The 60,948-nt window shown below is 40.0% G+C and overlaps 2 protein-coding genes, 2 non-coding genes and 1 pseudogene across 6 annotated transcripts; 3 read left to right on the top strand and 2 right to left on the bottom strand.

Moving 5' to 3' along the window:
• Positions 1-3,447: 3,447 nt before the first annotated feature.
• SNX5 (sorting nexin 5) lies at positions 3,448-29,893 on the bottom strand. 2 transcript variants are annotated; one of them, XM_045194562.3, is made up of 14 exons: positions 29,630-29,893; positions 29,306-29,397; positions 18,529-18,633; positions 17,201-17,311; positions 16,309-16,430; positions 14,669-14,792; positions 13,640-13,735; positions 12,292-12,397; positions 12,131-12,206; positions 11,165-11,204; positions 10,989-11,075; positions 9,208-9,367; positions 5,808-5,893; positions 3,448-4,243 (listed from the first exon to the last, which is right to left on the bottom strand). In XM_045194562.3, exons 1-14 carry the CDS (start codon positions 29,874-29,876, stop codon positions 4,193-4,195), a joined length of 1,503 nt encoding a protein of 500 aa, XP_045050497.2. In that variant the 5' UTR covers positions 29,877-29,893; the 3' UTR covers positions 3,448-4,192. The 2 variants fall into 2 exon arrangements, with proteins under 2 accessions (XP_045050497.2, XP_053782214.1); XM_053926239.1 differs by lacking the exon at positions 29,306-29,397 and having other exon boundaries at positions 29,630-29,768.
• LOC112304313 (small nucleolar RNA SNORD17) lies at positions 23,573-23,809 on the bottom strand. The gene has a single exon (XR_002974755.2). It is a non-coding gene; the product is annotated as a small nucleolar RNA SNORD17 (small nucleolar RNA).
• A 10-nt stretch (positions 29,894-29,903) lies between the features above and the next one.
• MGME1 (mitochondrial genome maintenance exonuclease 1) lies at positions 29,904-50,145 on the top strand. Of its 2 annotated transcripts, none has more exons than XM_045194563.2 (5): positions 29,904-30,038; positions 30,910-31,485; positions 37,243-37,459; positions 45,705-45,837; positions 49,004-50,145. In XM_045194563.2, exons 2-5 carry the CDS (start codon positions 30,975-30,977, stop codon positions 49,163-49,165), a joined length of 1,023 nt encoding a protein of 340 aa, XP_045050498.2. In that variant the 5' UTR covers positions 29,904-30,038; positions 30,910-30,974; the 3' UTR covers positions 49,166-50,145. The 2 variants fall into 2 exon arrangements, with proteins under 2 accessions (XP_045050498.2, XP_024415090.2); XM_024559322.3 differs by having other exon boundaries at positions 29,918-30,053.
• LOC112304270 (U1 spliceosomal RNA) lies at positions 35,659-35,822 on the top strand. Its single transcript, XR_002974722.1, has one exon. It is a non-coding gene; the product is annotated as a U1 spliceosomal RNA (small nuclear RNA).
• Positions 36,834-36,946, top strand: LOC112304276 (U2 spliceosomal RNA; annotated as a pseudogene).
• Positions 50,146-60,948: the final 10,803 nt, after the last annotated feature.

Below are 60,948 nucleotides of genomic sequence, written 5' to 3' on the forward strand. Positions count from 1 at the left end.
ACAAATAATGAAGAACTTCCCCAATCTGGTGAAGGAAACAGACTTCCAGGAAGTCTGGGAAGCTCAGAGAGTCCCAAAGAAGCTGGACCCAAGGAGGAACACACCAAGGCACATCATAATTACATTTCCCAAGATTAAAGATAAGGAGAGAATCTTACAAGCAGTAAGAGAAAAGGACAGTTACCTACAAAGGAGTTTCCATAAGACAATCAGCTGATTTCTCAAAAGAGACCTTGCAGGCAAGAAGGGGCTGGAAAGAAGTACTCCAAGTCATGAAAGACAAAGACCTACATCCAAGATTACTGTATCCAGCAAAGCTTCCATTTAGAATGAAAAGGCAGATAAAGTGCTTCTCAGATAAGGTCAAGTTAAAGGAATTCATCATCATGAAGCCCTTATTATATGAAATGTTAAAGGGATTTACGTAAGAAAAAGGAGATAAAAAATATGAACAGTAAAAATGACAGCAAACTCAGTTATTAACAAACACACCTAAAACAAAAACAAATGCAAAGTAAGCAAACTAGAACAGGAACAGAATCACAGAAATGGAGATCACATGGAGAGTTATCAATAGGGGAGCAGGAGGGGGAGAGTGGGGGGAAGGTACAGAGAATAAGTAGCATAAATGATAGGTGGAAAATAGACAGGAAGAGGGTAAGAATAGTGTAGGAAATGTAGAAGCCAAAGAACTTATAAGTATGACCCATGGACATGAACTATAGGGGGGAAGATGTGGGTGGGAGGGGGTATGCAGGGCAGAGGAGAATAAAGGGGGTAAAATGGGACAGCTGTAATAGCATAATCAATAAAATATATTATTAAAAAGAGAAAAAGAAACAGAAGCTACTATCTCCAGCCCATTCAGTAAATTTCAGCTCCCTGTAACTGGCTGGAAGTAAAACTTCAACACCTAATAAGAAAAATATAAGAAAAAATGCTCCCTATGGTATTCAGATATCAATGTTTTACAATCCCACAACTACTTACAACTGATTAAAATCAGTAACAGAGGCTAGGCTTCCGGTCAAGATGGCGACATGGGAACATATGGCTCACCTCATCACACAACCACATCAAAATTTCAACTAAAATGTAGAACCACCGTAACTCAGGAACGTTAGAAATCAAGTTGAAGAAAGTCTGACAACTATGGAATTGAAGAAACCACATCCATCCAGACTGGTAGGAGAGGCACAGATGTGGAAAGGGCTGGTCCCACACCCATGTGGATAAAAATTTGGGAGGGACATCTTGAGAGCAAGGAGTCCCAGACCCACAGCAGGCCCCCAGCACCAGATTCCAGTGCCAAGAAGGGAAGTCCCCATTATCTTATGGCTGCAAAAACCAGCAGGGATTAGGTTGGTGGAGGAGGCTGCTGGAAACCTAAGCAGTTCCTCTTGGGGAACCCACACACAGCCTTACCTAATCAGACTCACTCCCTCTGAGCTCCAGCACCAGGGTGACAGCTTGAAAGACACCAGTGGTATATAGGGAGATTGGTGTCTGGCATCAAGGCAAGCACAGGCCACTGTCCCTTTGCAGAGGCCCCACTCCACACAGCCAGTAGGCTGGTGCCATATCTGACACTCCATCTACCTGGCCAATACTTTGTGACCCATCTTGGAGATCCAGAGGCTCTACCCCACCCCACTTATGGGCTCACCCAAGCTGCTTTTCCATTATGAATGGCTGGTCTTGGCTTCTAAATCCTATCAAACAAGCCAACAGCTGGCTTCAGTGAGCCCTAGCAGCAGCCAGGGTCACAGCTTGGCTTCACCTTCGAATCTCCAAGCCCAGCAAGTAGCAGGTACCCCAAGCAAAATACAGGTGGGAGCTGATCTTGGCCTGCACCACCTGGGAACCCCAGGGCCAACACACCCAGTGGACAGCTACAGACCACACTGGAACACCACCACCCCGCCCCTGCACAGATGAGCCTCCACAGAGGGAGGAGGTTGGTGGTCAGTGATCACAGACAGTCCTTGCAGCTGACTGCCCTGGGTAAATCCCTCCCATTGACCTATCAACAGCAACCAAGGCTCAACTACAAGAAAGTGTACTCAGCCCACACGAAGGGCACACCTCAAATACCCAGCTTGGGTGATAGCAAAGGCTGTGCCACAGAACCCTACAGGACACCTACTACATTAGGCCACACTACCAAGACAGAGTCAAAGCAGCTCTACCTAATACATAGAAGCAAATACAGGGAAGCTGCCGAAATGAGATAAAGAAACATGGCCCAAATGAAAAAAAACATCAAAACTCCAGAAAAAGAGCTAAACAAATGGAGATAAGCAATCTATCAGATGCAGAATTCAAAACAGTTTATAAATATGCTCAAGGAACTTAGGGTCTCAACAATATAAAAAAGATTCAGTCAGAAACGAAGGATACACTAACTGAAATAAAGAACAATTTACAGGGGAACAGTAGAATAGATGAAATTGAATCAAATCAATTTAGAACATAAGGAACCAAAAAACTACCATGCAGAACAAGAGAAAAGACCCCCCTCCCCCCACCCCCTGGCAAATGACAGTATAAACATCTTCTGGGACAACCTTAAGAGGCCCAACATTCATCTCATGGGGTACCAGGAGAGCAATTAGAAATCTAGCTGGAAAAAGTGAAAACTTCCCTAATTTGGTGAAGAAAATAGACATGCAAGTCAGGAAGCACAGTCCCAATTATGATGCATGCAAAGAGGCCATTCCAAGACTCATCATTATTAAAAGGCCAAGGTTTAAAAGAAAAGGAGACTCTTAGAAGCTAGTTACCAGTTGGTTGCCATATTGGGGTGGGGGGCTGTGAAGAGATGAGGGGATTAATAAGTACAAATAAGTAGTTACAGAATAGTCATGGGGATATAAAATACAGTAAAGAAATGGAGTAGCCAAAGAACATATCCACATGGCCCCTGGATAGGAACAATGGTTTGGGGATTGCCTAAGGGAGTGGGGGTGGGGGAGTACAGGGTAGAGGGAGACAAAGGGGAAAAAGTCAGAACAACTGTAATAGTATAATCAACAAAATTAAAAAATTTTTAAAAAGAGGCTAAAATTGGGGGGGGTTAACATTTTCTACAGTGTCTCAAATTATAGTTAATTCCAATAGTTAATTCCAAAGGTAAGATATAAAACTTCATAGGAGAAAACCTGGAAGGTACCACCTTAAGTGCTCAATCATCACCAATGAGCCAGATATATTCTTTCTAAGGACACAGCATCATGTATTAAAGCCTATCAAAAACACAAACCAGAATCAAATCAAAGACAAACAAACCCAGATCTGCAGACCCTCTAAAAAGCTGGCCTGTAAGTCTTCAAAAACCTTAACATTAGAAGAGGCCAGGAGCACTAGCCAGACACCGACCCCCTCACCATGGCCAAGGCTTAGCTGCAACTGTTGTCTTGGGCTTGTCTTACACAAAAACACTCCATATAACAGTTTTATTATTTTATTATATACACACTTTATAAAAATTCCAAACACAAACAACCCCCCCGCCCTACCCCCAATAAGAAGGGTGTTCGTATCTTTCTTAAGGTAGATCTGGCCATTTTCTATAGTAAGCCAAATTGGTTTTTATACCCTTAAGATACTTCTCTCCTCAAATATTTATATCCCAACTACAAAAATGGTGCTACAAAGGGTACACAAAAATGAGATGTCCTTGCTCTTGTTATAATACACTTAAGATTACTAAAGAACTGTGAGGATAATAAGGCAGGAAAGTTACCTAATTAAGGAATGGAATGTCTGTTACCTGTAACAAGTAGTTATTTGTTGTAATTGACACCTACCCTAAAACGACTGGTTTGTAGGGACATGGGCACATGAAACTGTGAGACTACATGCACCAGGCAATTCCTTATACCTGTTTGCAGAAGGCACATATTTCCTGCACCCTTTCTTAATAATTAAAAACAAATTATGGGAGAACCCAGTTTTAGATTCTGCCCACTTTGAGCTACTTAAATGCATAAGGAAAAGATTAGTTATGTCCAAGTAGCATGTAACAGAAGTATTTTTAAACCAACATGGTTAAGTGTTAAGATTTTTAGAAATCAAAATATTTATTAACATAATTTTAAACTAAAGTCAAAGGTAATAAATCTTCTGTGGTGATGATTTAAGTGCAAGTGATGCTGGCTTTCACATTCATATTCTTCAGAGAAAAAGCAGATCAGTTGTTCTTGAACAAGTCAATGCAGCTCTGCAAGAGGGTGACATTGTTCTGGAAGAAAACAAGTCAAAGTAGACCAATGAATCACTCGAAGAGTCCAAGACTTCCTATATATCTGTAAAAACTAAACTCAAACCCACCAACCTGGCTTTTCACAAGACATATAAGATGACAGCCAAACTGGGCCGGTGCTTTTCTTCATTAAATCACAACTGAATCACAACCTACACTCGTCCAATTTCATGTTGGCAAGTTCCTCTCCCTCAGAGGGTCTGGGGCTGCTCACAGCTTAAGAGCTAGTAGTTGCTTCTCCAGCACCTCCATCCTCCCCAGCCCCAGGTTTACTCCCAATGCAGTCATGCCAACTCTGCTTACTGTGAATTAACCTAACCACTACATAAAAAAGTTTTCTGAAGATGAAGGCTTTGGAAAGACTGCTTACGAAGTGCTAAAAATTAGTTACAGGTGAGATTTTAGATGAGATAAATGCTATTTATGTAGGACCTTTGCACAAATTGCCTTACAAAGTTCTCATTTTAAAGGAATTCAGAAAACTCAGAACATGAAGAAAATTATGTATAAATAATACTTTAAAACTCCAACTTAAAAGAACTTGGACTTAATCAAGAGACAAGTGAATAAACACATCTATGTTGTAGTCATGGTAAAGGAATTCAAAACACACAGATGTTCTATGTCTTCTTGCTTGAGCCAATGCTGATAGCCAGTGACAGTTCCCTCCTCTAGGGGCTGACCCACTTACCCTGGACAAGACAGCACTCTCAGGGGGGATCAATCTCAGCTGCACCCAGGAACCACCCAAAAAGCCATCCCCATAAGTTCTGAGTGAATCAGTCTGGTCATCAAGAAGTCTTAAAAACTCCAGAGTAGATTCTAATGTGCACCCAGCATTGAAAAGCAATGTTCTCCAACTTTCTGGGTAAAATTAAGTTGGGCATCAAATATATACAAGGAAGTGTTCTTCCTTTCTAAACCAAAAAAAGTATCAGAGGACATTTAGGAAAACTAGAAGACAATTTATTTTTAAAAATGCTTTCCATGAAAACTCCAAATAATTAAGAGCTATAATGGTATGATGGATGTGTTAAATTAGAACAAGTTCTTCAAAGTGTGCTCCACAGGACTTTTGAGGAGGTAGGGTAGCCGCCATCAAGAATGCCTTCCCAAAATCAGTAGTTCACCAAGACATTATAAATTTTGTTTTGCAGAAAACTGTTTAGCAAGTGGCTCCCATTTTTACTACAAGGGATTAAAACCACAGAGCAACTCCCACCTGCCTAATGGACACTGGGATAATGAATTGGGAAAACACTTTTTAAAATATTTTATTTATTTATTTCTAGAGAAAGGGGAAGGGTGGGAGAGAAATGTCACTGTGTGGTTGCTTCTTGCATACCCCCCAATCGGGGAGGCCTGGCCCACAACCCAGGCATGTGCCCCGAGTGGGAATTGAACCAGAGACCGTTTGGTTCACAGGCCAGCACTCAACCCTCTGAGCCACATCTGCCAGGGCTTTTAAAAAAATTTATATTTTATTTGGGGAAAAAACTCTTAAAAAAGCTAAAAAAGTTGTTGGCTTAATTTCAATACTTACCCTAGCATGCTTTATTTCCAGTTCAGACATTTCAATTAGATTCTTTCTAAATGCTGCCACTCTCTTTCGTTTGAAATTGTTTAGTTCTACAAAAGAGAATGTTTACCAAAAAAAAGTTGAACAATTTTTATCTTTAACTTCCAAATATCAGTCTTATAAATATAGTATTTCCCAAGCTTTGAAGCACAACCATATTTTCTGTTTTTATACCTAACATTTTCAGTGTATTATGCTTTATTATTTTAAGAAATGTAAAAGTGCAAAAAAAAAAGAAGAAAAAGATTTGTGCAGTACATAGAGAAGGTGCTGTGGCTGATCGAACATGTCAAAAGTGGTCTGTGAAGTTTGTTGGTGCTATTGACCTTTTGGCCAAATAATTCTTTGATGTGGGGCTGTCTTATGCATTGGAACATTTTAGCAACACCCTTGTCCCCTACCCACTAGAAGCCAATAGTGGGAGATAGCTGACATACTCAAAATATCCAGATCAATAAAGGTATTGGTGAAAATGAAAAATGGGTCTTTTAAGTTACAGAAAAAATATAACAGACTTTTTGGCTGACCCAATAATAGATAATGGGTTGGGGGGTGGTAAGTCACACATACATCAACCAACAGATTTTTCAAGGATTTTTTTTTTTTTTAACTTTGAAAGCCCTCCCTAGCTCAACTGGTGCTCTTGGCTACTTAGGAGAAAAGTTATCCTCCTGTCTATACAGCGCTTTCCAACAGAAATACAATGCAAGCAGCCACATTAAAAAGTAAAAACACACAAAAATTTTTAGTGATGTGTTAATGGCCATACCTTGGATATACTAGGCTAAATGGGTCTCCCCAGATGTCAAGATAAGCTCTCCTCCTTTCTCTAAGGCCTGCACAAAGGACCAGGACTCTACACTAACCAGTCTGTCCCCGCACACCATTGTTTTACTATGCTCCTTCAACTGACTCATATCGATTCAGCCACAAATCTTGAAAGAACTCAGACCAAAAATGAGACAAACAGGTTAAGACTCATTATTCTCTGAATTGTCTGGACTACTGTACTCTGAAATATCATACAATCAGGCTTATAAGTTGAATAAAGAGGTTAGTTCACAGGAACTAACCTCAGGCAATAAAGGCAGGCCTAAAGTGGCACCATTTTAAAACATTCATTTTTCCTTAATCCTCTCTAAAACTCCCAGAGTCACTAAACTATGGCCTATATAATAACCTGTGGTTTCAGCATAGTTTTTAATTTTTATTTATTGATTTTAGAGAAAGTGAAGGGAAGGGGAGAGAGAAAAAAACATCAGTTTGTTGTTCCACTTATTTATGCATTCAGTGGTTGATTCTTCTATGTGCCCTTACCAAGGATCGAACCCACAAGCTTGGGGTATCAGGATGATGCTCTAACCAACTGATCTACCCAGACAGGGCTCACCTCAGTAGTTCTGAAGTGTGTTCTTTTCCTTATAAATTTAAATTACCTGCTTAAAGGGGGGCAGGCAAGAATTTAAGAACGAGGAGGAGGTTCCTTTGAAAAAAATCCAAAAAATAGCCATGTAAGCATGCCTCCATGCCATCTACAAAGTTTTTATACAGAGAAGCTCTGGTCCTTACCATTAAGGCATTACAATCCTGAAAAGATAAAAGTTACAACAAAGGAAGAAAATTCCACTGTTCACAGCTATCAACAGGACGGTTCCAAATATGCCTAGATTTTGAAACTACGGGGGGGGGGGGGTGCGGGGGGGAACGTTTTAGAAAAACAGTCTTAATATGATACTGGGATTCCTCATGGGAACCTGAGCTTTGAGGGAGTGGGGAAGTGTTCTGAGAGTAAACCAAGTACAGGCTCACTATAATTGTATTTGTTCTAAAAGACACATTCATTACTTTTTGTTCTGGCATGATCCATAGCCTCTAAAAACTACAGGGCAGTGAGATCCCTTAAGGAAATGACTACATATTATACTCTTGTTCAATGAAAATGGTGCACCATCGCCTCCTCAAACTAAGCTATATTAAAAAGGAATGGGAGAAAGCAAGAAAAAACTCTGTGGATATGTACTGGAATTCAGTCATCATCACTGACTCATGATTCCTGAGGGAGTAGAGAGAAGCAAAGTTCATGCACACACACTTATATTTCCTTGCTGTCAACAGAAGGTTTAGAAGCAGGAACTCCCCAGGAGCAATGAGCATATTTAGCACCCCATCTTGTCACTATTCCTTAAGTGAAAGAACCTGGGCTCCTTCAAGAAATCGCAGTTTTTAGGACTGGAGTAGAAAAGGTGTAAAATTAGCAGAGACCGTGAAACTGCTCAAAAGAATGGAGGGTACGTCACAAGGCCATTGTCAGCTTAAAGGCACTCCTCACTGGCTAGGTCTGAACAAGTTGAACCCCAAAATATGTTAGTATAATAATAAACTTTAAAACTATTTTCAAAAATGGGAACCCATGATTCTAATAAAGGTAAGAAAAAAATAGAGAAAAAGGGGAGGCTTGTGCTTAAAGGATGTCAAGTGCTAATCTGGAAAGGGAATGCCAGAACTGGGGAAAGGGGAAAGTTGCCCACCTGCAACCACCAGAGTTAAGGTTGGCTCAGGCAAGAACCATCAACATCGGCTACATTTTGGGGAAAAAGTTTGACATGCATGGTCTTAAACAGTCTCCCCAATAAAGTGCTAATTTAGTGGCACGGGAAAAAAAAAATTAACTACACAGTGGAGTCCAAAATTCGTTGAGTGGGTAATCAAAATTAATACCACAAAACTTTGAAATTGCTTAGGGGAGGATGGACAGAACATGCCCTCAGATACCACATCCTAAGAAGGACATATTATTTATATATAATTCTGTTGGAAATGCACCAGTAGAATCTAGTCATGAGGAACTAGACCAACCAAAAATGAGGAACGAATCTACTCGTACAAAGAGATTAGTCTTCAAGAGGGCAAAAAGAGGTTGAGACGGGTTCCTTCCAAATTAAAGGAGACTTAAGAGCTGTGACAACTAAATGCAATCCTAGACTGGAGGACATTACTAAGACAAACAAAATAAGAATGTAGGTTGTGTTATACTGTATCAAAGTTTACCAAAGTCAGTAACTGTACTATAGGGCAGTGAGAGAAATGTAGTTTTCAGGGGGAAAAAAACAAGCTGTAATATATAAAACTTCATCTTAATCTCAAATGGTTATAAAAAACCCAACATGTTTATAAAAACACACAATGGAGCACATTTTGCAAGTGACAAAGCAAAAAAAAAATTAAAAAATAAAAACAACCTGCGGACAGATACGGACCCCAAGTAAAGAATGTAAGTATGGTGTTCTTTGCACTATTTATGCAACTTCTCTCTGTAAGGGTGAAATAATTTACAAATAAAAAGTAAAGGGTGGCCCTGCTCAACCTTCTTTTGCAGATTCAGAAAGCTGTTCAAATTTCTGGCAGCATTCCTGCTGGTGTGCCTCAGCCAACTTGACATCTTTGCTTTTTAACCGGGCCTTATCCAACGCTTTGTTTGAGTTCTCATAGTCAATGAGGGCTTTGGTACGTCTGTATAAGAGATCCTGAGAAGAAAAATAACAGATACGACTTGGCAGTTAAAATATCCCAAGTACAATGGTGCCAATGCAGTAACTGAAATGTTAGACGGCAAGAATCTAATCTATTTCTACAACTCCCTCTCTGTTACTAGTTTTTTAAATCTCAACATTAGGCTGGAAACAACTCTTACAGCATTACCAAGTGCTTTTTTTCATGTGAAAAAATAAAAAACCAACAGTGAAAACAAAGATTTCCTTTTCTAGAAAGTAATTTCAGAAACTTAACCACTGTGTATTACAGTATGTGCAGTTACTGCAGGGTGAGTCAAATGATGGGAACAGGATGCAAGTGGGCAATGAGGTAGTAAGAATATCCTTATAACTCTATCCGGAAAACCCTGCCTTTAGGGGCAGGGTGTACTCTGAGGATCTTACAGCAAAGCAGGTGTTACCTTAGTACCTAAAATGGAAAGTTAGAGCGCATGTATGACAAATACATTAAATTCAATTACATCCACTTTTGTGTATATGCAAAAAACTTGGGCCTTTATCATCTGCACTTAAGTCCATTATAAAGATACACTCAACAAAAGTGTATAAAAAGTAAACAATTTTATACACTGAACAAAAGTGTATAAAAAAAAAAAAATCCAAAGACAAAGGAAAGATGCCGAAAGACAAAAGTAAAACCAAAATATGGAGAAAATAATGAATTTCTACATCCTGATGGCACCCTCCTGTTATATATTTTCCCTAATTTTATGTTGCCCGATTCAGCATGTTTTGCAATACATAATTCAAACATGTTTGTTCAGGACTGTGTCGACAGTGAATAATGCATGTTTCATTCCAAAAGGTTGTCCTACTAGCCACCTAGTCTTGCTTTTAACAAGTAATGCTTTATGACTCAAAGGCCACAGTGACAACAACAATTCCATAAAAACTCACAAGTCCCAAAATCTTTTCTCTGGCTCAGAAATAGCCCTGTAGGCAAGCCTTCACTTATGTCCCGCATCCAATTACCTCATAACCCACAAAACTATTATCTGTCTATTCAGTACCACCCCTACTGCTCCCAAGCAATAAAACTAAGGATACAGTGCCACAAAAAGGCATATGAATGTGAAAAGATTTCAATCTAAAATGGATCTGAAAGACATGATATGAAGAATCACATGCATATGCCTGCAGAAGAACAGAACTTAAGAACTAAGAGGCTAATTTCCTGTAAATGTGGGATTTACAGAAGACCCAGAAGAATTTCCCGACCAATGAACAAGCCACCCATGAACTTACTGCTTGGGACAAGCACCCTCAAACAATGAACTCGCTACTTGAACTCTGGCTGGACTTCCCATCTTTGTGCCCTCCTTGCCCATAAATACAACTGGCCCCAAACCCTCACCAGACTCAAGCGCAGTATTTGCTACAGCGTGTTTTCCAAACTGCAATTCTTTTGCTATTCCTCAATAAACGGAATTTCTAGTAACTCAAGCCTGCTCAGTTTACATCTCTATTTAGGTCCACATCGCTTACACATACAACCCTGACAAATTCCTATCTTCCTTCATTTGTAACAAAAAGAATACATCTCTAACATCAGACCTCTTATGGGATTATGGCAGGGCAAACTGAAAGAACTTACTTTAGCAGCCTCTATGTTGAGCATGTAATATCGGAGGAGCTCTGTCACCTTTAAATCTTCATCTGAGGAAACTCGACTCTCTATTTTCTATTAAAATAAAATAAAGGTCACCGTCATCTAAGTAGAAATCCACAGGTTATAAAATATACAATGAAGACCAACGTAAAAATTCTTACCCTAAGCTTTTCAAATAGTTCAGCAACCTTCAACAGGTACCTGAAATATATACATGATTTTAGTTTAAGATCTTGAATCATGTATGACATATGATCTTATCAATACTCCAAGAAATGAATGGATAAATTCAGGAGTCCTAGCCATTGGTGCTTCAGAATTAATTAATCAAAGTAGTGCTTTTATCATAGTTGACCCAATCTAGTAGATAAGATGATTATAAAATTGAGCACATTTAAAGTGTCACAGTCATGGGTGTCAACCTCTCCTGGTATCCCTTCAGCCATTTTGCCATGCAGAACTTGTGTCCTTAGTTCTTATCCAATGCCAAAGTCGGGTTCTAATGAACCACTACCATGTGTATCCTAAAGCCATAAACATGTACTATTTCATCTTGGTTCTGCCATCAGCTGACTTCCACCTTCAAATCAGAAATACTACCTTCTATTATAACAAGCCTAGGTGTTACATAGGATACTGTACACACCAAAAATAGCCAGGACAGAGAAACTGAAAAACTCAAATTAAAAAGAAGCTCAGGATCAGATTGGGGTCATTACACTATCCTTATGACCACTTTAATCAAATCTCTTCAAGTTAGTCCACACTACTGTCAGGTAAAGTGGCAAGCACCATGACGCCAGAGACCACACAAGGCAAATTTCAAAGACAACTCCAAGATTAAAATAATCAAAAAGAAATGGAAACATCTAATAAATCCTTGACAGAAATAAAGGCTTTAACAAAACAGCCACATGTTTGGTAAGGAAATGCCCTCTGAGTCCTCTACAAAGAGTCTCTGTTTGGAAAGGGAGATTTGAGTTGCTAGAGACTATCTACCCTTGATGAGCTTGTGCTCAAGAACAGAACTGAAACTATGTAGTCATTATTCATTACACTTTTAATTATACAACCTAATCATTTTCGATTAGAGAATTAGGGGAAAAGCTTTTTCAACAGAAACTTACTTTTTGATGACTGTGGGCTCTTCTAAAGCCAGGCTATGCAGGCAGGCTGCAGTCTGGATATAGTCATCTGCAACATCTGCAGAAACAAGGGCAGCTCTTTTTATATGAACAGAGTTGGCACATTAGCAAAGCTATGTGGCTAGTAGGTGAACAGTATTTACTTTTATGAGATCTGGTCATTTTGTCAGCTTTTGCACATGAATCCTTGATCCTATTATAATAGTTAATGAGGAAATTCTTCTCTTGCTCAAAGAAGTCATCTACCTCCTAAAAGAGGAAAAACAAAACTTAAGAGGCAAAACCTTTAAAAATATGAATGTATATTTTATATTAGAAGAAACATTAAAAAAAAATAAGTTCATGCGTAAGTTTAATCTCTACAGACCAGAGAAATACAAATTGACAAGATACCATTTCATTCATACCCAAGACTAGCAAAAATCAAGTGTTGGCAGGAAATGTCAACAGAGAACCATTCTGAAGAGCCATTTAGCAATGCCCTATAATACTCCAGTATCCTAATATCTAGCGATTCTGCTAGAGCAACAGTACTGCCTAGTGCATTGCTTGCTAACTAATCTGGGGTACCACATCTGTGTGTGAGTTTGTGTGTATATAGAAAAGGTATGAATCTGGTTGCTTTCAGACTGAGAGGCAATACTGGAATCTGTCTGGTGGGCACCAGCCAGGGACACTAAACACCCTGCAATGTGTGGACACAGGACAGTCCCACACACCTTAAACTGTGCCAATAAGACCATCAAAGAGCTCCCAGATTTCTGACAATGCCCCTGTAGTTAGCACCTATATTCTGGGATCCTTATACTCAAACCCCAAGTAACAAAGTTAGACAGTAAATAGTAGCTATTATGATAACACAATTAAAAAGGAGGTGAAGGGACTGAGGAATGAAGAAATAAGTCATACCTATTAGATTACTAAGAGACTTGATTTTCTAGAGTAGCACTGTCCAGTAGAAATGTGTGAGCCATACGTGCCATAAAATTTTTCTAGTAGCCACATTATAAAAACAGACAAAATTACTTTTAAAATAAATCAGTGTATCTAAAAACAAAAGTATCAGTGAGATTCTTGAAATCCAGCACGCAAATAAAAATTTGGTATCTTAATTGCACCAGATAATTACATGCCAAGTGCTCAACTGTCGTATGTCTGGTGATATCAAAATGGACAGTGTATTTCTAGAGAATGGAATGAAATACTACTCTTGTAGCTAATTAAAAAAAAAAAAAATTAACTTCTCTACAGAAAAGGAGAAGATAAACAAGACTTAAGTGTAGAAAAGTTCTTATCCCCTCTCCAGAGAGAGAAAGGGATATTTTGGGAAGAAAAGTGACAATTCAACAAGTAGATGAAAACAGCCAAAATTTAAAAATAATTACTACATTTCTGAGAAGTTAATTTGTTTCACAAATCTTTTTTGAAGAAATAAAAGGTCACCTATCCACACAAAGTCAAGAATTTTCTTCAACAACTAAAACCACTTACCTTAACTCCAGAAAAAAGGACTTCATCAGCACTTTTCACCACACTTTTGAAAAAACCACCAAACATCTCTTTGGTATTTTTCCGCCTAACACTCAGCTGAAGGAAGAGAATTCCAAAAGAAGAATTTATGGTACATATATTTTTCTAGATTCTTTTAAAGAAGTCCTGAATATATTCCAAGTAACACTGTTACTAGTACAGGCACACACACACAAAGATTTAAGACAAATTCCATCTTAACCACCAGATCTAAAGTATCAAATGAACAGCTAAATCTAAATACAGGTCAGAATTCTCAAACTGTGACTGAAGATATTTTGACAACTGGGAACCAAGTCTTAATACTTTTAAGTCCTTGTAAAATTATTGTTTTGTTCTATGTTCTTTACCAAACTTCACTGGTTAGAAGACAAAATTTCTAAGCCGGGGCTTGTCTCATACATATTAACAGAAACATTAAAACAAAAAACAAACCAAAAAAACCACACACGTCTTTTGTCAATAAAAAGGCAGCTAAGCCCTGACAGTGTGGCTCAGTGGGCTGGGAGTTGTCCCATGGACTGAAAGGTCACTGGTTCTATTCCCAGTTGGGGCACATGCCTGGGTTGCAGGCCACGTCCCCAGCTCGGGGCATAAGAGAGGCAAATGACCAAAGTGTCTCTGCCTTTCTCCCTCTCCAAAATAAATAAATAAATAAATAAATAAAATCTTTTTTTAAAAAAAAAAAGGTAGCCAAGAAGAAAAATGTGGATCAATTTAAGTTTCTTCTAACAATCCTAAACCTAACTGAAAGAGAAAACTAGTCTTCAGAAGGGGAAAAAAGGTCAAAATCTTTAAGGAGCCTTTTTAAAAAAGGCCTTACGTAATTATCTACTGGAGAGAAGAAATGGCATCTACAAAAGGTTTCCACTGAGTTGGAAAGAAATTCAGAACTTTAAAAGTTAATTTTTCAGGAAATACATCAAGTATATTTTTAAAGTCCTGTACATTTTACTGGATCATGAAAATGGAATTAAAAAAATGCCTTACATCCTGATCATATTCCAGGAATACATGAAAGTTGCGATCTTTTTTGAGAACAGGGTGAGAAGAGAGCCGCTGAAGAAAGACTTCATGGGAGGATACAGTCTTCTTAAAGACAGCGAGATATTCACTAAAAGAGAAGCATTTAGTTGGTACCACTCAACTAGCAACCACTACTGCACCCAGTTATCACAGTTCTGCTCATGCCACTAAACAAAATACCTGAACATGACCTAAACACTTTGGTATTACTTTGTAACCATTTAAGTAATAAGGTAGCTGTCATTTTGGAATCTGTAGAATGAGCAAACGAAGAGGGAAAGTGGTATTATAACTGGGGTTGATGGATCAAGTCTGCTAAGCCCGAAACCTACATGCAAATACTGCTGGTATTTAGCAGCCAACAGAACAATGGTTTCTTTAAAACAATGAAAACTCTTTAATTCTGCAGCTATATACACGTAGCACTAAGTCTAATAAGGCCCAGAATTATCATAAATTGTAACACACTCAAAGCACAGATAAAGAGAATAAATTTCATTTTGCCACATCAGCATAAAGCTGATGAATGTTCTACTGAGAACCATCCCAAAGAACTCCCCTAAACTCCCAGCCTTTAAAAGCTCTCAAGACCAAGACCCAGCACTCTCCCTTCCCAAGAGTCCATCTCCTAAATTCTAAGGGTCCCCACAAGACTTGCAACCAGGGGACAAATGAACAGGGCAGCAGTAGCTCATCCCAGGCTAACTCCCTGAACCTGTCTCTAAGGCTTCCTTTTCTCTGATTTTTCGGTGAGTCAACAGCAGCCAGTCAGTCTTGGCTCATTTCTTTCCCATAACATTTCTTAAGAGCCAAAGCAGCCCCACCTAGACTCTGTAGCTTCTCCTAAGACCTTCTTTGTTTCAATAAATGTACTCTCAAAATCACATACACACACACAAAATAAAATTATAAAGTAGATTTATGTCAATCTAGACATTAAAGATCACCCTAAACTTCCTGATACAAACTTGAGTCTTGTGTTCAGTGCTTTTATCCTCAGCAATGGTTCATGACAGTCACTCAAGTGACTAATTCAGGACATGGGAGTTATATGAGCACTGGCCCTAGACAGTAATATGGGCTTGGGGCAGAGCATTAAAGACAACTACTGAAATGAGCACTGAATTCCAATACACTGATGGTAGAAGAGGGGAGGAAGCCAAGATAAGTTCAAGGATGATTTCAAAAGAAACTAATGCAAACCTCCAACCACAATACAGAATAAAAAACCCTTACTTATGTGAATTAAATGACAGCCAAAGTAAAATAAACTTTCCTATAGACCTGGACTTCTTCTAAACCCTCAATATGGTTATTATTCAGAATGCTTCTTTGTAACAGCATTCACTGTAACCTACTTCAACTACACTTGAAAAATTATTTATATATAGATGCAAAGGTTTTACTTCATTATGCCAGACCAGGATTCCATAACAAGTATGGTCTATATAGGGGAAAACTACTTGTCTATTGCTGTTAGTGGCCCCCAGGAAGTCAAGGTCAAAAATTCAATACTATTCCCCACACTCTGCAAAATGTTGTTTAAGAAAGAACTAGCAACTGTTAATTAATTACTACACTTAAAAAAATATTGATCTACTTACGCTTCCAGCTCTTGCTTCATCTTGGCAAATTCTTCTTTGGTCATAGACCCTTCACCCTCCCCCAGTTTCTGCATCTTCTCTCGAGGGCCGTCGAAGTCAGGCTTTGTAGGAGCAGGTGGAATCTGCAGCAGAGGCAGGTAACTTGTGAGTAAATTTGCCCCAGTAGTGATATTCTAGTTGGGGCCTATGCACAGGAGGCAGCCAGCCCTGTGGGTCAACCTCTGTTTCTCTTAACCTTATTCCTTTTGGCCATTTAAAACTGTTCTCCCAACAGTTTGGCACTCACCTGATCAGATTATCTATTCTGGACAATTGATAGGGTTACAATAGTGTTTATCCTGCATCAATGTCAGTTTAAAATTTATTTATTACAGTCAGTACCAAAATAAAGCTGATGAAGAATCATCAAAATTATAGTCTCCAAAATTCAAAAGGAATTTTTAATTCCAAAGGGTAATCAAAAGATTCTATTATTTAATGAAGAGAATATTTTTAAACATAAGCTTCAGTACTAATTTTAATTATTTGGCCAGATTCTTCAGTCTGCCTCACAAGACAAACCACACTAATTCTCCTTTAAAATCAGTAAGTCTCTTCTTTCAGCCATGCATTAACTCTTGAGAGCCGAACACAAAGACAATGGCCTCCTTTACTCCCTGAGCAGACTACAACACTTTTGAGAAATGTAAGACTATATGTTTCTATTCATTTATAGCTATAACACTATTCTCATATATTTTTGACTTTAACAATAATGGTTAGCACATATCTAGTTGACAGATGAAATCAGACTTTTCAAAATCCATTATGAAAAATAAGTAAAAGTCTCTTTAAACAAATGAAAGTTGAAGAAACTGGCTTCAGTAATCACCTCATTTCCCAATGTACTTACAATAAGCCCAGCATAGTCTGCAGTTTCAGAAAGAGTGTCATGCAGCCATACAAAGTCTTCATGTTGTCTTATAACAGAAAAAGCTGGGCTCTGAAACGTGGGCAGTGTGGTCTGTAAAGAAAGGAGAAATTCACTGGTAACTACCACTTTTAGATAAAGTGGTTTGAGTTGCTGGGCTGTACTATGGGAAAATTCTGAATAAAACTTCACAGTGACATCTAGTAAAAAACAAAAAGCAGCAACACAACATTTCCTACCATTATAAAAAGTCACAGCCAAAATTCAACACATTCTTTAAGGAATTCTTTTCACAAAATTCCATTTCCTGCCCTGGCTGGTATGGCTCAGTGGATTGAGTGCTAGCCTACAAATCAAAGGGTTGATGATTTGATTCCCAGTCAGGGCACATGCCTGGGTTACAGGCCAGGACCCCAGTAGGGGGTGCTCAAGAGGCACCCACACACTGATGTTTCTCTCTCTCTTTCTCCCTCCCTTCCCTTCTCTAAAAATAAATAAATCTTAAAAAAAAAATCCACTTTCAGGCCAACTCACGTAGATGTAATTATGTTCACATTGCCTTTTTCAGTAACTGATGTATGCGAGTCAAGCCACTAAGGTATTAAGAGAAAAAAAATCACGTGGGAGAAAACCTATTGATATTTGCTTTATTTAAATCAGTGCCTGTTTCTTCACCTGTAAAGTGGGGATGATAATAAAAAAACATAATAAAGTTGTAATAAAAAGACAATTAAATCCATGTAAACCCTTTAAGACCTTGCCTGGTATAAGGCAAGCATTCAATACATTTTAACTAATTTAAAAGGAAGGAGGAGGCTGAATGCATTCCTGGAAGAACTGAATCTGAGAAATTAAACCAGATTGGCATATTGCTTTTGTCAAATTAAAAATGTAGAGACAGTCTTCTAAAATACGCTGGGTAAAGGCCAAGAACTTAGTAAATGTGGGGGAAAAAGCAAGCACTTCCCACACATGCAAATTAAAAACAAAGGTGGAAGATTTCAGCCTTGGAGGTAGATGGCTCTGCCTCCATCACTTCATCTGATTTGCTCCCTCATAGAGCAGAGTACAAGCCACATTTAACATCAGCAATGCCTTAGGGTTCTAACATAGTGGCAAATGCTGCAGAGCAAGAGCACCTATTTAGAGGCTCACTACAAGATGAGGGAGGTGCTCACTTAGTAGTGGTTCTACACTATGAACAAATGGCAACCCTTTCAGTCCAGGAAGTCTCTTCTCGCTGTCACTGTAAATAATAAGACTGCAACCCAGCATTGTTTTTATTATGGAAGTCAATCTGTCACACTTACCTTCGTGTGTACTGTAAACTTGACCTTATCTCTCTCACTGAGTGCATCAGGTATGTCAATCTGAAGTGAGGGATCAACGTTCAGGTCCACAGACACTGATCTCAGCTGAAATACATATTTTTGGTTGTTAATCTCAAATCCATTTTAGTCTTAAAAAATATCCTTCCAAAAATGGGGGCGGATACTTAAAAAAGTCTATACAAGATCATTTTGAACAAAGTCAGCTGAGATAAATCTAAGTTAATTTGAAAAAGCAGGGAAATGTGCTCCTAAATGCATGGATGGGCCCAAAGTATTCTATGATCTCAAGAAAGCAACTATGATTCTAATATTATGTGCCTTAGTACATTAAACTAAATACTTGGAAGTACTAAGAAGGCTTGACTAGATAGGATGAAGTCTTTAACTTCTTACATAAATGCCCAAACCACAAAGAACATTCAAGAGGCATTAACCAGACCCTACATATATCTGAAAGAAGAGACTAGGAAAACAAGAAAACAGTCATGTGGTATGGGATCCTAGGTCAAAAGACAAAATTCCGGCTCAAGAGTGGACCCATTCATATGCAGGGACTGTCTGAGAATAGAAAAAATCTAGACAGAAAAAATAAACTGTAAAAAAACTAACAAAGGCCCTAATTAGTAGAATCCCACTGTGGTTACATATAAGGGACAAGTGTGAGCACTGCCCTGGAAGCAAAAGCAAGAGATTTTTTAAGTTAGACAGTCAGAGGAAAAATAACATCCAACATGTTTGCCAGTTTAAAAAGAATTTTTGGAAGAACTAGGCTGTTAGGAAAAAATGGTTAAAATGGTTTTCATACCAAATTTTAAGTATGATAAATTCTCTAATTCTTAAAGCAGACAAGCCAATGGTCAATATGAAGGCCTGACACAAATGAGGCATGAAACTGCATGAAACAAACATCTCGTCCCCTCACCCCAACTGTAAGCTAGTGCTGGAAGTTGTCCTAACACTTGCAAGGAGAATGCCCAGTAAAGATTGGAGTCAAGATGAGAACAGGGAATACTGTGGTATTTCCGCCTAAATTTCATTTTGGATTCTTTTCTTCAAAATGAAAAATTCAAGACCACGGACTGATAGACTTAACTTTTAAATTTAGAAAAAACTGTTTCAATCAGGTATAAAAAGATTACATATACCCACCAAAAATGCATCCTCTCTCTGTATCTTAGAAACTGTCGGTTCTTCCCTTTTCCCTTTAACACTAAGAAAAGATTTAAATCGCAAGAACCAAAGTTAGTCCTGTAACAATGGCTTTCCTCTAAGAAACAAGCATCAGGTTATGTTACCAGAGTTTGATTTTAACATCAGGTATTAGTAAGATCACAATATACTTAAGTTCCTGACACCTCAAGCTAAATACTTCTCCAAAGTAAGTTCTTGATGACTCCTACGAAATATTTGCTTTTTTGGCTTAATATTCCTATGTCCATTTATAACTCTCTACAAAGATAAGCCTCAAGGTCAGGGATACTTCATTTTGTCATAACTGTGATTCTAGCTCTGACGTATTTCTGATAAAAGCTTGCTTCCTTCCTTCTGGTAACTTACCACTGGGCAAATACAAAGTTCAAAAAGGCCTCAAAATATACGGTAAAATTTGACTGTAGAGTCTACTGAACACCCCACCTAAAGTTTGCATCTGTCAGTCAGACCAGGAACAAAGTGGGCAGGTGCAACAAACATAGTTAGAAAGATGGGGCTGGTTTAGGTGAATTTCCCTGAGCTCAGCAACAACTGACATGTTTCATGAGATCTCATTTCCTAAAGAAGTCACAAATCCCGGTTTCTAGCCATCTCTCAATTTCTGAACATGGTGACAATCACTATGAGCCAAGCAATCTTAATGGGCCTGTGAGCTCCATACGGACTACTTTGGAACTAAGGATTGAAAGACCTAAGAGGAATGTAATCTAGTAAATGAGGTTTATATATAAGCACCACAGTCAGAGCTACAATAAACTTTACTAGCTCTTTTTTGTCACACTGAACAATTATCTTCTGGTTTCAACTCTTTTCCCAGACCCCTAACCATATGGAAATAATAGCCGAGACTATTTACTATATTATTGTCTCCCTTTCTTAGTCATGAGAAATAGGGTTTTTGGTATGAGTGCAATTGAGGACACATTTAACCAATAGTGGAGCACATAACCCTACAGAAAATAAAGCAGATAAATCACCACAAGTAAAAAGTTGTTGAATTAAAACTTCTAACTCAGCACAGCATTCTTACTCCGGAAGCATCATGTGATGCTCAGAATTCCTTCTTCAGCTCAGTCAACAAAACCAACGCCCCATGGTCTCATGCCACAGTACTTGCTAAATAAATCACCAGGATGTAGGGTACAAGGACTGGGTTGTATCCCTGCATATACTTTCCCCCATTCACTCACTTTCATCCCCTACCCTAAATAGCAACCAAAGTACTACTGCTGAGTACTGCTGGCCAACACCAAGTCTCTGACTTGGGCTACATGTGTCAAAATGCCAAGAATGGCTGTTTAAATCAGTAGTGAAAGGCAGGTTTCAGAACCAAGTCAGGTTAATGTTTCAATTTCCCAATTCCCTTAGGACTTGTGAGAATCAAACTTAAAACATGTATTCTCAAACAATGGAATGTAAGTTTTAAAACTAACTTTCTTTTGTAGATTTCTACAGAAACCATTGCATTACATACCCAAAGCTTTAGATGGAGTTTCAGCCCCCAATGGTACTTTCCTAACAGATTAATCCTTACAGTTAGGATTACAATGATCTTGTGACAAGGGGGGAGAAAAGGATAAATAAGTACTGCTTCATTTAGAAAGCAATTTTTAACTGTTTTTGGAACTCTAAATGCTTGGTAAGGGAGTATGAAAAAGAGAAAAGCTGATAGAAGAATTCCTGTGCATTTCCTCAACCATTCATTCACCAGCCTGCCAGCTGGGGTACATGACACTGGCTGATGGATAATTCTGCAGAGCTCTGAGCTAAAGGACCACTTTTGGTCCAAATCCCAATTTATGACTCACTTTGGTACAAGACTTAACACTATCTGCAAAGCTTCCTCTTCAAAAAAGGTTTAATGTCCCACAGATGGCAAAGGGCACCTATGTGACTAGATGACATGGAAGGCTAAATTCTGAAATTCAGAACCCACAAGAAGAACAGAGGAGATACGTACAGAAGATACATAGTAAGTGTTGTTATGGTAACTGCAGACTCCAGTTTACAGTAGTGCCATACAGCCAAAATAGCAAGACACAATGGAAAGGAAACCACTGCCATAGTAACTCTGATGTGTTAGAATGTAAGGTAGGTGAACAGCCATTAAAATAATTTTTTTATCCTCACCTGAGAACATTTTCATTGCCTTTTTATTGAGAGGAAGGGAAAGAGAAACACTGATGTGAGAGAGAAGCATCAATTAGCTGCCTCCTGCACATGCCTAGACCAGCAAATCAAACCCCATCCTTTCGGTTACAAGATGATGCTCCAACCAAGCCACACCCACCAGGGCTGCCATTTAAAATTTATCCAGTTTTGTACAGAATATAATTTTAAAAAGCTGAATATGCCTGTCCCTATATATCTCCACCTTAATTTTAATGTTTCAGGGAAACTACAACCGATAGACAAAACTACTTGTATTGGGTTGACCAAAAAGTCAGTTTAGTTTTTTTCGAAACACAAAAGACACATTTTTCATTTTCACCAAAAACTTTATTGACTTGGATTTTGAGTATGCCAGTTATCCCCTCCCACTATTGGCTTCTAGTAGGTACAGACCAGGGGTGCTGCTAACCAACCACCTTCCAAAGCATAAGACAGCCCCACATCAAAGAATTATTTGGCCAAAATGTAAATAGCACCAAGAAACTTTGCAAACCACTTTTGACATGTTTGATGAGGCACAGCACGGTCTCTATACACTGTACAATCTTCTCTTTTTGGCAATTCAGTTGCATTTGTACTTTTTGACATACTGTACATAAAGCACAGCATGTCAAAAATGTTGCATATTACCTACCATTTTCAATATTAAAATGGCTGCACAAAAGTTCTCCAGTTTTGATAAGTTTTTAAAAAATGCATCCTGATATGACTGCTGTCACAATGCAATCTAACAAAATTGTTTCAAATGAAGTTAAAACTAGAGCCACTGTATGGGAAAAAAGTAACAAATTTTTTGGCCAACCTAATATATATACATATTTAAGTGTTTTTCTGGTTTCCATTTCCAAAGCAGAAGCAATGTACTTATTAGCCAGCACATATTACATCAGTGTGTCTTCCCTTCAAACTGTTCCTCCTAAGGATTTTGCTTTGTTATCTTTCATCTCACTGCCTAAGAAATTAAGACCACTACCAAGGACAGTCACCCATGAATGGTCTGTCAGCAGCATGAAGCCAAAACAGAGGCAAGAAGTCTGCCTCCTGGATCACACTTTCATTCTGATCAAAGGAGCAGGAAACACCATCTTTCATCTAGAAACGTAAACGTTTGCCTAGTCCAAAATTCATTAGTGAGGAAATAAATACAAAAATATTCTGCCTGCAGATACACAAGGTTCACATGACACGTACTTAGTAAACAACGTATTACTTTGTTACTGTTTTAACTCACAGGAAGTGCTCTATTAGAAATTCTTAAAAAAAAAAATTCAAGTAACATATCCTTCCCCAAAGTATGATTCAAGTACTGGTACTCAAATTATTTGTTATTGTTTTCTTCCAACCTGAGGGTAACCTGTAATCTGTTTATCTATTCTATCCCAGCTTTTCCTTATGGCAGTGGTGCATGAAAATAATTGAATTAACTCTAAGCAACGAGCTCTGCTTCTACCACTATTTGTTTCTCATCTCCTGCCTCCCCCTTCACCCATAATTGGTTCTCCCCTTCATGTATTCAGGTATGCCAGTATCATAATAGCCTCCAAGGATAACAGAACCAAAGTCTTATAGAAGATCTCAGTCTACAAAGTTATGGAAGTTAGTCATAAAATTTAAAGAACCAGAGAAAGGGCCACAGCAAGTGATCAGATTTCCACCACTCATCTTGGTGGGATGGGACCCAGAGGAACCCATCCCTGCTGACACCAACCACTCTTACCCGTAGTCCACCAACACACAAGCTGTCCATAGTAGAACACCACAGACAGCAGGACATTTGGAGGCTACTTAGCACCCAGTTCCTAGAACAGGAATTGAGGCTTGGAAGAAGGTCAGTGCAGCGTACTCAGCGAATGGATAAACTCAATCATCATTTCACAAGGCTGCAAAGCCCATGAACTAGCCTAATTCCAGCAAGGAACCAGAAAGATTAAGTTGAATTATTGGCTTAAAGAACATTCATTTCAAGAAATCCATCTAATTACCAGATACATGGATTATTTTCAAATGAGTTCACAAAATGAGAAGGGCTGAACTATGTGATTTCTAAGGATCTTCTAGCACAGAAATGAACACAGCTGAACACAGATGAAGCAGCTAAAAAAATGAAAAACTAATTCTTCCATTCGAAGTGAAAGCCCTTCACCCACTACTTAATCCCATCAAGGTCCCCCCCCCCAAGTTGCTTGGTGTATCAAGTCCACTGCCCTCTACTATAATACAAACCCAACACGTTACACTTTACTTCTGTTGATGAAGGCATTTAAGAGCATTCACTACCTAACCTTTAGGATCAAACCATGATGAATAGAAATAGGTTTAATAAAAAAAATTACCTTCACCACCAACAAAGATTGTTCAGCAACATGGAGAGCTGTGTGAGCTTAAGCTTGTATCATAAATGGCTATGACACAAATGGCAGCATGGAGAGAAGGCTGCCTGCTTCCTGGTGACATTTCTTCCACACTTTGAGTAGGAAATACTACACATTTCCCAGATCACTTAGCAGTAAATATTCCAGTACCTCATTTCATCATTTACCAACAGCTTTGTCCTACTCTTCAAGCAAGACAAAGTGAAGGCCCAAGAAGTTGGATTGTGCATTTGTACTCATCATTAACACTGATTAGAATGAAGGTTAGGGGCCTGCTCCTCAAAAACAAGTTAACTATAAACTCTTGAAGCAAAAAGTGCATGCCACAGCTTAATATAAGCAGCTATTCTGAGAAAATTACACTTTTCTCTCCAGACCACATCACAGTACCTGGAAAAGTTACACCAAATTTGTAAAAAGGAAAGGAGAAGGGAATCTAGCCAAGGATGCAGTATCTAAACTGAGGAAGTTCAGTTCCTCCTCTGAGCCTCTAACTGCAACTTTGCACACTCCTCCCGTGGTATTTATGGTTTGCCTTTGGGGTATGAAAACAGTTGATGAATGTCATGTCCCTCTTTTAGAGGGGCTATCTCTTAAGACTAACTCAATGGCCAATCAGGAAACAGGTGTTGGAGATGAAGTTTTCTGGAAAGCTAGATCAGCAGAGAAACTTTAAATTTATACTTGTAAAAACAAGTTTACTACACTCCCATGAGACAAGATGTCCTCCTGCAGCCATCTTCCTTCACTGCTTCAAAAAGAAAAAGCAGAATTACAATGCTCTGAAACTTTCCTGAAAATAACTGGGTTCCTTAAAAGGATGTTTCCCTAAATACTACCTAATTTCACTGCATGCACCTTCATTCACTTGCATGGCTATTGGAAGGGTATTAACCTACAGAGAACTATTCTTGCCTAATTTCCTCAACCAAACCAGGCCCTGATAATAACAGAGGAAAATGTTTTAAAAAGCACAACTTTAAACTAAGTTCTACCCCACAGCACATTTCTCAGTGAACTTCAATTCTAGCCCACAGTGTACTCAGTGCTGTAGCACGAGCGCCTCAGGTTTCCATGATCCAAAGTGGGCACTAAATTCCAACACAGTAAATGCACGGTGGCCTCTTTGCAACTTGAAATTGCCCAGAACCGATGAGGGAAACCACCTCTTACCATCTTTTGATAATATTGGGGAATGAGGAGCTAATTCCCCCAAAGACAGTCAAAAATGCTTGTTTCATAGAGCGTGTTATTATTTATTTTTTTTTAGAATTTATCAATTATAGATCTGAATATCCTCTGTAACGCAACCTGGACCCCCTCATATCACACCATTTTAGAAAGGGAAGTTTAAACCAGTGATCCCCAACCAATGAACATTTAACAATGTCTGCATATATTTTTGACTGTCACTACAGGAGGGAAGGGAGCTACTGTCACCCAGTAGAGGCCAGGTACACTGCTAAACACCCTACAATGCACAGGACAATTCCCCACAACAAAAAATTAGCAAGCCCAAAATGTCAACAGTGCTCACGCTGAAAAAACCTTGGTTTAAACTAAAGCTCTACATTCGGTTTTAGTCAGTTACCAGGTTTCAACACCAAATGGGAATTTAGATCTCAGGATCTAAAAAATTCCCTAATAGCCTCCACTGGCCATTTCTTCCTACAGCCAAAAAAATATAAGATCATGGGGATCTTAAAACACTCTGTACAAGTTACTGATCTAGAACTAAGGCTTGGGCAGCTTTGATTAAGTTCCACTTCCAGAATTTAGAAAAGAAAAACGATGTCAAGCCATTAAATGTAAAAAACGTCTATCCACAAAAATTAGTCAATTTGGAATTGCTTCTGTATTTATTGGTCAAATACTGGACTGTCCCTACAATAAAACAAATTTTACATTCTTCCACCCACTATGATAGAGAGTCAAGTGTCCCTACAACAACTTCCACATCAGTTAACAAAACACTGCAAACCAGAACAGCACCAAGAACACTAATGCCTGACTCTGAGGAGACACCATCCACCCACAAAGTCGGTGTAATTAACTACCAAGTTGCAATAGCACTACTGGGACGGGCTACCACTGAGTCCTTGGCAAAGCTTTTCCTAGGCACTCAACTTACTTCAGTCTATTACCAATTTAAGTATTAAAAAACAAAAATAGTCATGGGAGGCAATCAGGAACCACACTCAATTTGTGATAGATTTGTTGGACTACTGAGGAGACTCATCACCACAAAAGTATACACATTGAATCTAAGGGGGAACCTAAACATGATGCCCAACTACTTAAATGGCTTTTCGGTAAATAGAAGGCCCGGAGAACCCAGAAGCAGGAAAACGACTGGAGATAAAGGTAACTTCCAATTATTTCCTCCCTACCCACTAAAAACTCCAGACCCCTGAGAACATCCATGGGCCGGCAGAGGGTTGCACAAATACTAGATTATGAAGATGGAGCCCAATGGTATTAATGCTATACTTAACTTTTTCAGAGGCTACACTTGGTAAAACCTTACTTTTCTAAATTTAAAGATCAAAATACAATTATTTTCTTCAATAGAGAACGAGTGAAAAACCATGCACTTTTCCCTTAAACTGCTTTTTGGGACAAGAGACAAATCCCAGCACCTTCAGCTAAATGAAAGTGTCAGGCTACCAGATATAGACGGATATTCCTTTCAGTTTTCGCTAAATTAGAAAAAAAAAAAAGTACTTTACAAGCATTCAAAAATCCTCGAGTCAATTATGTTTCCTTCTTTATTAGTGGACCTAAATCCCACAAACCTCTACTCTCATGGAAATTCCAAAGCCTACAGTTGAAAAATATAACCTTCTTTCTATAAAAATATTTGATTAACAAAGGTGTTTTAGGTAACATAGCTTTGCCTAAGATTTTGCCTCTTGTTAATTCACATTTGTTCCAAACTTCCTTTAGGTTAACAGTAAAAACCATCTAGATAGATGGTCCACAACACAGAACTAGAATTAGATCAGGAAGCAAAATAAAGCCATGTGTTAGGGTGAAAATTTAGTGAGCTTTATTATTCTTTATCCCTTAATTTAAAAAACTAAAGGAAAATAATACTTTTCCTGTAGCCACTAAAAACCAGGAGGCAGGAAATAGCCTTCATAAACCTCCCATTTTGCTAGATTAGAATGATGGACAAGTTATTTCAAATACCGGCTATCATATACTGTACTAACAAACAGGAAGGCCTATTGAAGCAGTAAAGTCCTTTTCATCAGCTGTCTAAAACATTTTGGGTCAAGAAAGAAGTGTGTGTGTGAATCAAACTGCCATCATAATTCCTATTCAGCACCTAAACTTCTAAACACAAAACTACCTTCAAAATGTTCTAGAAACAATCATAGTCTCACTTTGAAACATAGTTCTCACTTTGTTTTATTAAAAAGAGTTAAGTTACTTCTTTCAACTTTCAAAAAATAAGAATACTCAACCAAGACCCTGCTATCCTCAACACAAAATTGCACTTCAATAAGTAACTTAGAAATGATACCTTGTTGGGAACAATTTCGTACTTAACTAGGGGAAAAATAGTCCCTCCAAATAAGACTTGTAAAATAGATGTAACATTCTAAGATGTCTTCCAGGTTCAATCTGAGTACACTTTGTTTTTTTCTAGATAACTTTTCCCCCCCATTTTTTGTCAGAAAAACTTTTGTTGATGATTCTGCACACATGTGTGGTTCACGTCAACTTCCATTAATTGTGACACTAATTCAAACATAAAGGCAATAAACAAGTGGAGGCTTGTCTCTAATTGGCCACAGTAACCTGCTCTCACTGTATGGGTTGGCCAAAACATTGTTTTTTTCCGTAAGATGGCTCTAGTAGCGCTTAGTTGTTTTTAACTTCATTAAACAATTCTGTTAGATTGCACTGTGACAGTTGTCAAATCAGCGTGTGTAAAAAAAACTCACCAAAATTGGTGAATTTTTGTGCAGCCATTTTAATATTAAAGATGGAAGGAAATACACAACACTTTCCAAGAAAGCTAAAAATGTAACTGAAATGCAAAAAAAAAAAAAAAAAGATTTATGCAGTGTATGGAGACCGTGCTGTGATGAAACGTGGTTTTATAAAGTTTCTTGGTACTACTGACACTTTGGCCAAATAATTCTTTGCTGTGGGGCTGTCTTATACATTGGAACACGTTTAGCAGCATTCCTGGCCTCTACCACTGGAAGCCAATACCGGGAGATAGCCAACCTACTCAAAATATCCAAATCAATGAAGTTATTGGTGAAAGTGAAAAATGTGTCTTTTATGTTACAGGAAAAACAACGGACTTTTTGGCCAACCCAATAGTTACCTTCTAGACCTCAAAATTCAAGCAGCATAAAAATAATCTACACAAACACTCAAATTTTAAAAGTAATATCTGAGTTCAACAAGTATTTGAGCACCCAGTATTACAGAACTCCCACAGTGACGACGCATTAATCTTTTATGAAGTTGTAACAAAACATGCTTCAGATATCTGACTTAATGAAATTTCCCCAGAAGTTGGGCCAAAATGAGTTTCCTAAAAGGGTGGGGAGGCCGTTTGGAGGCAACAAAACCAAACTGTCGTTTGTCGCTTGTTAAGTGGATTTCGAGTTTCCCGTCCCGTCTTCACGAATTCAAGGTAAGCTTTAAAAACTTTTTACTTAAGAACACATTCTCGGGTCTCCAAAAACTCACCAGGCGCCCTTTCGGTACTGGACACCTGGCCGGGTATCACCAGGACCGGTGCCGCCTCTCTGGTTCTCACCCCCCGGGTCCGCAGGGAGGTCCCCAGGCAGCCCTCAGGGAGAACACAGGGCGCGCGGGTCCGGCAGGTGCTTCCCGCGTGGCAGAATCCCTCGCTAAGAGACACGGGTGCACGAGCAGCCCCAAAGCCCCCATGAGACGAAGGAAGAAATGGGGGACTCCGGGAGGTCGGCGGGGCCTCCCGTCCTAGAGCCTGCAAGTGCATAAGGCCTCACCTTGCTGCGATCCTCCTCTTGCTGCTGCTGCTGCTGCAGCAACTCGGGAACCGCGGCCATGGCGACGCGGGCCTCGAGCGCGGGCTGCCTGGCTGTGCGAGGAAAGAAAAAGCTGGGCCGCCGCCGGACGCCTTGGGGGGCGGCCGCGGCACCGCCTCCAACTAGCTTCCTCACCGGACGGCGGCAGGAAGCCTCGGGACTCCGCCACCATCCCAGAAGCCCCAAGAAAGGCTAGTGGAGCGCCACGTGCTCCCCCAGTGTTTCCTCCCCCGTTCCCGCTGCCGTCCATCTTGGAGCCGGGCAAAGAAGCTACGCGAGTCCTACCCTCACTCCCGGTCACGCGTAAGCCGCTGACCACAGGTACGCGACAGGAACGCAGAAGCTGAAACACTCCCTGCCAGGCGCGTCTCAAGAAAGACGGTGCCTCTGTGCGTGGAACTTTACTGTTCAACCAGAGTCCAAGATGGCGACAAGCTGTGACGTAAACCAGATCTCGTGAGAGCGAAAGGGCGCGATACGGAGGCGCCCGCGCTTCGGCGGGAAAGGAGGGACTTGCCCAGGATCGTCCCATTGTCTACCGATGGGAACCAGCGGGTAGGGGAGGGGCGCGAGAGCCGCTTTGCGTGCTGGGACTGCAGTGCCTTAGGCGAGGCCTAATTTGAGACCCGAGCGCGGGACGGAGGAAGATAAAGCGTCCGGAGAGGTGGTTCGCGCCCTGGGAGTTAAGCGAAAGGTGGTGGTCTCCGAGGTACCTAGCCCTGCCCTGGACGGTTCTGTTTAAGCCGTCTTTTTCCTCATCCTAATTCCCTAAAGGCCACGGCCTTTTCTCTCGCCGCCACGGTTCGACACCTACGGCGTCGAGCTGGAGCCTGCGTTCCGGGGATTACGGTGGTGTACCCTGTTGACCGCCGCTTACCAGCTCGAACCAGCAGTGGCCCTTCAGAAGCTCGATTTCAACGTTTGTAAAACGGGTCGCAATAGTACCCACTTCAGAGGATGTGAGAGTTAAATGAGAAGTCATATAGACTACTTAGCAAAGAACCTGAATATAGGGATCCGTGGTTAATTGCTAGCTGTGACTCCTGGCCTTTATAGGGTGGGCTCTAGAGCAGTGGTCCCCAACCTTTTTGGCACTAGTGATCGGTTTCGTGGGATATAATTTTTCCGCTTGGGGCGGGACAGGAGGCGGAGCTCAGGCGGTGATGTGGCCCAAACTTTGCTCCTCTGCCGCTCACCTGATGTGACCTGATGTGCGGCCGGGTTCCAAACAGGCCACGGACTGGTACCGGTCCTAGGCCCGGGGGTTGGGGCCCCCGTTAGAATTGCTTTTTTCTGTGTCACGCTTCCCTTCACAGGTGTCACATTCTTCAGATTGAATATTGGGGACGTTCTTGCCTTGCGCTATCCGGTATTTCGCATTTAATCCGTGCTGGTTCATCTGGTATCGATGAGAGGCTTTCTTTGGAAATAACTTTGTCCAAGCATGTCTTAAAAGCTTATTGAATAAGGTTTTAGTGTACAATATCATGCTAATAATACAGATTTCACATGGATAGTTAAAATATGTAACATTTGGTACCTAATATTATTTTTCTCTTTAATAGGAATGTAAAAAATAAAAAGGCCCTCGGTGTTGTAAGGAGACTAAAGGGAAGTGAGAAGTCTAAAAATGAAGGCATTTCAGACCATCAGGCAGTTTAGAAGTTCAAAGGGATTTTCCCTAGAACCATCCCCACGTGTGGCTTTCTCCACTTCCTCATATTCATGTGGCCGTAAGAAAAAAGTGAACCCTTATGAAGAGGTAAACCAAGAAAAGTACTCTGATTTAGTACAGTCTGTCTTGTCATTCAGAGGCCATGCTCAGACTCCAGAATCATTGTTTGAGGAAGATACTTTACTCTATGGACCTGTGAGTAAGTGTAAACCTCCAACGCAAGAGGAGGAAGCACGAGTTCCAGGAAACTGGTTTCCTCTCTTCAGTCCAGAAAGAAGCTTAAAACCAAATGTAACTAGTGATGCCACAGTTCCTTTGAAAATCCCTTTGCAAAGGAATAAGATGCCAAGTGTGACCCGGGTCCTTCAGCAGACCATGACATCAGAACAGATTTTCTATTTGGAAAGGTGGAAACAGCGGATGATTCTGGAACTGGGAGAGGATGGCTTTGCAGAATATACTTCAAGTAATTTTCTTAATCCTTGTTCTGTATTGTTACCATGCTTTCTAGAGTATAGAACATTGGTGTCATTCTTTAAAGGTTGTTTTTCTTAACTAGTGAGGAATTACGTTCAAATGATAATAATTAGCTTTAAATAGCACTTTTTGTATTAACTCAATCCTCGTGACAGCCCTATAAAGCATAGATACTATTATTCCCATTTCGTTGACAGGAGAGACCTGGTGGTTCTTGCTGATGCATGTAAAGAATTACAGATCAGCAAATCTATTAACGTGTAATCAGGGTTTATTAGTGACCCATTTCCGTGGAAGGAAATGGGCCTAAGGCGGGCAGAGGGCGTTGTGCAGGGGAGGGGGGTGAAAGGCATAGGTTCAGGGCCAAAGCAGGGCAGCAAAAGTCAGGGGTGGCCAGTCCCCAGGTCCTTCGGTATGAGGACTTACATAGTTGGCAGGATGGGAGTGAAAAAACTTACATATTGATTGGTGGGTAAATGTGGTGCCAGCTTTCCTGGAGGGACGTGACTACCCAAACTTAGGTATGTGTGGGGGTCTGTTAGCCCAAATCCTTATCCTTATGGAGTTTTGGTGTTGCTCCAAACTTGTTCATTTTACTGTACAACAGATACATGCCAGGAGGCAGTTAATTAAAGTTGGGGTAATTACCCAAAGTTATTTATGGAATCTTTCTTTTAGGTATAAGGGACTCCCTCATAAAACATAGTGACCAGAGGTAGGCAATTAACTGAAGTTGTTTCATGGGCTTCTTTGGGCACCATGGACCCTCGTGCCTTCCAGGCCTTGGAATGAAAGCACAGTTTCAAGGCTTTCTTTCCCAGATAGTGGAAATGCTACATAGAATTTTAAGGACTTCCCTTTCCCTCCTCCGGTGCTAACCTAGTGTTTCTTGTGATGTTGGAACACCTGGCGATATTATAGGACCAGGCTCAGGACTGCTGAGTTAGTGGGTTAGACACGTCTTCCTCCTCCTCCCTGCCTTGGTTTACTATTTATTCTATTTAAGTGCTAATAGGCATTTCCTGGCAAACAGGATGCTAGCTGCTGGCCATAACAGCAGCACTGTCAGAATTCTTCCTGTGCTATCTCCTTCCTCAATTTCACAAATGAAACTGAAGAACAGATATTAAGTATTTTGACCAAATGATGTATCAAATTATTTTATAAGCTACAAACTTAAGTATTAGAATTGCCTGTTTCTTTGATTATGGAAAAGAGTCAATCATCTGATAATGGAATTCTAGTTGTTTGCTAGGCATTTTGTTCAGAATCTAGGAAATACCCCCTTGTTCTACTTGTCAACAGAGACTCACAAGCCAGACTAATGGAATTAAAACAATAAACCGGAACAGATTATCTGTATTTACATCTTGGTAAATTGAGATAATCAGCTACTGTTGATTAGGAACTGAGAGTAAAGAAACTTTAGCCTTCAACTCCTAATTTACTAACTTATTAGACAAGTGAAAAGAAGAGACTCCTTCTGACTGACCCTCATAGGACTGTATAGTTGTCTTTTGTGCTTTCCAGAAAGCAGTATGTATACCCCTAGTGGTACTCAAGCACTTTATTTATTTATTTGTTTGTTTTTAGACAGAGGGGAAGGGAGGGAGAGAGGGAGAGAAACATCAATGTGTAGTTGCCTCTCGCAAAGCCCCTACTGGGGACCTTGCCTGCAACCCAGGCCTGTCCCCCACAGGGAATGGAACCAGCGACCCTTTGGTTCGCAGGCCGGCACTTAATCCACTGAGCCACACCAGCCAGCCGGGGCAGCACTTTTATTTTTAAGAGTAATGCACTTATTTTGAGGTATCTTAGAAAAAACCGTGTGTATGCATACATGTTAAACAAGTAGTCACATGTTTTAAAGAAAATTATTCAGTATATAAGTGTCACCTGGATAAAGCAAAAATGGTCAAAGTCTTAGTACCTTATAACATTCCTTACCTGTTTGGGACAAGGTATCCATGCAGGGGCTAACTGCCTTCTGAAGAAAGTTAATTAGTAACAGCCGCGGTGCTACAGGCATTACCTTTTATTGTGATTTGCTTTATTGAGCTTCACAGGTGGTGTTTTTGTTTTGTTTTGTTTTTTTTTTTTTTACAAATTCAAGGGGGGAAAATGACAACTCACTTTTGATACTTGCTTTATTACCGTAGTATGATACAAAACCTGGAGTATCTCCATGGTGTGCCTGTATTCTCTGCTTTCTTTTCTTTTTTTAAAATACTTTATTTATTTTTAGAGAGGGAGAGAGAGAATCACTGTGTGGTTGCTTCTTATGCACCCCCTACCTGGGACCCAGCCCACAACCCAGGAATGTGCCCTAGACTTGGAATTGAACCAGCGACCCTTTGGTTTGTAGGCTGGCACTCAGTCCACTGAGCCACAACAGCTAGGGCTATTATCTGCCTTCTAAACAAGCAGCATAAAAGCATCTTTTAATAGCGTCTTGAGTTTTTGTGAGTTTCCCAAGTATCAGTTAGCTTACCTTTTGAAGATTTTTGCTACTGATTTTTTAAAGTCCTAAAATATTACCTATCCTGTCAGTTCTATTAATCAGAATATTGGAGACTCATGATTTTTTTAATACCCTTTATATACTGGGACTTGAACACATTTCACTTTCATCTTTTAACTTATTGAGTACATACTCTGACTTAATACTATCTGCAATAAATCTTGAAACTTTTAAAATTTATTTTTCCCTGGTCAGATAATTGAGTTGGTTGGAGCATTGTCCAATACGCCAAGGTTGTGGGTTCAATCCCGTCAGGGCACATACAAGAAGCAACCAGTGAATGCATAAATAAATGGGACAATAAAAATTGATGCTTCTTTCTCTTTCCTGTTCTGAGCCTTATAATCTAAGGGACCCTGTAATCTAGCTTCCCATGTTTGTTGCTTTTTATATGCTAAGAACCTAGCCAGAGATTGTCTGCACTAGCGAATGAGTTGTCTGTTTGCTTGGCAGTTGATGATGAAGCAACTTTTTTCTTCCTGTTTTTAACATGTTTGTGTTCTGTCTGCTTCATTAAGCTAGTCTGTAGATGAATACTACACTTCTTTTTCCTAGGTTTCAATTTCATCAGTCTTAATTTTCTTGTAGGCCTTTCATGTGCTGACATAAAGTCCAATTGAGCTAAGTAAAATTGGAGTAGAATTAACTGAGGTGCTCAATTGAATTCCATTTAACTCTCCAAGTTATTTGCCAGAAGTAATTCTCTTTTTTGCTAGTGGTAGAACTGACCTTTCAAAATCTTTGTAAAAAATACCTGACAAACATAGTATGTTTTGATATTACCTCATTAAATAAGATTGTTTTCCTCATGTTCTGTGGGTCTGTCTCCAAGCATATACAAGGGAGGGGGGACCCAAAAAAACCCCCTGAAATATCTTCTGGAGGGCGGGCCCCTTGTAGTACAGGCTTCCCCCACTAAGTTCTAGGAACGCATCTGTATCAGTGTACAAGCTGGCATTGTAAGAGCTGCTGTTAGGCCGCAGTGAATTTTCCTGAAGACTTTCAACACATTTGCCCATTTCATGACTGGTGATTTATGAGCACACCTGCCCACACCACACTGAATGTTCAGCAGTTTTTGACCAAAAATGTCTTGACACCCATGCCCCACCCTCCCTGTTCACCCGATCTCACCCAGAGAGACTTTTTTATTTCCCCGGATGAAAAAAGTCCTCAAAGGGAAATGTTTCACTGATGTGGAAGAGGTGGTAAAAAAACCAAACAAACAAAAATGGTAAGAGCACTAAAAGGCATCAAAAATCAATGAGTTCAAATTGTTTTGAGCAGTGGAAGAAAACATCGTGATAGGCATCAAATGGAGAGTGCATAGAAGGTGACTGAAGTATAAACATGTAAGAATAAATACACAGTTTTGTATAAATAAATTCCAGGGTGTTTTGGGCCCCCCCCCCTGTACATTTTCTGCTGTTTCTGTGTGTATCTAAATGATCCCTGAATTTATTTTCCTTGCTCTGCTGAACGGTGGTGGACTGGAATGCATATAGACTGATGTCAGGCTGCTGGGTCTAGCTTTTTGCTTTTGGGCAAATTAGTGGCTCTGGCTAGGTCTCATTCATTAAAATGTGAGTGATGATCCTTATCTTGTTGGTCGTTGTATTTGAAAGTTAATACACTGTTTTGATACTTACCTGGCAGGGGAGATATCATGATCACGAAGGTTTTTTTCCCAGGTTGAGGCTTATCCATTGTACTACGGATGTGCTGACCCCTGCAATTTCCCCAAATGTGGGAAATTCAGCTATGTGATTTGTGGTAATGGGGCACTGCATTCATGCTCTCCCCTGTTTTTAAAAAAAGAATAAATACAGTATTTTGAAAGCACCAAGACCACTGCTTAGCACAACAGTGCCCTTTCTTTTCCTTACTGAGAATCAAGTGAATATGTACTATTTTTCACTTGTTGAATATGTTTACAGTCTCTTAAAAGTATCTGAAGAAAAAATTCAGGACAGAGCAGCTGCCCTAGACTGTTCTAATCCTAAAAAGAAAAAGTGCAGGAGAAGAATGTCATATTTTCCTCCCCTTCCTCCAGGTCTCACAAATCCCCAAAACAACTCCTTATTTTTAATTTGTATGTGCTTTGATTTTTCATTTCTTGCCAGTCGCTAAGCCTGCTAATGAAAGGCTTTCCCACCATTTTTATGCCCATAATTGAGTTTTGGTTGTAAAAATTGTAAACAGAAGTGCAGTTTCCTAAATTTCTAATAATTATTGGGTTGGCCAGAAAGTTCATTTAGTTTTTTTTTTCTGTAAGATGGCTCTGGTAGCGCTTAGTTGTCTTTTCATTCGAACCAATTTTGTTATTGTTTTGTGACAGCTGTCATATTAGTGTGCATTTAAACAAAACTCATCACAATTGGTGAATTTTTGTGTAGCCATTTTAGTATTGAAGATGGAAGAAAATAAGCAAACACTTTAGGCATATTATGCTTTACTATTTCAAGAAAGGTAAAAACACAACTGAAATGCAAAACAAAGATTTCCAGAGTATATTGGAGAAGGTGCTGTGACTGATGGATCGTGTCAAAAGTGGTTTAAAGTTTTGTGCTGGAGATTTCTCGCTAGACAATGCTCTACAGTTGGGTAGACTAGTTGAAGTTGATAGTGATCAAATAGAGACATTACCACTTGGGAGATAGCCGATATACTCAAAATATCCAAATCCATAAAGTTATTGGTGAAAATGAAAAATGTGTCTCTTATTTGATGGAAAAAAACATACAGACTTTTTGGCCAACCCAGTATTTACCACAGCCAGTTCACTTACTAAAAAAGGTACTTAAATTCACAGTACCATTGCTTCTCGGCCTTTTGGCTAAGATCAGATGTTGTATCTGTTCTTACCAGTTTATTATCCGATTTGTCCTCTATCCGAGGACATAAAAAACAAAAAGTCATAGCACCATAAATTAGGTGTGTTCCTGTATCTCCCAGATCTTTAATTCTAGTTTTGGCCTAATTCAATTAGAATTATTTCATTTTAATCCATTTTATTGGCTAAACTATTCCATTCCCTTTCATTTTCGAAGTGCATTCCTAGGTTTCAAAAGGGCTGAAATGTGGTGTCCCAGGGGTTGTCACTTAAAGTTAATCTTGTGTGATTTTTAATTTCATTATTCAAGAGCTTTTGAGAGTATTTGTTTTTTAGTATTAGTTTGGTCTTTTGTTGTTTTGTTATTTCTTTTCCCCTGATTTTCTCTTTAGATATATTTTTACAAGGAAAACGGTTCCATGAAGCCTTGGAAAGCATACTTTCACCCCAGGGGAACTTAAAAGAGAGAGATGAAAATCTTGAATCTGGCTACATGGAAAGCGTCCAGCATATTCTGAAAGATGTCAATGGAGTTCGAGCTCTTGAAAGTGCTGTTCAACATGAGACCTTAAAGTATGTAGGTCTGCTGGACTGCGTGGCTGAGTATCAGTAAGTAGATCGTTTTTATCAAAGTGCAGAGGTCAATTAATGCAAGGTGGCACGTGTGCCTGACACAACTTTTTCCTCTTAACTCTTGCTTCAAGGTACAGCCTCTGAAAGTCAAAACCTGTGTGACGGGTAAAAGAATTGGGTTAGGATGGATACAGGGGGAAGAGTCACATAGTCCTTGTAAATCCATGTTCCAAATTCAAAGTGTTCGGTGGAGAAAAGGTATAACTTTTCAGTATCCCTAGGGTGGCGTGTTTTCTGCTATGTTCCTCCTCCCCTGCCCCTGAGTCATGTATTTGCCGTAAGATCCAATTTGATTTATGCATATTCTTTCCTGTTCCCCTAAAAATAGCATTTTGATCTGTTAGCCCTGAAAATCAACTCTTCTGGCTTACAAATAGGTTTTTTTTAATATATTATATTGATTATGCTATTACACTTGTCCCATTTCCCCCCCTTCACTGCACTCCATCCTGCACACCCCCTCCCTCCCACATTCCCCCCATGTAGTTCATGTCCATGGGTCATACATATAAATTCTTTGACTTCCACATTTCCTATACTATCTTACCCTCCCCCTGTCTATTTTCTACCTACCATTTATGCTACTTATTCTCTGTACCTTTTCCCTCCTCTCTCCCCCTCCCACTCCCCTGCTGATAACCCTCCATGTGATCTCCATTTCTGTGGTTCTGTTTCTGTTCTAGTTGTTTGCTTAGTTTGATTTTGTTTTTGTTTTAGGTGTGGTTATTAACTGTGAGTTTGCTGTCATTTTTACTGTTCATATTTTTTATCTCCTTTTTCTTACATAAATCCCTTTAACGTTTCATATAATAAGGGCTTGGTGATGATGAACTCCTTTAACTTCACCTTATCTGAGAAGCACTTTATCTGCCCTTCCATTCTAAGTGAAAGCTTTGCTAGATAGAGCAATCTTGGATGTAGGTCCTTGCCTTTCATGACTTCAAATACCTCTTTCCAGCCCCTTCTTGCCTATAAGGTCTCTTGAGAAATCAGCTGATTTGTTATGGGAACTCCTTTGTAGGGAACTGTGTCCTTTTCTCTTGCTGCTTCTAAGATTCCCTCCTTCTGTTTCATCTTGGGAAATGTAATTATGATATGCCTTGGTGTGTTCTTCCTTGGGTCCAGCTTCTTTGGGACTCTCTGAGCTTCCTGGAAGTCTATTTCCTTTGCCAGATCGGGGAAGTTCTCCTTCATTATGTGTTCAGATAAGTTTTCAATTTATTTCTCTTCCTCTTCTCCTTCTGGTACCCCTATAATTCAGATGTTGGAACATTTAAAGATGTCCTGGAGGTTCCTAAGCCTCTCCTTATTTTTCCGAATTCTTGTTTCTTCATTGTTTTCTGGTTGAATGTTTCTTTCTTCCTTCTGGTCCACACTGTTGATTAGAGTCCCAGTTTCCTTCCCATCACTATTGGTTCCCTGTACCTTTTCCTTTGTTTCTCTTAGCATAGCCTTCATTTTTTCATCTAATTTTCGACCAAATTCAACCAATTCTGTGAGCGTCCTAATTACCAGTGTTTTGAACTGTGCATCTGATAGGTTGGCTATCTGTTCGCTGCTTAGTTGAATTATTTTTGGAGCTTTGAAGTGTTCTGTCATTTGGACCATTTTTTTTGGTCTTGGTGCTTCTGTTACTTAAAGGGGTGGAGCCTTAGGTGTTCCTTGGGGGTGGGGGGTAACGCTGGTCGCTGCGCTGTGATGTTGTACATGGGGGAGGGGCCAAGAGGGAGCAATGGCACCTGCTCCACTCTCTGCCGGATTTCAATCACTCCCTCTGCTACCCACAATCAAATTGGGCCCCTCTGGTGCTGGTTCCTGAGTGGGTGGGCTTGTGCTCACTCTAGGTCCCTGTGGGTCTCTCCAACGACCTCTCCTGTGAGGCTGGGAGTTTCTCCTGCTGCTGCCCCAACACCCACAGGCATTTTCACTCAGGTTTGAGGCTTTATTTCCCCACGCTGGAGCCCATGGTTACACAGTCTGCTTCGCTCCCCCGCCATTTTTCCCTGTTTGTCTGTGTGCGAATGTTGGGCCTCGGGGTGCTGCCTGCTGCACTGCCTGCCCCGTTCTCTGCCACTCTTGAGTCTGGCCCTCTCAGTTTATATGTGTGCAAATGTAGGGTCGCAGAGTCTACTAGTTGTCAGACTGCCTGCCCTGTTTGTCCCACACTCTCCCAGTCTCGGTCCCACCACAGCAACGCCAGTCCTCTCTGCCCTGGCTGCCCATCTCCGCCCCTTCTACTAGTCTGGATGAATGTTTCTTTTTTATCTCCTTGGTGTTGGTGTTCCTTGTCGTTCGATTTTCTGTCAGTTCTGGTTGTGGGAGGAGGTGCAGTGTGTCTACCTACGCCTCCATCTTGGTTCCTCTATTTCTGATTTTTTGATACTAGCTAGCCTAATGGGTATGAGGTGGTACTGTGTTTTTCAGACTATAAGTGCACCCCCCCCATTTGGGATGTAAATAGGGGTGAGTCTTAAAGTCCAAATGTAGGTAACCTGACTTGTGGGGTAAGGGGGAGTGGTGGAGTGGGGTCACAGGAGGCAGGAGCAGGACCACATTGTTTGCTTCAATTTTTTTTTTCCTTTTTTCCTCCTCTAAAAACCTGAGTGTGTCTTACGGTCTGGTGTATCATATAGTCCAAAAAATACAGTATCTCATTGTAGATTTGATTTGCATTTCCCTAAAGATTAGTGATGTTGAGCATCATTACATATGCTGATTGGCCATTTGTTTCTTTAGAGAAATGTCTGTCTGAGTTATTTGCCTATTTTTAAACTTCATTGGTATTTGTTGTTTAGGTTTAGGAGTTCTCTATATGTTTTGGATATTAATCTTTATCAGAATATGATTTGAATTATCTTCTCCCATTCTGTGGATTACCCTTTGATACACAAATTTTTTTAATTTTCCTGTAATCCAATTTGTCTATTCTTTTGTTGCCTGTGCCTTTGGTGTCTTATCTAATAAATCATTGTCAAATCCAATGTCATTAAGCTTTGGTCCTATGGTTTAAGTCTTATATTTAGGTTATGGAACCATTTTGAGTTAATTTTTGCATATGATATTAGGTAGGAGTCCAACTTTATTCTTTGCATGTGGATATCCAGTTTTCCTAACACCATTTGTTGAAAAAACTGTCATTGAATGGAATTGGCACCCTTGTCAAAAATCACGTGACCATATAGACAGGGGTTTATTTTTGGGTTCTCTATTCTGTTTGTCTATATGTCTGTCCTTAGGCCAGTACCACATTATTTTTAAAAGTTTGTAATCTTTTTTGGTAAAATAAAAGACATTTTTTCATTTTCACCAATAACTTTATTGATTTGGATATTTTGAATATGTCGGCTATCTCCCATAGGTTAATAATGTTGATATCAATTAATGTCTTGATTTAATCACTATCAATTTCAACTGGTCTTCCTGACTGTGGAGCATTGTCTAGTGAGAAATCTCCAACACAAAGCTTTGCAAACCACTTTTAACACATTCCATCAGTCACAGCAGCTTCTCCATACACTGCACACATCATTTTTTGCATTTCAGTTGCATTTTTACCTTCCTTGAAATAATAAAGCGTAATACAGCAAAAATGTTTGCTTATTTTCTTTCATCTTCAATATTAAAATGGCTATACAAAAATTCACCAATTGTGATAAGGGTTTTTTTTTTAAGATTTTATTTATTTATTTTTAGAGAGAGGGGAAGGGAAAGAGAAAGAGAGGCAGAGAAACATTAATATGTGGTTGCCTCTAGCATGCCCCCTACTGGGGACCTGGCCTGTAACCCAGGCATGTGCCCTGACTGGGAATCGAACTGGTAACCCTTTGGTCAGCAGGCCAGCACTCAGTCCACTGAAGCACACCAGCCAGGGCTTAAATGCACACTAATATGACAGCTGTTACAACATAGTCTAACAAAATTGTTTCAAACGAAGTTAAAGACAACTAAACGCTACTAGAGCCATCTTACAGAACAAAACCACATGAACTTTTTGACCAACCCAATAGTAAGTTTTGAAATCAGCAAGTGTGAATTCTCCAGTTTTGTTCTTTTAAGATTGTTTTGGGTATTTGTGGAGTCCTTTGAGATTCCATATGGATTTTAGGATGGGTTTTCCTGTTTTGGCCAAAAAAAAAAATGTCACTGGGATTTTTATACACATTGCATTAAATTCATAGGTTGCTTTCAGTAGTATTAACATCTTAACAATATTAAATCTTCCAATCCATGAACGTGGAATGTGTTTCCATAGTTTTTAGTTTTAAAAGACTTTATTTATTTTTAGAGAGGGGAAAGGAGGGAGAAAGAAGGGAGAGAAACAATGATGTGTGAGAGATACATTGATCAGTTGCCTCACACACTCCCCAGTGGAGGACATGGCCCCAGGGCTCAGTCCCCTGACCATATCAAAAACAGGGGTGATTGGTAGTTTTGATTGTACAAGTCTTTCATTGCCTTTGAAAATTAGTGTTTTATTCATTGTGATGCTATTATAAATGAAACTTTTTTGTAGTTTTCAGATTATTGTTTGTATGTAGAAATGCGATTGATTTTTGTCTATTGACTTTGTATCTGACTATTTTGCTGCATTTATTCGTCCAGTTTTGTTTGTGTGGATTCTTTAAAAGTTTTTGATATATAAGATTATATCATCTGTGAACAAGGATAATTTTACTTCTTCATTTCCAATTTGCATGCTTTTTATTTTATTGTGTTGCCTAGTTGTTAGAACATCCAGGATTCTGTTGAAGAGAAGTGTTAAAAACAAGACAGCCTTGTCTTGTTCCTGATCTTGGAGGAAAACTTCACTCTTTACCACTGTGTATGTTTGCTGTAGGTTTTTTTATATGTGGCTTTTATTATGTTGAGATAGTTTCTATTTATTCCTAGTTTTCTAGTGTTTTTATCATGAAAGGGTATTTAATTTTTCTAATGTTTTTTCTGTATCAATTGAGATAATTTCGTGATTTTATTCATTTTGTTTATGTGGTATATTACTAGCTTTTAGGCTAACAAATTTTTTTAAATATACTACTCTCTTAAGTCATGTAGAAAACAAAATAAAATGGAGTCACAAACTATTACAATAATATTAGATTGTATAATTGCCCATAAATTTACCTTTACTGAGATGGTCTTTGAGCATCTTTAAGAGTCTTAAAAAAGTCTTTGATGGACCTGCCATCACATATTTTTCAATGACAGCTCCTGTTGATTTGTTTTTTTCCTTTGAATGGGCCATACCTTCCTATTTGTTTGTGTGCCTTGTGATTTTGTTGTTGAAAACTGGACTTTTGAATCTAATACTGTGTTAACACAGGAAATCAGGTTCTCCCTCTCCCCCAGATTTTGCTGGGCTTTGGGCTTATTATCTTAGGCTATCTCTGTGCCAAGCATCAGCCTGAGGTATAAATTTAAGGTCTTCTTGGGTCTTTTCTAAACCTTTCCTTGGTCATGTGCAGTCACTTTCTAATACAATCCTATATGCAGGTGTGTTTGGATGTTATAGTCTTTAGTGTTTGAATCCCAGAAGGAAAAAAAGAAAAATGAAGGGGGTGAGGGGTGCCAGCCCTTTAACTCCCCTTGAAATCACTTCAGCTGGAGGTAGAGGGGCTTGCAGCCACCGGTGGAGGTGCATCAACAACAGCCACCTTCCTCTTTGTCTGCATCTGTGTGATCAGAAACAACCATCAGTGATGAAAGCACAGATCCCTGACATTTGGCCGACATGCTCCTTTTTGACCACTCTGATTTTCAGAAACTGTGTACAAGCTGCTCCAAGAATATGTGCACAGCTGCCTGCCCCACAAATGAGGGGTGGGTTGCCACTATTGTGCTAAGAGCTGAAATTGACCAAAATTAACCACAATTTACCATCCAAGCCTTCAACAGACTGTATATTTCCATAAGTTATAGACAGATTCTGCTTTTGCAGCTGTCTTCTAGGTGGGCAGACAGATTCCTGGTGCTTCCTACTCTGCCATCTTTCCAGAATCCTCCACTGCCATTCTTTTTTCAACCTCTGTTTAAAAAGTTCTTGGAATTCTGAGATATTTTATGACTACATGTATAATCATTTGACCCCACCACCACTTACTAACAAAACACACTACATCCTGCTTTTTTTTCACTTGAAAATGTATTTTAGAGATCTTTCCTTACTAGCTTAGGTAGATCTGCACCATTCTTGTCTTTTAATAATTTTTCACCACTCATAATTAACAGCTATTAACATTGTGACATTTGCTTTCAATTTTTTTAAAGAAATAAAACTTTACAAATTAAGTAAGACTAGTAAGAAATTGGGCTAGGGATCCAGGCTGCCTGGCTTTTTATCTTAACCTTGGCCTAGTTACTTAGCCTCTCTATACCTCAGTTTGTTCATGTGTAAAATAAGACAAATAATAGTACCTGCCTCATTAGGGTTGTTACAAAGATTAAATGAAATATTCCCTGTACATTACTTGAAAAGCATTCTATCTATTCAAAGATGTTAGCATTATTATTTTGATCCTGTTCTTCACTTTTACTGCTGTTTGGCTTTCCATTTTATGAACGGAGTGTATCTGTTTCTCTACTAGGAACATTCAAGTTATTTTTAATTTTTCAGATTAAAAACGGCAATAAATGTGTCTCCTTCTTATGAGAATTTTTCTAGGCAAATGCACGAGTTCATTTGTTTGTTTTGGCAGGTGATATATGCAGTTTGAGTAAATTCGGTTGATATCCAGTAAGCCTGGGCACAAGTACTTACTAAGTTTTCTAGCCATTATCAATAGCACTCTGGTTATCAAACTATTGCTCTCCTTCAGTCCATACTGAAAGAGAAATTGCTGGGTGAAAGCACATGTGCATTTTAAGTTTCCACAGACAGATATGAGTGTGCTTATTTGTGCACACTTTTAACAACACAATGTTAGTAATTTTGATAACATTGTATCTTGAAATTTTAGTCTGCATCCCACAAAAATTAGGCTGAGCATCTTTCCATTTGTTTAAGAGCTATTTATAGACTGTCTTACTGAAATTTTAATTTGGGTTTGTACAACTAAGATCTTTTTTCACATTATTAAGTTCTACAAGTTATAGCACTTGCTAGAAACAGTGGCCAATGGCAGAAATCTTTATAGAATATTTTGATTTATTCAAGTAAGAGAACTGGGAATGGCAGCTAGATTTCAATGTCTTCATATAAAAAGAATGTAAAATATCCCAATAACTTTTTATATTGATTATATGTTGAAATGATATTTGTTAATATGTTGGGGTAAAAAAAATACAGGAATTTCACCCTATTTTTGTCCTTTTTTTTGATGTGGCTAGAAAATTTAACACGTAGCTCACACTTTATTTGTAATTGTAGACAGTGCTACTCTAGACTGGTTTTATAAATACCTTGCATAAGTTGTAACTCTAGAGCTATGGTGACAGGTAGGTAACATACACATTTTGTATAAAATCTCCCTCTAAATTGCTGATTTTGAAATTGAAGTCATGAAAGACAGGTTGAACAGATAGAGCCCTTTGAGAATTAGCAGTTATCATCTTATTCACCCACCCTATGATCCTTTTGATTGCAGTTGGCAAGCATAAAATCCCACCAGAATTGGGGGCGGGGGGGAGGAATACAATGGTTATTTGACTTAAAAAAAAAAAAAAAAAAGGAGGTAAGTATTGATGGATTTGAACACCTGACTTGGTTTTTGAGCAAGAGAATTTCTGAGGGACCATTATGTTTAGTCTTCTATGATGAGGAGTTTGCTACTGCTCTGTTTTGGTTTATTCTGATAAGCATTTGAAGCACAATCAACCAAAATAATAATAATGTAGTTTCAATTCCCCTGTGATAAAGGAAAGAAGGCCTTGGAGGTTCCAAGGGATTTCAAAAGAGTATATAAACTTGAACAGTGGACAAGTTGTTTCCCAGTACTCCCACATGGGCCTGTACCTGTCCGTCTCATCGGAGCAGTTTAGGAAACATTGTCCATCAAAACCCTGACAGGCTCATTTACTGACTGAATAAAGGACTCAAAGGAAAGAGAACATCAAGCCTTTCTATTCCTAAGAGGTAAAGCTCAGAGGAGCTGCCTTTTTGACAAGTGTAGAATAGAAGCAGCAGTCATTGGGTGACAAGTAGTAAACAATATGTAAGAAAGTTAACCTAATAGATTTTTTAGTCTGAACTATTACCTACAAAGACTTCCCTTTGGTTTCCCTTTAGAGGCAACCTGTGTGTGATTGATTGGAAGACATCGGAGAAGCCAAAACCTTTTATCCGAAATACATTTGACAACCCGCTGCAGCTTGTGGCGTATGTCGGTGCTGTAAACCATGATGCCAACTATAGCTTTCAGGTCAGAACACTGAGGCTCTCCTTAAAGCTTTGCCTGACACCTGTTTATAGCTACTTAACTCCTTATGGTCCTCATTCTGTTTGTATCCCACTACTTACTCTGTTCCTTGCTATCATTTTTTAAAAAATATTTTACTTATTATGCTATTATAGTTGTCCTGAATTTTCTTCTTTTGCCCCTTCCACCCGCACCCTCCACTCTCTCAGGCAATCCCCACATCATTGTTCATGTCCATGGGTCATGCATATAAGTTCTTTGTCTACTCCATTTCCTATACTGTACTTTACATCCCCATGGCTATTCTATAACTACCTATTTGTACATCTTAATCATCTCACCTCTTCACCTATTCCCCCACACCCCCCTCCCATTTGCAGCCATCAAAACACTCACCTTATCCATGATTGTGTCTCTGTTCTTCTGGTTTGCTTAGTTTATTTTATAGACTCAATTGTTGATAGCTATGTATTCATTGCCATTTTGTTGTTCATAGTTTGGATCTTCTTTTTCTTCATATAAGTCCCCTTAACATTTCATGTAATACTGGTTTGGTGATGATGAACTCCTTTAGTTTCTTTCTTGTCTAGGAAGCTCTTTATCTGCCCTTCGATTCTAAATGCTACCTTTGCTGGGTAGAGCAATCTTGGCTGTAGATTCCTACTTTCCACGACTTTGAGTATTTCTTGCCACCCCTTCTAGCCTGCAAAATTTCTTTTGAGAAGTCAGCTAACAGTTTTATGGGGAGTCCCCTGTAGGTAACTAACTGCTTTTCTCTTGCTGCTTTTAAGATTCTCTCTTTATCGTTAACCTTTGGCATGTTAATTATGATGTGACTTGAATGGGCCTCTTTGCATCCATCTGTATGGGACTGTCTGTGCTTCCTGGACTTGCATGTCTGTTTCCTTCAACAAATTAGGGAATTTTTCTTTCATTATTTTTTCAAATGCATATCCAATTTCTTCCTCTTTCTCTTCTCCTTCTGGCATCCCTATGATGTGAATGTGGGAACATTTGAAGTTGTTCCAGAGGCTGCTTATACGATCCTTATTTTTTTGGATCCTTTTTTCTTCTTGTTGTTCTAGTTGGTTGTTTTTGCTTTCTTATGTTCCAAATCATTGATCTGATTCTCAGTTTCATCCATTCTACTGTTTCTCTGTAAATTGTTCTTTATTTTAATTAGCGTGTCCTTCATTTCTGACTGGGTCTTTTTTACACTTTTGAGGTCATCGCTGCGTTCCCCAAGTATCCTTATAATCAGTGTTTGGAACTCTGCATCTGATAGCTTGCTTATCTACATTTTGTTTATTTCTTTTTCTGGAGTTTTGTTCTGTACTTTCATTTGGGCCATGTTTCTTTGTCTCCTCATTTCATCAGACTCTCTGTGTTTGCTCCTATGTATTAGGTAGAGCTGCTTTGACTCCATGTCTTGGTAGTGTGGCCTAATGTAGTAGGTGTCCTGTAGAGTTCAATGGCCCATCCTCCCCCGTCACCCAAGATGGGCACTCAAGGTGAGCTCTTTGCGTGGGTTGTGTATACCCTCCTCTTGTAGTTGAGCCTTGATTGCTGTTGGCAGGTCAACAGGAGGGATTTACCCAGGCCAGTCAGCTGCAAGGACTGTCTGTGACCACTGACCACAATTTCTGCCCTCCATGGAGGATCAGCTGTGCTAGGGCAGCATGGTGGTGCTCTGATGTGGTCTGTAGCTGTCCACTGGGTGTTAAGGCTCTGGGATTTGCTGGGTGATACAGGCTAAGGTCAACCCCCACCTGTGTTTTGCTCAGGGCCACCCTGCATGAGCTACAAAGCAATCTGCAGATGGCTGCCACTTCTGCTGGGCTTGGAGGTTCCCAGGTGAAGCCAAGCTGTGAACCGAGGCTGGTTGCTGCTAGTGCCAGTCTAGGGGTTTACTGAGGCCAGCTGTTGCTTTGTTTGACAGGATTTAGGAAGTTGTGAAGCCTGAGCCAAGACCAGCCATTCATATGGAAAAGCCATTGTTAACAGCTTAGGTGGGTCATTAAGTTGTGGGGGCAGAGCCTTGGGATCTCTAGGGAGTGACAAACAGTGTTAGCCAGGTTGATGGAGTCTCAGATAAATGGTACCTGCCAGCTGGCTCTGTGTCACTATTGGGGGAGAAGAGGTACAATGGCCTCTGCCCACCTCTCTGTGTGGGAGAAAGCTGTCCCCCAGCTTTTGCCTTAATGTCAAACACATCATTTCACTGTATGCCACTGGTGCCTTTCAAGACTACCCTGGTGCTGGAGCTCAGGAGTGAGTTTGAGTACATCTTCTTGTGGGTTCTTTAAGAGGAACTGCTTGGGACTCCCATCAGTTTCATCCACCAACTCAATCCCTGATAGTTTTTGCAGCCAGAAGTTATGGGGACATATCTTCCTGGCACTGGAACCGTTGGCTGGGGGGCCTGGTGTGGGGCTGGGACTCCTCACTCCCAAGATATCCCTTCCGAATTTTCATCCACCACACTTGGATGTGGGACCAGCCTATTCCATCTCTCTGCCCCTCCAACCAGTCTGGATGGTTGTGGTTTCTTTAATTCCATAGTTGTCAGACTTCCATTCAACATGATTTCTGATGCTTCTGAGTGATAGTAATTCTATAGTTTAGTTGTATTTTTGATGTGGTTGTACAGGGAGGTGAGCCATGTGTACTTCTGCCTCCATCTTAACTGGAAGTTCCTGTCTACTACTTTAAAAAGCACTTTCCCCTGCCTTTTGGGGGGTGTTTTGTCATTGTTGATAGTTCTATAATGATGACAGCCCTTTCTTCAGTGTCTTATCTGTCATCTTTGTGTTCTTATGTATCCTGGTGTAGTCTTTCATCTATGCATCTTAGAAAATGAGTTAGGAGATATTACTGTAGATCAGTGGTGTCAAATTCAACTTCACCAGAGACCACATCAGTCTCGAGGTTGCCTTCAAAGGGCCAAATGCAATTTAGGACTGTATAAATGTAACTACTCCTTAACAGTTAAGTGAGAGCTCGGCGCTGCCGCCGGGTAGAAACAAGATGTTGGGCTGGATAAAACAAGGTGGGGGGTGGGATTCGGCCCACGGGCCTTGTGTTTGCCCCTGTGCTGTAGATTGTTTTGTTTGCCCTGGAGTAAGAAGGAAATTAACCTCAACTCTGGTCCTACTGTGTTTCTTTCTAGGTTCAGTGTGGTTTAATTGTGGTGGCCTACAAAGATGGATCCCCTGCCCACCCACATTTCATGGACACAGAGTTGTGTTCCCAGTACTGGGCAAAGTGGCTTCTTCGACTAGAAGAATATACAAAGAAGGAAAAGAACCAGAATATTCAGAAACCAGATTAGGGGCAGGACGTTGTTTGGGAACATTCAGCACTTTCTCATACTTTGGGAAAATGCATTGCTGTTTACTGTGACCTGAAATGGAAGATCTGAGAGCTGAATTAACACAAGCAGAAATAGTAATTTGTTGAAATTTATTGCAGCCAAAAACACTGAAAAGCCAGGAAAGTTTAGATATAAAGAACTGGACTTTAGCACATAAAAGACCAGCTTTCTACCTCTCACTATGATTTACTTTAAAAAAGGGCTAGCAAGATTACACAGTGTTGATGGCTCGTGGACCCCCTATGGACCTTGCTGTGTCCTGGGCGGGATTCCCAGTCTTTAAACTGAAATCGGAGGGCATGAGGCTTGGTGTGCCAAGCATTTCCTCAGGGTTCGCCAGGAGGGAAGGGGCCACACAGCCCCAGGGTGTGTGTGGAGGGAGAACTAGCATCAGCCAGCTAGTACTGCCAGCACAGTCTCCTAGAACTTGTTTTATATATTGAGGTTCTTTGTAAATTTCTTTAGGAAAGAAAATTTCCATTTAACATTTTTGAAAAATAAATATGGGATTCCTTAGCCTTGAATAAACATTACTGTCCTGAAAGATGGAGCATATTCACTATATCATTGGCAGTACCTCTTGGCATACCGCCAAATAACACCTGAAGTAATTGCAGGAATTTTAGTACTATATTCTGGTTTGAGTCAGTGAATCTTATCCATAGAGAAAATGTATCATGTATGAAATTTTTCATCTGTGAGGATCCATAATGCAATCTATTTTTTATGTGTTTGATAAGTAATAAAAATTATTAGTTGTCATTGGGTTTGGGAAACTTAAATCCCCACTATAGGCCTGGGCGAAGGGTCCCTGTTTTGTGAAGTGGGTTAACATTTAAGTTGCAGTTGCTGTCTTAAAGTCATAGGGTGCTGTATACAGTTACTTAGTTTTTTTATTAGCCATGAATTATAAGAAATAAAATATGTGAGTAAAGTAATGAAGTTTTGGGTTTTGTTTTGTTTTAATTTCTGTGTTTATAGATTAATTTCATAAACCTAGAAATAGTTAGGCTTTGTTTTTAAATTCAGAATTATGCCACTGGCTCAGTAGCTTTGGTATGTGTTTTGGGTAAATGAATGCAGGCAGATGTCCTGAATCAGGGTCTCCTGACAAGGAAAGTAAGTTTCAGGTTAGAGAGAGGAGGCTTATGAGTTACCTTTTATCAACTCTACATATCTGCATTTTTTTAAAGTAGCATATATTTCTGTAATCTGTAATTTCCAAAGTCAGAAATCAAGTGAGAAAATTAAAATTGTACCACCAGATTTTTCCACACTGCTCTAATAAGTCTTACCCTAGAATTTAGGAGACCAGACCCAGTGAGACTCATTTTAATAAAGTTAACGTAAATGCACTTTGGACTTGTCACTTTGGACCAAGAGTCTGTCAAGCTAATGGTGGTGTGAAGAGTTCTATAAAGACCATTAGAGTCTGACCAAGACAATGTGGTTGATAGACGAGTGAAGTTGGTAGGGTGTTTCCCTACTCCCTGGGTAGGTTTCCCAGAGCACCCCAATTTCTAATTACAATCTTGATAATCTTCTGATCTCACCAATTAAATCTCAATCATCTGAAAAGGAAATAACGCTTTTAAAAAAGTTATTTTTACTACTAAGGCATAAGAGGAGAAGGCCAAATCTGAATTTCTAAATGAGTCATAATCTTTTAAGAATTAACATAAATGTTACTAATTTTTTGATAGTACCTGTTACCCTAAGAAATTGTGAAAAGAAACAGGATTTGTGATAAGGAGAGATTCTCCAATTGAGATTCTCCAATTGAATTTTGAGAAATTCTCCAAATTTTTAAAATATTTTTAAAAGGAAGTATGAATTATCTTTCTGTAGGGCTACCTTACAGAAGTACAAAATAGAGCCTTATAGTCTTAATGCTTTGAGACAATTCACTAGATTCAAAACTGTCTGCATTCCTTTCTGCAATTCTACACGTTAATGCATTTAATGCAGCTGACAAAAGCTCTGTGCTGGCACTAAAAGTTTTTCAAAAAGAAAAATTTTGCACCCTGACCTGTGTGGCTCAATTGGTTGGGCATCCTGAAAAGCAAAAGATCGCCAGTTCGATTCCCAGTCAGGGTAGATGCCTGGGTTGCAGGATCCAACCCTGGTCAGGATGTGTACAAGAAGCAACCAATAGATGTTTCTCTCCTCTTCCTCCCTTCCTCTCTAAAAATAAATAAAAATAAAATCTTTAATAAAATATTTCCCCTCAGACCTGGCCTCTTGTTCAGAACCATTAGCACCTATTAATCTGAGAACATTAACCTCTCTATATAAATCCATTATAGTTCCAGGAAAATGTGAACATAGGAGCTATGGTTTCATATTTGTTGACTGGTAAATACAGAAAAAGGGTTTAGTCATAAATCAATGTGTTTCTAGGTAACCAGTCTGCTTGCCAGCTTTAAAAGGAGTTGGAGACGGGTAATTTGTTTTAATCACTGCATCTTTCCACCTAAGCAATTAAACATTTAATTGTAACCTACCCTACCCTCCAGCTCCACTTCCCACCCTACCCCCACACACAAAGTGAAGCAAGGAAATAGTTGGAACTTTTATTTTTAAATAAATACTTGAGTTGTTTGGAGCTGTTGCTCTAAAGACAAACACCATCTTAAAACAATCAATTACTGAGTAAAAGACAGGACTCAGTCTTCTTGCCTCCCTCCCTTCCAGCCTCTGAGGCCTACAGGTGAAGCAAAGAGATGTGCTGTTACTGGAAGCAACCAATGAATCTTTAAAGATATTTATACCATAGAAGGGAGCTTGAAAGAATCTCTTTGGGGAGATGTCCCTGACTGAGTAAAAGGTTTTTATGTTGCTGTGACAATAACAGTTCTCAGGTTTGGTTAATGCATGTGTGAATCAGTCATAAAATGATGTTCTGGGTTAGGGCTTATTTTTGATCAAGATTTGGGCAGGGGACAAGGAGAGTTTTTAATAGATCATAGATAAAAGTCCTTGTCTTTGTTTCCCTAATCCCATCATAAATTGGGGGGTGTCTTTCCCCTGTCTCTTATAGTTTCACCACCTATGCTAGTAGTTGGCTTTGTTTTTACTTGCTTTGTCCCAACACTTATTTTTGAGATTTCTTTAGGTGAGCACTTCCAGATCTATATTTCCTCATGATCCATTGCATCACCATTAGACTGATAAGCTTCCTAACAATGTTTTGTAACTGTAGACAATGCTGTAGTGAACAACACACTCATGTGTCCGTGTTTCCTGGCACTCGGGAGGCAGGTGGAAGCAGGATGTGCATTGTGGCTCTGCCACTTACTAGCTGTGTGACCTTATGGCCAGTAACCTGACCTTTCTGTGCCTAATTTCCTCATTTGTAAATTGAGGGGAAATAATAGTACCTACTATTATGGTAGAGTAGTTCAGTGATGAAAGTACTTGGGATAGTGCCTAGTACAACATGAAAACAAAATAAATGTTAGCCATTATCATCATCAAATGAACACACCTGAATGCATCTTTGCTGGCCCACGATGTGCACAGGTTAAACATTACTGCCAAGGTCCTCTCCCAGATCAATGTCTGAAATTTTCTGCTTTCTCACATATTCATTAACACAAGAATTTTAAGACTTTTTTTTTTTTTGCCAACATCATGGGGTGAGAACAATTCATTTTCACTTTTTGGTTTGAACAGCATTATTGCTTAAATGAAATATGCTTGAAAATAGGATTGTCGCCCTGGCCCTGGCTAGTGTGGTTCAGTGGGTTGAGCACCAGCCCAAGAACTGAAAGCTTGAGGGTTCAATTCCCAGTCAGGGCATATGCCTGGGTTGTAGGCCAGGTCTCCAAGTAGGGGCATTGGAGAGACAACCAATCGATGTTTCTCTCACACAGCAATGCTTCTCTCCCTTACACTCTTTAAAAATAAATAAATAAATAAATAAAATCTTTTTTAAAAAAAGAAAACACGATTGCCATCTAGTGGTGGGCCAAGTAGACTGCAGTTATGGGGTAGAAGCCAAATATGGGTATACATGTATCTCCTGGAATTGGGGCAATTTAGTTCCTAACACAGGTCTGATTTGAATTCAAGTAACTGCATGAGAGTGTTTCTATTATCTTCTCCCCATTTTTAGGCAGCTTGATGACTTTCTTCTCACTTTTTCTAGTATGGCGACATGGAGACCTGTCTGCATAGCCCTGTGAGGCTTCCTACAACTAAATGACTCTGGGTCACTGGCTCAGAAAAGAGAAGTAAGATAAATTAGGAACAAGGCTGTTTACAAACTGGCAGGAGACTGTGGCTCCAAGCAGGGCAGGCTATTCTTGAGCAATCCTAACTCACTAGTGGAGAGATGGTCAAGTGCATGCATCAGGGCTGCTTCCTCAAACCACCACAGAGGGCTGAGCTCAGAGTCTCAGTTAACTTCTTTCCAAATCATGGACTTGGACTGTCTGCTGCAAAGACTTCTAAAGTCATAGTCTAAAAAGATTTCAGGGTGCATGAAAATGTTAGATATTAATCATCAAAGACACAGATATGTTTTTAAAGATATATACAAAAATGTTCCATGAACAATAAGGGTGTAAAAAAAAGCAATATTGCCGAACTGCTATATAGCGTGTCTTTAAATAAGTACAATCACTAAATTAGTGGCCGCCTAAAAGTTAAGTAAAGGAAACAAGAGTCTAAACAGCAAGCAAAGTTCAGTTGTAATTAGAAACATCCATTCAGACTGATCACAATAGTCCCACAGCACCAGACTCTTGTTTGTGATAATGCTTTTGCCTAAAATAATTCCTTTCATCCCTTTGTTCAGCCAAATCTTAATTTTCTAAGTGCTTGGACCTGAACCCTAATCCTACTTTATGTCCAACTCAAGTCTTTCTAACTTCCTGAAAGGAGATGCTGTAAGTGCAGAAAGTAGGATCCTCAGGATCAGTCTTGAAATCCCAGCCCTGCAATGTTAGCTGAGTCACCTGCTTTCCCCATTCCTACTTTCTCATCAGTAATTTGGGGATAGTACTGTCCACAATGTTGTTGGAGTAAGCACTGGACACATATTTGTTCCTTCCTCCTTGAAACTGACCCCAATCGGCACATGATAATTCCACCCTTCATGGAACTCCTAAGGGGCCATTATTTTTACCATCCACATTGATTCTTGTTTGTATTCTACCTCTGTTACTTAACCATTTCAGATGTGTATACCACCTCCCTAGACATTGGGATACATCAACAGCACTGGACAAATGTGAAGCGTTTACTACATATATACTGCTTGTTAAAGAAACTGTCCTACCTGTCAATGCTTCCTTTTCCATTACCATAATCAGCATTTATATATAAGGAGTGTTTGGGTTTTTTTTTTTAAACAAGACTTGGGTAATAACTACAGAACAGGATAGACAGCACAGGTGGTCACAGATTGAGAGAACTGGGTGCATCTTGAATTCAAAATAAAGCAAGTGAATGCCAGCCAAGATGGAGGCATAAATAGAAGCTCTTTACTTCCTCGCAAAACCAAAAGGAAGATAACAACCAATCTAAAATCAGTAAACAACCAGAAGTACCAGAAAATCAAACTGCATGGAACTCCGACAACCAAGGAATTAAATTAAAAATCAACCAGAACAACCAGACTAGTAAGGCAGCAGACTGCACGGGCTGGCTGGCTGGCTCAGAAAAACCAAGGCAAGGTGGGGGACTGGGTGGACAAGGCTAGCTGAAGGCGAAACTGAGAGTCAGAGCTGACCGTGGACTATGGTGGGGGTTGCCTCAGTGGGAGAAACTCCCAGTCTCACAGGAGAGAATTTGTTGGAAAGTGCACTACAGAGGAGCAGGCCAGCTGCATTGTTCCCTCTCTGGCCCCTCCCCCACAGGCAGCAATGCAGCACACCCAGTAGGATTGCCCTGCCCCATTGAATACCTAAGGCCCCACCCCATTAGAATTTATCAGGAGCTCCGAGACAAAAAAAATATGGCCCAAACGAAAGAACAGAGCAAAACTGCAGAAAGAGAACTAAGCTATGAGGAGATACCCAACCTATCTGATAGAGAATTTAAAGCCCTAGTGACCAAAATGCTCACAGATCTGATTGAGCTTGGTTGAAAAATGAAAAAACAAATGAAAGATACCCAAAATGAAATAAAGCAAAATATTCAGGGAACCAACAGTGACAGGAAGAAAACCAGGACTCAAAGCAACGGTTTGGAACAAAAGGAAGAAATAAACATCCAACCGGAACAGAATAAAGAAACAATTCAAAAAAGTGAAGAGAGACTCACAAACCTCTGGGACAACCTGAAAGGTTCCCATATCTGAGTTATAGAGGTGCCAGAAGGAGATAAACAGCAAGAAACTGAAAACTTATTTGAACAAATAATGAAGGAAAAATTCTCCAATCTGGCAAAGGAAATAGACTTTCAGGAAGCCCAGAGAGTCCCAAAGAAGTTGGACCCAAAGAGGAACACACCAGGGCACATCGTCATTAAGCTGCCCAAAATTAAAGATAAGGAAAGAATCTTAAAATCAGCAAGAGAAAAGGACACAGTTACCTATAAAGGAGTTCCCATAAGGCTATCAGCTGATTTCTCAAAAGAAACCTTGCAGGCAAGATGGGGCTGGAAAGAAGTATTTGAGTCCTGAAAGGCAAGGGCCTAAATCCAAGATTACTCTATCCAGCAAAGCGATCATTTAGATTGGAAGGGCAGATAAAGTGCTTCCCAGATAAGGTCAAGTTAAAGGAGTTCATCATCACCAAGCCATTATTACATGAAATGTTAAGGGGAGTTACCTAAGAAAAAGAAGATCAAAAATATGAACAATAAAGTGACAACAAACTCACAACTATCAACAAATGAACCTAAAAGAAAAGAAAAACAAAAACTAAAACTAAGCAAACAACTAGAACACAAGCCAGAATCAGAGAAATGGACATCACATGGAGGGATTTCAGTGGGGAGGGGGAAGAGAGGAATGAGAGGGAAAGTACGGCGAAGAAGAAGCATAATTAGTAGGCATAAAATAGATGGGGAGAGATAAAAAATGGTATAGGAAACAGAAGAGTCCAAGAACTTATCTGTACAACCCATGGGCATGAACTAAGGGGGCGGGGAAATGCTGGAGGGTTGTGAGGGTAGGGTGGAGGTGGGATAAACAGGGAAAAATTGGGAAAACTGTAATAGCATAATCAATAAAAAATACTTTAAAAAATAATAAAGCAAGTGGAAGAAGTAGACAAAAGACACATAGAAGAGTTTTAAGAGAGATAAGTGAGGGGACAAACAACACAGGGGAACTGCCCTGGCCCAGAACAATAGAAAAAGAGCTGGGGCTCCAACTGGCCCACAAGAGACATTGTGGTTAGTTCTGGGCAGCCCTTTGCTAAGAGACTGGGGGTTCCATTAGCTGAGTGATTTGAAAGTAGATACAGAGCTAGGAGAGCCAGACAGTGAAGCAAGAATTGTAAAAAGGGGACTCGTGCAGCAGCAGAGATGGACAGGGTGGTAAAAAAAAAAAAAAAAAAAAAAAAAAAACCCACAGGGTTGTGAGTTACAAGTTATTAATCCCTTCACCCCACAAATTGAGTGCCAGTTTTGTGCCAGCTTGTGCAAGACACTGAGGATCTAGACAGACATGGAGTTTATGGTCTAGAGGAGGGCAGGCAATTAACAGATGAAAAAGTAGTAAGAATACTACAGATTGAGAGGCATCATGAAGAACTAGAATCACAGAGCCCGCTAAGGGACTGCAGTGTTGGATCGTGTGGTCAGAGAGGATTCCTCTGAAGGGTGACATGTAAAATGAAACCTGAAAGATGAAAATTGGCCAATGTAAAAAGCCACAGGAAGAGTATTCTCAAAGCCTAGAAGGAAGAAAGTTTACAGTCTAGAGGAGGGACATTAGTAAGACGACAGGGTAGGTCAGGAAGCAGTGAGGAAAAGGACAGAATGGCAGACTAGGAGCAGGTTGGGAGTCAGGTGATGCCAAACTTAATAAGTCATGAAAGGATATCAGATTTATTCTAAGGAAGGTGGAAAGGTGGGATAAGCGGGGGAATAAAGTCATCCCATCCCCTCTCAAGATCAGTCTTGCTTGGAGAGTAGAAAACAGGGGCAAGAGTTGAGGCAGAGACCACGGAACTATGGCCCATGGACCAAGTCTGGCCTGCTGGCTGTTTTTGTATAGTCTGTGTGCTGAGAATTATTTTCACATGCCACCTGGAGTTGACTGAGAGGCCTCGCCCCCTTCTGATGTAGCTTTCCTTCCAAATGCCCGGGGATCATTAACATAGTTTGGAATTCTAGCTGTGTCACATCGCAGATGGCAGCAACGACATAAGTGCAGAGACTCTGAACTGTTTTTTAAAAAATATATATTTCTTTTTTATTGATTGATTTTAGAGAGAGGAAGGAAGAGAGAGAAACATTGTTTTGTTGTTCCACTTATTTATGCATTAATTGGTTGATTTTTGCATGTGCCCTGACTGGGGATTGAACCTGCAACCTTAGTATATCAGGAAAAAGGTCTAACGAACTGAACCACTCAACCAGGGCAAGACTCTGAACTGCTAATGACACATATGTGACCCTAATCTTCTATCTGGCTCTCAAGACTCAGCTCATGTTCCCTGTTCTGTAAGCTTCCTAGTCTCTTCAGTGGTGATCTATCTCCCACAGTATTTGACATGGACTTCTGTGTTAGTGTTCACGTCTATCTACTTGTACACCCAACTCTCCCACTGGACAGTGAGCATGGTCCAGTTTCATATTTCCTCAGGCAAAGGGCCTGACTCGTGGCAGACACATAGGCTGTGCTGGTTCATGTAGCAACACTGTCTTGCCCTGTCCTTCTCCCTTCAGAACTCACTTCCAGATGATGGTGCAATGAAGTTTGGGTCCCCAAAAATTCATTGGTTGAAGCCCAATCCCATTGTGCTGGTATTTGGAAATGGGGCTTTTGGGGGTGATTAGGTCATGAGGTTGGAGGTTAGTGCCCTTATAAGAAGCCAGGGAGCTGCTACCTTGCTCTCTTTTTACCATGTGAAGACACGACAAAGAGTCAGTGGCAGTCTGCATTCCAGAAGAGGGCCCTCACTAGAACCCAACCATGCTGGTTCTCCGATCTCAGACTCGCAGCCCGAGAGAAAGAAACTTCTACTGTTATAAGCTACCCAGTCAATGGTACTTTGTTACAGCAGCCCAAGCTAAGACAGATGGGTTCTTAGAAAAACCTGAGAACTGCCTGAAGGTTTTATCTGGCTGCAGGGCAGGCCAAAGTTCCATGGATTAATTCTGTTGGCCAAGGAAACACAGGAGTTGATGGCTGAATAACCGAGCTTCCTTACCCCTGGTGTGGGACAACTCTGGGGCATGTTCTATATAGCTGCCCTGAGCTCCCCAGTTGACTAGGCCCAGCGGTAACCTGCTCATTAACACACCCCATACTGGCTGTCTTCTCTTCCCTGTTTCACTTCCCCATGACAATATCAGTCATAAACCACTGTCTCAGGATCTATTTCTGGGACAGTTGGTGAGATGGTTGGTTGGATGTACGGATGAGGATGCTTAGCAGCAAAGAAATAGAAGCCAGCTTGTCCACTGTCTCCTAGTACATGCTGCTGCTTCCCTAGTGTTTCTAAATTATGTTGGAGCACGTGCATAGCCAACAGTTCCAACACTGAAAAAAGCACTCTTCAGCTGTCCTTACCATCCTACTATTTGTCATCCCACCCATCTGCTGCCCCCATGAACCACCCCTCCCCCCCACATCAGCTAGAATGGTGCACTGGGCTTGGAATTGGTTGGGAAAACATCAAGTCTATACAAGAGGAGAGAACCCAAAGAGCAACTGTGTGAACCATGGTGGTGGTCATACAAATCTGCCCCTTTACATAGATAACAGGACTCCTGGAGCCCAGAAGTCCCTCTAAAGGAATTACTAGATAGCAGGAGAGCAGGGCAAGCCCTGGGAGTCATGAGCAGCTGGGTCAGTTCCCTTCCCCCATCTCCTCCCTTGTACTTGGTGCTCTTCACTCCTTCCTCCAGCTGGCTTTGCATCAGCTACTTCTTGTCCCCTCTTTGGGAACACAAGCAATTCTCCAAACACAGAATTGGATTTGTTTAAAGTTGTTGTTTTTTTTTAATGTTTATCTGTTCGTTCTCCCATCAGTCTTCCATGTATGTAGCAGGAGTTAAAAAAATGTGTGGATTTTGATGCCTTTGGCCAGTTATAGGATGTTCCCTACAGAACAGTGTTTGTCCCTGAGAGCTGGGGGTTAGATGTTTTTTTTTCCTCAGAAGGAAAGTGTCTTTCTAATAGCAAGGCTATTTGATCTTAGAAGAGTGGATACTTAAATATTCATTCATTGGACAAATACGTACTGAGTGTCTATTAGGACCCAGGCACTGTCCTGGGGTCCAGGAATAAAGCAGTGAACAGAACAAACAAAATTCTTCAACTTCACAGAGATTACAGTCTAGTGGGATAGATGAACAATAAACAAATGCATGTTAAATATAAGGAAAGTTTCAGTGCTGTGAAGAAAAACAAAGGAAAGGAAATAGAGACAGAGGCTACGGTCTGAGTTGGGGTGGTCAGGGAAAGTGTTCCAATTACCTGTTGCTACATGACAAAACACCTCAAACTAGGTGATTAAAACAACAATCATTTTATTATCTCTCAAGTGCTATGTACTGACTGGGCTCATCCAGGTGGTTCTTCTGCTCTTTACAGATTTTTGCTGGGGCTTCAGGGTTCTGCAGCTTTACTGAGCTGGAATGTCTGGATGTATCATTGACACATTTGGTGTCTTGGCAGGGAGGGTGAGAAGGCTGGGCTTCTCTGGGATGTCCATGTAATCTCAGGACCTTTCCCTCTCTAGGTGACCTGTCCGTGTGGCCTTTTGCATGGACCTTCCAGCAAGCAGATGAGTCAGACCTCTCACATGGCAACTCAGCACTCCCCATATTCTAAAGTAGAAGCTGCCAGGCCATCATAGGGCTTAGGCCTGGAGTTGGTCCAGCATCACTTTTGACATTCCTTCAGTTAAAGTCAGTCACAGGACCAACACAGATTCAGCACAAGAGGTGACCCCTGGGAGGTAGAGTTCACTGTGCAGACCCTGAAACAGGAATGTGCTTGGGATGTGTGAGGAAAGCAGAGTCCATGGTGGCTGGAGCTGAGAGGTGAGTGATAAGGTCAGGAGGCAGCCAGGGGCCAGACCCTCTCAGTGCTGCCAGCCATGCAAAGGGATTTGGGAGTTATTCTTACTGTGTTGGGAAGCCCTGAGTGTGCCAGGATTCTCAATAGTCACCTGACCTGGATGCTGCTGGATCCTAAGCTTGTGGGTGGAGACTCCCCCTCATGTTCTCATTGAGGCTTCCCAGGATTACCCCATTTAAACTGCAACTTCCTTTCCCTGCACCTTCTATGATTCTCCATAGCCTTATTTCCCACAGTGCCACCTACATTCTCATATTTTACTAATTTGTCTTATCTATTTTCTACCTTCTGCTTCCAGAAGATAAACTCAAAACTGGCAGGGATTTTTGTCTGTAGGCCCACAACTAATACTTGCATGAATGAACTAATAAGTCATTCTCTGTAGACCCCACTGGGTATAACACAATGTTTGGGACACATGGAGTGGGTGTACCTATAAATACTAAATGACTGATTCATTTGGCAACAAAATAATTTTTATAGTTCCACTCCTCTTATCCAAAAGTTACCTTCCAGTAAGCAATTATCCAGG

This window comes from Desmodus rotundus, chromosome 6 (assembly GCF_022682495.2).
Source record: "Desmodus rotundus isolate HL8 chromosome 6, HLdesRot8A.1, whole genome shotgun sequence".
Taxonomy (NCBI): Eukaryota; Metazoa; Chordata; class Mammalia; order Chiroptera; family Phyllostomidae; genus Desmodus; species Desmodus rotundus.

Bases quoted from the DNA above. Each gene is read 5' to 3' on its own strand.
- SNX5 (XM_045194562.3), bottom strand. From the start codon at position 29,876: ATGGGACGATCCTGGGCAAGTCCCTCCTTTCCCGCCGAAGCGCGGGCG. The intron at 29,398-29,629 runs GTAGGACTCGCG...TTCCTCGCACAG, and splicing joins ACGCGTGACCGGGAGTGAGG to CCAGGCAGCCCGCGCTCGAG. The intron at 11,205-12,130 runs GTAAGTTTCTGT...TATATATTTCAG, and splicing joins GAGCCCACAGTCATCAAAAA to GTACCTGTTGAAGGTTGCTG.
- MGME1 (XM_045194563.2), top strand. From the start codon at position 30,975: ATGAAGGCATTTCAGACCATCAGGCAGTTTAGAAGTTCAAAGGGATTT. The intron at 37,460-45,704 runs GTAAGTAGATCG...GTTTCCCTTTAG, and splicing joins GACTGCGTGGCTGAGTATCA to AGGCAACCTGTGTGTGATTG. The intron at 45,838-49,003 runs GTCAGAACACTG...GTTTCTTTCTAG, and splicing joins ATGCCAACTATAGCTTTCAG to GTTCAGTGTGGTTTAATTGT.